General features: G+C 32.8%; 1 protein-coding gene across 1 annotated transcript; it reads left to right on the forward strand.

The window, feature by feature from the left end:
* Positions 1-3,158: 3,158 nt before the first annotated feature.
* LOC143256551 (cardioacceleratory peptide receptor-like) lies at positions 3,159-58,570 on the forward strand. The gene is made up of 8 exons (XM_076513911.1): positions 3,159-3,680; positions 31,647-31,782; positions 33,761-33,864; positions 34,289-34,382; positions 47,267-47,554; positions 52,590-52,712; positions 55,547-55,737; positions 57,423-58,570. Exons 1-8 carry the CDS (start codon positions 3,552-3,554, stop codon positions 57,519-57,521), a joined length of 1,164 nt encoding a protein of 387 aa, XP_076370026.1. The 5' UTR covers positions 3,159-3,551; the 3' UTR covers positions 57,522-58,570.
* Positions 58,571-62,575: the final 4,005 nt, after the last annotated feature.

Genomic DNA, 62,575 nt, shown 5'->3' on the forward strand with positions numbered 1-62,575 from the left:
ATATAATACTTGATTTAGTTAGCAGTAGTTAATTCACTTGCTAGGTCTGTCATAGTACCCTGTTGAATAGAGTTAGCTTCTGGTGAAAGCATGCTATTTAGATACAAAATAAAACATTTAGCAAAGCTACTCTACCCTCCCTTTCTCATTTTTGTTTCTGAAAATATAAAACGATATATTTTGAATTGATTTGCAAGTAATTAGAAGTCAAATTAGAATTAAAATATATTTTCTATCTTCACAAGCTGCACTACGACGTAATTATATTTTAAATTCAAAGCCATTACAAGTTAAAAGTGATTCATTTTTAAAGCTATAATAATTTCGACTTCGCTGTTCTGTTTGAGCCCTTTTACAAAAATGTCACCCAGTATAAATGTTTTACACTATTTGTTAACAACTAATATTAGAAACTCTACCTCTTTGAATAGATAATGTCAAAGCCTCTAATATCTAAATGTTAAAGGTTGACAGCTACATAAAAGAAAACCGAGATCGAACCTAAACAAATGCTGCAAAAATATTGCAAACCTGCCCAATATTTATGTGTAGAGCTATCGTCTGGCATAAGGTCATCGGTAAACAATTATTAATCCTAACATTTGAAGCTTAAGTGATTTGATTCTTATTTAACAGAGGAAGCGAACTTGCTGGCTCACAATTTTCCATGGTAAAATAAACAGCACAGAATTTCTGTTCTATACAAGTCTTCGCAAACATGTAATGTCACAAACATGTGTCACAAGAAAGCGTAAGATAACAAACTTATTAAATTTCAAATAATTATTGTCAGAAAAAATGCTAGAAGGATAGAAACTCAGAATTTTAGGGATTCCAGAAATATATCACTATAAGATAAAAATTAAGCAAATTTCGGGAACAGAATGATCTCAAGGATTATGTGCAAGTTCGTCATATGTTGTCAGAACCTCTAGGCTACTGGCCAACCAATCCTAATGGCATTCAATAGCAGATTCATTTCCGTTTGTGACTGGACAGAGTTTGTCTTATCTGAAAGTTGTTTAACATTGCTACAGAAGGTAACAGACAACGAACTTCGAGTAGCTGTTTTATATTTCTTGTGTTGGTTGAAAGTTATCTAGTTAACGTATTAATCATAAACAATCATAAACAAGCTTTTTTTTTTCTCTCTTCTGAATGGACACTTAAAATAACACGAACGTGTTGATTCTGTGTCATTGTTATTTGATTGATTGTCATTCATTTTTAAGTTGTAGATGAATATATTGATTAAAAACTTACATAAGCCGAACTTGGAAACCTAATCTCTATATGTATAAAGCTTAGTTATCCAGGTATTTGTCTATCTGGTGTATTGGGCCCGGTATGACCAGGTGGTTAGGGCACTTGACTCGTAATATGAGGGTCGTGGGTTCGAATCCCCATCACACCAAACATGCTCTCCCTTTCAGCCTTGGGGGCGATATAATGTTACGATTAATCCCGCTATTTCGGTAATGGAGTAGCCGAGAGCTGTTGATGGTAACTACAGTTCAACATTAGTAACTACAGTTCAGCTAAGGAAGTATTGTGAAAGTAAAAACTAGCAAGTTTTCTGCAAACTGTTAATTAACTTAATCAGATTACCGCTGCCTTATGTGACTCAAGGAAACTGATATCTTGATCACATTAAATTACACGTTGTGTCATTTTCACTCCTCTTAAGATGTAATTTTCAGTTTTGGTTTAATCATGTCTAGCACTTTGCTTGGGTTAAAATAGAATAGTGTCCTTATGACAGAATGATATGCATTCCTGGATGACCCCGATTTCTGTATATAAATTTAGATGTGGTATTTCGGGAGCAAAGGAAAAATATCCCTGCTGTTACAAGGATATTTTAAGTGTTATATGTTTAATAATTTCTTTATTTTCTCTGTTAGCAGACGCCCTGTATAAACCACACATCACTCACTATGTGCAGCTTTACTGGAACTAGATTATCTATCGAAAGTCAAACACCGTTTTCTATTTCTTGACGTGATGCGTTTTTCAAGCCTTATGTTGGTGATTTTAAAGGCATCGTAATTAATCACTGCTAAAATAAATAGTTTAGCCTAACGGCGATGTTATTCAGCCGTTAGATACATACAAACAAAATGCTAGGAAATTTTTCGTAATATAAAATTTAGTGTAAATTTCAAACCTCTAAGCTACAGGGAAATTAAAATGTTATTTTACGTTCGTCTTAAATTTAAAAACACGGTTTGCTATGTTCGTTTTGAGCACGCGGCTACAGGGTTATTCATCCATCAACTGCAAGGATACAACCCTAAATTGTAGTGTTACAACCTGAAAAAGGAACGAATGAATTAACACGCAATAAATGAAATAAATAGAAACGAATAATTCGATTTAATAACATTCTTTCTAGTGACCTATACATTAAAATTAAAAAATATTTGCTAACATTTCATTATAGAGACACTACCTCTGGTGGCGGAATTGTAAAAACAACCAAAAACGATATGCTTGTTATTCCATTTCCTACAGTCTCAAACTTTCAAGTAAAATATGAGATATTACAAATAGACATTTCTAGTTAACGTATTCTGTCTTACTACGTACCGTAATGAGTGGAAAACTGCTGTTTTTAATTATTTTTAATTGCATAACGTTAAACGCTGAAGTGCTTAACACCTGTTTAAAATTTAGCAGACACGTGTTAAAAACAAAACTAGGCCTTTTTTTTAACACCGGCAAAGAGCAATGCATTTTTGTTTTTTGTAGTTAAACAAAAGCTATATAATTGTCTGTCTGTACTGTGCCTAATACAGGTTGAAAGTCTTTAGACATGCCGCTGTGCCAGTTGGAGGTACGTTCATTTGTACTTTACATTTTATCGCATTACGATTAAGTTGGGTTAGTTACCTGAGTCTAGTAGCACGCTGAAAACGTCCTTAAGACGTTATGGTGTCAGATGCATTTGATAAACGTAGTTTTAATTCTGCAATGATCACACACACATTCTTGATTATAATCTCTGAAATAACAATAGCAAGAAGCTCATACAGAGAATAGAAGTCTCTGTTTTACTTCTTTAATTGATAACTTTAATAGGATTGTGTATATCATACAATTAGTCAGAACTCATAGTAGTTTGGCACCTCACCAATAATTCTTCACGAGACTGCGTACGTTACACGTGTTCCTGAAGCAGAGGCGTGGGCTTGTGTCAAAAGTTGGGCAACTCAGATTTGTCTCTCAGTTGAACAATCCTTTCGTCTCTCTGATGAATGGACAAATCACGACAGGAAGATCTTTTGATGCGATCCTTGTTCTTCCGGAGTCGTCATTCGAACTGATTTTAATCGAATCAATCTAGTTACATGTTCGTGTAGTTGAACTTTTATAACTCCTGTACCCTCTCTCCAGTGTTTTCAGCACGAGAGCGAAACAAAGAAACTGATAACTAATCCTGTTTGATAAATTCAATCCGAAGTTAGCATCAACATTTAGAACTGAACTTCTTGTCTTGATAATAGTCCAATCTATGGAAAACTAATATAATTTAATATAATAGTATCAACATGGAGTGCTTAACACAAGACTGCTTGGGTTTCGTCCCATCTGTTGCTACTGTAAACAGATCTGATAACTTATCTTCAAACAGCACCACGTACGAAGAAGAAGAAATACAGTATTACTACTTTTACAAGGTATTTGCCTTTTTTATCTCTTGTTTAGTTTATTTTCTTTCTCACGTTAATTGTTTTACATGCGAAAATTGTATTGGTTTTAACTAACGAAGGACAATTGGGTGTTAGCTTAGCAAGAACAGTGAAATAATTCAGAACACAAAAACTAAAGAAACTATTAAGACCTGTTAGGAAGATGCAGTTGACTCTCACTTAAGGTCTGTTAGATTGAGACATATCCCCAAATTTCATTAGGACAAGCGTTTCATTCTCATTATAACGAGTCCGTCGACTAACGTTTCAGACCTATTAGGACGAGTCAATCGACTAAAGTGTCAGACCCATAAGGACGAATCAGTCGACTAATAGGTCAGACCCATTAGGACGAGTCAATCGACTAAATTTCAGACTCATTATGACGAGTCAGTCGACTAAAGTGTCAAACCCATTAGTACGAGTCAGTCGACTAATGGGTCAGACCCATTAGGACGAGTCCATCGACTAAAGCTTCAGATCCATTAAGACGAGTCAATTGACCAACGTTTCAGACCAGTTATGGAGAGTCAGTAGGTTAACTTTTAGGCCCATTAAGACGAGAAACGTTTTCCTACTGACTCGAACTAATGGGTCTGAAACGTTAGTCGAATGACTCGCAACATTTTTCAAACCGATTTTATAAAACTTTGTAGTTAAATGAATCCTAAAATTGGTTTTTAATATACTTGCTTATACTTAATCGGGCATTTATAATTTTGAAATGAGGAAAATGGTTTAACGTTATATATTTATAATCTTAATCAGAACTTTGCAGTAATATACAAGTGTTAAATATTTTTATTCAGAACAGATGAGCTCAATTGAACCATTCTCTATAAAAAATACTTGTTGTTAGGGTTAAATGATTTTGTTTTTCCCGTGTTTGGTTCTTGAAACAGAGATAACATTCCCTTTGTTATTCTGATTCACTGAGGAAACATGAAACCGTAATTTAAAAAAAAAATGTTAATGTCTACCTTCATTAAGCTTTATCGAACATTCTTCCTCATTTCACATTGCTTGATGTGTCAATGTGTGGCCAGTGCAGTTAGCTCTCGAGTGAAACTCAGAATAAAATACATAAGTAACCATATTTTTGCTCGTTTCTAATAGATATTTCATAGGAGGTTGAACACTCCAGTCGATATGGATGCATTAGTAACATAGATCACCAAATAGGAAGGAGAAACAGTTTTTTTATGGAATGATATATATATATATGTGTAGGGAGAGACGGCTTGGGCGTTATGAAGCAGGAGAGAAGTATGTGAAACGCCGGATATATACTTATATAGAAACGAATCTGTGGAAGTCTGGGGTGTACAGTGACAATCACTGTCACTTAACGAATGTATCTTTTCAAACAATGATATGGAAAGTCGTGTGTGTTCTTCTGGATTAGCTTATTTTCATGTTTTTTTTACACACATAACGTCTAATTAATATATCATTAGGTACGTAAATAAAAATAAAATGTATTTTCAAATGTTGATAGTGGAGAATCACTCGTAACGGTTTGACTGTCTTCAAAGATTCCTTTGAATGCCCTTGGTTAATGTTAGAGGAACCAATTTGTTAGAGGAACCAATTTGTTCATGTGCATTATATTAAGGAAGAGTTTGCACGACCCCAATAATTTTTCGTGCCCAGAGCCCCAAACATTTTTAATTTACCTCTACAAAGAACAGATCACAAATTAAATCAATCTAAGATGTGAAATGTTTATAGAGCAAATTATCATTCTTCATAAATACACGATTCTAGAGTTTGATTAATAACTTACCCAACTTTTGTTGAAATAGTTATTATTGAAGGTTTCCCGTGGATTGTTATAACAAAACTCAGACATTTCTTGTTTATTCTCGAAACCTTGTCCTACAAAGGGACGGCGGTAAGTCTTCAGATTTATAACGCTAGAATCAATGGCTTGATTTCCCTCGGTGGACACAGCAGATAACGCACTGTCGCTTTGCTATAAGAAAACACCAGCACCCACACTCAAAACGTTACACTAATACAGAAAATAGACGATGGTTTTGCTTAGCCATCGAACGTTTCTGGATATTCTTAGCTAGTCTTTTCTTCAAGTTATTTTTCCAGAGATTTTCGAATATCAAAATCAGTGGTTTTTAAATTTTTTTCAAAGTTCTTTTACGTGAACAACCATTTCGTCTGACAACCCTAAGTTATTCACACTATAATGATTTATTCATTAAATTTTCGCGCATATCTTGACGAAGGTTATAAAGTAGAAATTATGAACCATAGGAATGGCAGCTAGTTAAAAGTACCTGACGCAAATTTTGGGGTTACTGTAATAAAATAGTATGAATGAACGTCACAAAGTAACGCTTCCAAGGTTGAAAAGGAGGACACGTTCGGTAACGAGGTTCAAAGGCGCAACTCGCAGACTTCGAGTCGAGCGCCCCATACAGCAGGCCCTACCAGGCCCACTACAATGTGAAAGGCATTGTTTTGTGCTTATTTCACTCTTGTTTCTGTCCAACAGCTTAATCACCTCCACACGAAACGTTTGTAGCGTTACCCTAAGAGAAGGGAACATAATAAAAGGTCCTTTGTATTAAAACTCAACATTCACATTACGTACTTAATTAAATTTCTTTCCCATATCAGTAATAGAATATCCTAACATACGCAGACAAATATTTTACTCTCAATAACTAGTCCCTCCACAATGGCACAACTGTATGTTTGCGGACTTACAGCGTTAGAAATCAGGCTTCGATACCCGTGGTGGGCACAGCACAGACAACCCATTGCGTATCTTCTTGCTCGTCTTCAAACCGAACAAGTTTAATAAACAGTAGCGTACATAAAATATTTATTTTAGAGAAGCACTGGAATCTGAAAATTATTTTCTTTTATTTATTTCCGCTCGAACTAGCGTATATTTCGAGTTTGAAAACTGACTTGAAATAGGAAACGCTTATGAATGACTTTTCAGCTACAGTATTTGTTTCTGGTGCGGTATCTCCGACCTAAATTGTTTGTAAACGCAGCTTTTCATCACGAAATCCCTCAAATCGTATGTAATTTCATTTCCGTAATAGAATTCACCAGAACCAAAGCTTAGTGTGACAACATTAAGTGACTAAGAATAGCTTTTCCCGAGTGAATTAAACCAGGAACCAGGTTTTAAAGTTTACAAAAACTGTCATAATCCCTTCATCACAAAACACGTCTTTAACGTCGTAATAAGAGGTGACACTTATCAACATTCAGATTCAGCTTATAATGTTTTCAGTTTTTGCTATTACAAACATATGAATTTTCACGTTTTGTTTGTTTCTTTTAAATTCCGCGCAAAGCTACACGAGGACTATATCCGCTAGCCGTCCCTAATTTAGTAGTGTAAGACTAGAGGGAAGACAGTTAACCATCACCGCCAATTTTTGGACTACTCTTTTAGCAAAGAATAGTGGGATTGACCGTAACATTATAACGCTACCACAACTGAAAGGGCGAGCATGTTTGATGTGTTGTCGGGGACTCGAACCCGCGACCTTTACGTTTAATTAGGCTTCAGAATAATATTTTGAAACCTTATTAAAAGGTTGAAGGAAAATAAATTCGATGTTCATTACAACGGAAAATTAAATGCATTCTTATTTAAAGTCTCACTTGTCTTTAAGAATTTCGCGAAAGAGAGGTTTCTCACGCTCAACAGCTTCTATCTGTTATAGCTAAGCAAGTAAGTCTGAGGGCTTAAAACGCTAAAAATCGGGTTTCGATACATGCGGTATCGACTAGCTCATTGTGTAACTTTGTGGATAGTAACAAACCAAAATTTATTGATCGCAGGATTTTATCAGATTTTTAAAAATAAAAGTTTATCTCCAAGAACTTATATTGAAATCAACAATAGAAAAGTTAAATCCCAGAGAAACTCGCTGAACTATGATTCGGTTATTGCGGTGCAGGAACATTGCAGTTAGGCCAGCATGGCCAGGTGGTTAGGACACTCGACACGTAATCCGAGGGTCGCGGGTGCGAATCTTCATCACACTAAACATACTCGCCGTTTCAGCCGTGGGGGCGCTATAAAGTTACAGTCAATCCCACTATTTGTTGGTAAAAGAGTAGCCCAACAGTTGACGGTGGGTGGTGATGACTAGCTGCCTTCTGTCTAGTCTTACAACAGTTCCCAAGATAACTGATCAGTTCACTGACTTACCACGGGTTTCTTCTATTAAACATTTACTACATACATGCATGTGCAAATTGCTGTAGTGTACCAGAATTTTATGTCCTATATCATTACATTAACGTCTATGTTAACGATTGAATGCGTTTGTTTTGTTTTTAGCCGAAATACATTAAACAAAGCATGGCCAAGCGTGTTAAGGCATTCGACTCGTAATCCGAAGGTCAACCGTTTGAATCCCAGTCGCACCAAACATGCTCGCCCTTTCAGCCGTGGGGGCGTTATGATGTTTAATGTCAAGGTCAATCTCACTATTCGTTGGTAAAAGAGTAGACCAAGAGTTGGCGGTGGGTGGTGATGACTAGCTGCCTTCTGTCTTGTCTTACACTCCTAAAGTAGGGACGGGTAGCGCAGATAGCTCTCGAGTAGCTTTACGCGAAATTCAAAAACAAACAAACATTAAAGTTATAAGACATTTTTACAAAAATGTAAAAATGTAGGTCCGTGAAATTTTATACAGCTGTAAATTTAAGTATTTGGGGAAACTAATTCAGTGTTAATTAGGGTTCAGTGCTATATTCAGTGTTAATTAGGGTTCAGTGCTATATTTTTATGTATTCCACTATAAAACTAATATAAAATATCTGACATTATATCTGATCGTATATAGTTAAAAAGTTACAAATGACTTTAGTGGGCCTACATCATTTTTAAAATGTCTATTCTACATAATTCATTTCGCAGTTTCCCTTTTCATGTAATTAATTATCTTATCAAGCCTTCAACGTAAGAACACATTAAATTTAATGGTTTGAAGGCTTGCTTACATCAAGAAATAATATTATACAAATTAGGGATTCATTTAATGGTAATGGTACGTTATGAACTACGTAAAGAACGTGAATTTATACGTTGTTTTCAAATGACATTTTATTTAATAAACGTACTAATAATAGCTTGGGTTAAATCATTATAGAAATATGAAGTGACACTTTGCGAACTTGTACATTTATCAAATAAAGAGCCAACTGTGTCATCACAGAGATGCCATCATTCACATCTAACTCAACTGTTTCTGGATACTTGTAGCGTTATTAACGTGATCAGTAATTAGATATTTTCTCGCTATATTTAAAACTGTGTTTTGAAAAGTTAAACGCTTTCAAAAGTTGGGACATCGGATAATTAAATGTTAAAGAGAAGAAGAGGCAATCGCTTTTTAATTTCTTTAAACGGTTTGTTTTACTGTATATATTTAATATGTGGATTAATATTAAGTCCTAGAAAGTCATAACAATATTTCATTTTTCAATCGGCCTCTTCCATTTAACTGAAATCAGAAGTATTCACATGGAGTATTCTTAGAACTACACTGTCATCTTCCCCCATTGGCACGATGGCACGGTGGCACGTCTGCGGAATTACAATGCTTGAATCTTGGTTTTCATAATCATGGTGGGCAGAGCACAGATGGCCCATTGTATAGCTTTGTGGCTAACTTCAGACAGACACAAAAGAACTGCATTGTTGGGTGATGTTAAAATATAACAGAGTTTAACTTGAATGAAGAGAATAATACACAATTATTTTCTTACTTGTGTGTGACGTCGACGAACCAAACAACAAATCATGTGACGTGCTTAGTATATAAGAAGTATCATCGTAACCAATAGAATGTCCAGTTTATGTACACGTCATGTTACCTTGTTGGGAAATTGTTGTGATGGTTTAAATTAACAATACTTCTGCCCCTCCTACTTGTGACGTTAATCTGTCATTAAGCAAGCTCCTATGGAGTTAGGACAAGAGATTCAATAAATAGGCAGTTTAATTTCCTTCAGAGTTGAATGAAACGGATTTCATTTTTAACCCTATTTATGTAATTCGTCACTTCGAACGAATACTTCATCTGCACATAATTTGTTTTAAAAAATTAAATACATTTTCTATAAACCGTGAATTTTGGTGGCTTGAATAGACTATTTAGAATGTTAAGTTGGAGTGAGATGAAATATTGAGGTAAAATTTCGACTAAGTCACTCTGGCTGAAAACAAAATGTAGAATGCTTATGACAATAGTCAGCTTGAAACGAGAGAAAATACGCAAATGTATTTTATACTTTTAGAGACAAAGAACATAATTTTGTTCATTTTTTTCCTAAGTTGATGTCTGAACTGATTTTAAGAAGGAAAACAAATAAACTTACACAAATAATTCATATCATTAGACGAATAGGCGAACGAATTCACAATTTTTTTTAGGATGTTTCTACAGAAAGTTAAAACAAAAACTGAACTTGTATTACATTAAACGTCAATAACTGACAGTCTTGGTTGTATTTAATAACGTATTAAAAAGTTTCTTAATACGAGTGTAAATTTTTATTATGCATAACTTTGTATCATGATACATATTATACTCTTGAAAAAAATCTACCACACATAATATACGAGTGTATACATCATACATTCGAATCAGAGATTGATAGATTTGGTTTTAATTTAAATAGAATTACTTTATAAGTTACTTCTTATCATCTAATTCAAAGGTGCAGAATCTGAGTGTTTTGAGGGCTGTGGTAGCGCCCTCTTGTTTGGAGTAAATGAATGTTGCGAACCTACTACCATGTTTTAACACGATAACAACAAACAAATACATATTTTACATTAAATACTGAACTTACAGTTTCATTAAGCGGCTTACAGTTTCATTAAACGGCTTACAGTTTCATTAAGCGGCTTACAGTTTCATTAAACGGCTTACAGTTTCATTAAACGGCTTACAGTTTCATTAAGCGGCTTACAGTTTCATTAAGCGGCTTACAGTTTCATTAAACGGCTTACAGTTTCATTAAACGGCTTACAGTTTCATTAAGCGGCTTACAGTTTCATTAAACGGCTTACAGTTTCATTAAGCGGCTTACAGTTTCATTAAACGGCTTACAGTGTCATTAAACGGCTTACAGTTTCATTAAGCGGCTTACAGTTTCATTAAACGGCTTACAGTTTCATTAAACGGCTTACAGTTTCATTAAACGGCTTACAGTTTCATTAAGCGGCTTACAGTTTCATTAAACGGCTTACAGTTTCATTAAACGGCTTACAGTTTCATTAAACGGCTTACAGTTTCATTAAACGCCTTACAGTGCCACCAGTGTAAAAAGTGTTCCAGCATCAATGAACTAATCAAACTTTCTCTTTCCACCTTGAATGTTTCAGCGCAAAATCTTGAGTTATTGATTAACTGTGGCTCTGTAATAATGAGGAATAATATGCTACAAATAACTCACTATGGCTCTTTAGTAATATCACACAAGTTGCTCACTGTGGTTCTTTAATAATAGGGAATAATATGATACAAATATCTTACTGTGGCTTTGTAATAACACTGCACAACAATTTTTTGAAAAGTTTTTGCTGATTGTGATAGGTACCTGGTGGGTATGCACAAATATAGTTTTGGTTTTGCTTCATTACGTAGGAACTCTGAGAAATAGACAGTTAACTGTTTACCGGCAATAACGTATTTATGTTTCTGATACGCTATTAAGTTCAACATAATTAAAAGTGTTTTGCTCCTGATTTTCGTTTGTATTCAATGTCCGGTACATCACGTTGCAGTGTCTAACAGTAGTCAGCAAACATTAACGGATTGCAGTTGCCCTGATATCGTTTTTCCATTGTAGCAACGTCCTGGTGAAACTGAAGATTTCGATGAAACGGTAAGTGATGGGCAAATTTGGATGTGATTTTCGTGATCAGCAGCCAAATATCTATAAGGAACACCCAACAGTGTTCAAGAAGTAAAGTGTAATGGGGAGAAATACGCCAAACTTAATATCTGTTAGAACAAGGAATAAAGAAAAGTTTGATATTAACTGAATTACTTTTGTTACTTTAGGCTATATCCAGACCTAAAGCCTTCCAGAATAACATTAATTATAAATATCATATTATTATATAACAAAACAAAAGGTACTGTTGTTGTTTTTAGCCCCTTATGATGAACTACATAACACAAACATTGAAAATTAAACATTTTCTGGCCTTAGAGTGACAAACTTTTGTGCAGTGTATTTTTCAGCTTGAACAGATGTGATGTAGTTTTGTATTCCACTATAATACGATAGATGTAGTTAATCTGCAACATCGATTGTAGGTAACTCGTGTTTAGCCCACAAGTTAAAAACACCAGAGAAGCACCTTCATTTCTACAGAAGGTCTGTAACTAATGCAAGCAGTATACATAAGAGACAATACAGAACTGTAAGTATCAGCATCTGGTTTACTTTAACCCTGGTATTCTCTGTTTCTGATGGGGTAATAACAATCTAGATATTTTGCCATTTAATGACTTTCGTATTAACGTATTAGACATGTAAGTTTTTTCCTATGAATAATTTCTTTGGTCTGAAATTACACGCAAAATTATTTCCAAAGGCTGGTCTAGTAGAAAAGCTTTGATAAACATCTGGTTTTGTATTATAAATTGTATCAGACTAAACCATTGCACCAGGCTGCCTGTAACGGCATTACATAATTGTAATTCATTGCAATTGAATTAGTTATGTTACCACTGGTACAGCTGATTGTTATTTTGTTATTCTGACGAGGGTTTTTCTGAATCACGTCAAATATAAGTATCGTATCATGATATAACAAAACATAATGCAATGTGTACGGTTATTGGTTCATAATATTAACTTCATGTCGTAGCTTGTTGTTTTGTTTTTTACATAATGCACAGAATAAATTACTTTCAAACTAAAAACTGCTACACATAGTTCAAGGTTATACTATTATAATCCAGCATTATTCTTTCGAAAGTATTTATGTTTCTAACAAAAAACTATTTCTAATATTTTATTTTAGTTCTGAAAGTTTTTATTCAGATATCCAAATGTGGTAAGCCTAACAATACAAGGGTTTTTGTAATAATTTGGTTGGTGTGTAAGTACTATTCATTGTAAGTACTATTACAATGAGTACAACATTTTAACTGAAGAAAGGGGGAGGGCTATTGACACCAGGATATTTGTTAAAGAGAAGAAAGGATGTTTGATCTACTGTTAAAAGTTGTGTATCTCAATGTCATAAACTTACGTAATTCTTACTGCATCATCAACTTTAGTATAATAGTTCCATATATTTATGTACTTTAGGTTTCTTAAACCAATGGTAACAATCTATCTTAAAAGCATTGTTTATTTTCCAACTTTTTAAAATTTAAAACCAGTTATCAGTATCCTAATTACAAATAATTTTGTTAAACAGGATGTTCTAAACGTCAGTAGTTTTCTTCTGAACTTAATAGTTCATTTGGAAGTTTATTAAAATCAAGTCAGATTTGAACAGAACGGGAACTGTCTTAAACTTAACTTGTTCAATCACATACACACTGTTGAACTATATTGAATTGTCTTTTGAAGCATAGTCTAAATATCTACAATAATAGTTTGTAGGACGTATTTTTTACGTTAATTCTTTGGAACACCACCACCAAGAAAGACGTTACAAACAATGAAAATATTTCTCTATTAGTGAAAAAACAACCAATGGAAGTCCTTAAGTTATGTGGGTTGATATTTTGAAAACAGGGATCATGATCAGTGCGAAATGTACATAACTGTAAACCAAAGTGTACAACATACATGTTTAAAAATATTTTAATTTTGAACATAAGTTGAGGAACCAAAGTGATTTTTTTTTACTTACGTCACATGGAAATCTATTTATTTGTTGTTTTTCAAAATTTGTAATGTATACTGGAGGGATATACATATACATATATTAACCCTGAAGAAGCCACAAAGGTGAAACAATGGCTTAAAATAAAAGTACATTATTTTATATTCATCTTGGCTCTAAAGGTAGTTTTTCTTAACTTTTATCAAAACACGGAATTCAAGTCAAATGGCTCTTTCTCCTATAATTCTACTTTTGTAAACTTTGCTAAGCCTACAAATATCTCACACATGAACACTGAATTAAAACATCCCACCATTATCTTCAGTGACAGAAAAAAATTATATCTTAATGAATATTATGAAGTAATTTATTTCAATTGCTACCAAGCAAGCAGGAAATTATTTTGAATATAGCAAGATAACAAAGTATTTTTTATAAATTAAGTTATAAAAGGTGTTAGTTTTCCTGAAAGAGAAGATACAGATTTCAAGGGTGAACAATCATGTTTTCATGTAAATGAAAACTGAACATGAATATGTGAAATGACATTTAATATTAAAATTTCTGAATGTAAAATGAGAATGAATTTGCTTAATAGGCAGAGAAATAACATACGTTTTTTTCAGAAGGATTGGTTTGATTTGTTTTGAATTTCACGCAAAGCTACACGAGGGCTATCTGCGCTAGCCGTCCATAATTTAGCAGTGTAAAACTACAGGGAAGGTATCTAGTCATCACCACCCACCGCCAACTCTTAGGCTACTCTTTTACCAACGAATAGTGGGATTGATTCTCACATTATAACGCCCTTACGGCTGAAAGAGCGAGCAGGTTTGGTGTGACGGGAATTCGAACCTGCAACCCTCAGATTACGAGTAGATTACCTTAACCACCTGCCCATGTCGGACCAGAACAAGCCAGATAAATAATCCTAAATCGTTGAAGAATTCAACAAATTGCATTTCATTCAACTTAACATAAGGTAAAACTGAACTGGAGTAAACCAGAAAGGCGATACCAAGCCACACTTTCAGAACTACCTGCTGGTCTCTGATAGTGTGCTTGTAGATAAAAACAAATTATTTTATAACATAGTTTTGCCGATCGATAGTTTTCTTAATAAATTTCAGTTAAACAGTTGAAATGTGACTGAATGAAACTGTGCAAACATTTCGCCAAAACTTCTAGTTTTATTGCTGGTCCAATTACATACACTGCTGGCCAAAATCTTAAGGCCAATGGACATAAAGAAAAAATATGCATTTTGCCTTATTAGACTCAACCACTTATTTGAGTAGAGCTTCGAAAGATGAAAGTAAGAAAAGGGAAAATAAAAAACGTTTTTAGCATTTAATAGGGAAAATGTGAACACTATGAAATTAAAATAAATACTAGCTGGTCACAAGTTTAAGACCATACTGAAATGAAGCGTTAATCGGTAAACACAAAACGAAATTTAGTTATTTGTGTTCAAACATTAGCGTTATCAACATCTCCCACTGACATCTCCTGTGTTACATTGGGTAAAACATGGCGAAAGCTAAAAAAGTTGACAGAGTTTGAACGTTGCAGAATTGTCGAGCTGCAAAAGCAAGGTCTCTCTCAACGTGCCATCGCTGGTGAGATTGGACGTAGTAAAACTGCTGTTATTAACTATACGTACAGTAAATAAACCCTGACGTAAAAAGCCTTCTACATCTCAACAATTAAAAATATTATACAGAAGATACTTGTATTAATTATAAGATGGAAGATAAATATGTCACACAGATCGTATCTTTGAGAATGTCATCAACAAATATGAAACACATGGTTTAACTACACTAGCTGCCAGTGGATATATCGTAATTGTTCGTTTCCATTAAAACAACCGACACACAGTAATTGATTTTGCGGGAAAACTTTTTAGAGGAAAGCCACATTGGGCTATCTACTGTGTACCTCGCAGAACCGAACCTCGGTTTTAGTGTTGTACGTCCGTAAATTTACCGCTGTACCACTGAGAGATTCACGGGAAGGATACAAGTACTAAATTTACTTGATATAAACACAATTGAATTAGAAAAGCTTCCAATAAGTGTTCACTTTCTATGCAATTCATCTAGCTTCAGGGTTAGATTCCGTTGGATGATGAACCACCAAGGAATAGATCTATTCGGGTTATAAAAAATAACCCGATATTATCAAGATAAAATCCATTTCTTACCGATTCAAAGACAATTGTGAAGCAAATCCATAGTTTTTACCTTGAACAGAAAACCACGTATATACTTACCACATTCAAGTAGATACCATATGTAGTGTAAGAAACTGTTTTGCGTAAATCTTTCCATAACATCGGATAAAATAAACTAACTTTGGCATAAGAAATAATAAAGTCAAATAAAAGAAAAATAATTACTGCTAATGTTTCAGAAATTGGTCATACTAGAACTTATTTTTATTAATTTATAACTCTATTAATAATTAATAAATATTCGATCAGTGATCTTTGATTGTTATATAAAAAAAGAGAATATTTGCGAATATTAACTAGATTTGTTTTTAATAGATATACCATATGATACTTTTCTAAACGTAGGCGACGTCTATTCCTAATTTTGAGCTGATGACCAACTTATTTTGATAAAATCCTAAATAAACGTTTTGGATGTTCGGAATTATATAAATTTAATGGTTTAAACATGCATATGGGAGACATTTGTTTCAACAACTCGATTATATCAATACGTTGCCTAAAAAGATGAACTTAAAGGACAACGTATTTTACGACAACGTACTGATTCCTTTTAGCTTCCTTGTCTACCGAACTGAGTGGCAGAATTTATTTTATGTAGTTCAGTCCCAAACATTTAAGAATACCATAATATGTTCTGTGTTTGGTGTTCCATTTCTTGGTTTAAAACGAGTCCAGTTGAACCTCCGGATGTTTGTAGCTTTTTGGTTAGAATATAGAATTGCATAACATAAAAACCTGGCAATAAAGAAGAACCTTTTTCAGGAGAATTGGTATGTGCAACCGGATAACATCAAACATAGTTTAGTTTCTCAGTTGCGTTAGGTGCTGTAGCTGGAAAAAAAAACTAGGCTTAGTATCTACGTCCAACTAACGATCACCAAAACTTGAAAATGACCATGAAAGTACACGTTATACGCTTTTCATGTTTGAAGATCCAGTGTATAAAATATATTAGTTAAATGTTTATATATTTATTAATGTTCATTTTTCTGTTTTTAAAGTTCTAATTTTCACTGGTTGAATAATTCACCAATTCAATGAACAACCCTTCAACTCGCTACATCTGTAGCGTTTACATATCTCAGATTTCTTTACGTTAGTTTCAAGTATTTATTATATTTCACCCATACACTAGTTTTCAATTGTGAACTAAAAGTTTTCCAATTGAAAGAAAAGATGTGAGCAGCCATATTTGACTTAGGTGGATGTGGAAGAAGAATCGATGGCCAAACATTCTTTGTTAACCTGAAGATGATCTAGGAAGGTCGAAACGTTGTTCTCTGCTTATCAATAAGTGTTAATACCCATACCAACCGTTCTAAGACACAACGATGGCCAAAAGTGTTTCAAACAATATATGACATCCATAACAACTGCTCATTCATTCATACATAAATAAAACTTTGTGAAAGGTAACATTTTGTTTCGTTTCTTTAGTCTTTCTTTATTGAATAAGCAGGATAAATGTAAAAGAATAGTTACTACGAGCAAAGCATACTTTATTTGCTTAGATTAGAGACAAAAGCCAAACAAAGCCTTTAGAAGTTCAGTTTATTTGCCAGGATTGGAAACTAAATAAATTCTAGAACTCTTTTCTGATAAAGCCTGCTATTCGAAAAACGTTATTGACAACAAGTTACCATATCAATGGAAATCCAGAGGTAAGTTTATTTTATGAATGTAGATGAATAATATGAATATGTATGGGTTGTGTGTACTTTTCGCATGCATATAAACAATGTTGACTGTAGGGTGTAATAGATATGTGTGTGCTTGTGAATATATCTAAACCATCAGGCGTCTTTAAAGTAGGAAGCATCTACAAGAGTTCGTCAGTGTATTCAATATAATAAACAAGTCAAGCGAGAATCTTCATTTGGTCTTCCATGAAATTAAAAGTGAACTATTTTAATTTTTATTTTGTTTGTTTTTGGAATTCGCACAAAGCTACACGAGGGCTATCTGTGCTAGCCGTCCCTAATTTAGCAGTGTAAGATTAGAGGGAAGGCAGCTAGTCTAGTCATCATCACCCACCGCCAACTCTTGGGCTACACTTTTACCAACGAATAGTGGGATTGGCCGTCACATTATAATGCCCCCACAGCTGAAAGGGCGAGCATGTTTGGCGCGACGGGGATGCGAACCCGCGACCCTCAGATTACGAGTCGCACGTCTTAACACGCTTGGCCATGCCGAGCCTTTTATTTTGTTCTTGATATGTATAAGATTACTTCACTATAGCTCTTAGTACGTTAAGGTAAATCGAACGCTGAACTAGAAGGATATTCAGAGGATCGTTGATCATATTAGGCTTTTAAAATGTACGAAAATGTGTCCGTCGTCATGAACGGACCATTTCTGACAGAACAACGAGGAAGGATGTCTTACATATGTCTACAAATTTTTATTAAGTTTTGTTATAGATAAAAAATAGTGTGAAGAAACAGTCCCCATATTCACAGATTGGAATTTATTTTTATTTTCATAACCTTGACCTTTCACAAACTAACCTTTTCTAAAATGGGCCATAATTCAAATGTATACCAACCTTTGTCTAAATCCATTCAACTGTTTTTGAAAAAAAAGTTAGTGACAAACACACTTACAGGGGGTGAAAACATAATCTCTGTCATCCTCGTGTAGCTTTGCGCGAAATTCAAAAACAAACTGTCTTAAGACTCCATCTCACCCTAATCACCACAAACCACAACAGTTCATCAATAGTGTTTTCATGTTTAAGTATCACTAAATATTATTCTAAGTTTAGTCTTAAGACTCCATCTCACCCTAATCACCACAAACCACAACAGTTCATCAATAGTGTTTTCATGTTTAAGTATCACTAAATATTATTCTAAGTTAAGTCTTAAGACTCCATCTCACCCTAATCACCACAAACCACAACAGTTCATCAATAGAGTTTTCATGTTTAAGTATCACTAAATATTATTCTAAGTTAAGTCTTAAGACTCCATCTCACCCTAATCACCACAAACCACAACAGTTCATCAATAGTGTTTTCATGTTTAAGTATCACTAAATATTATTCTAAGTTAAGTCTTAAGACTCCATCTCACCCTAATCACCACAAACCACAACAGTTCATCAATAGTGTTTTCATGTTTAAGTATCACTAAATATTATTCTAAGTTAAGTCTTAAGACTCCATCTCACCCTAATCACCACAAACCACAACAGTTCATCAATATTGTTTTCATGTTTAAGTATCACTAAATATTATTCTAAGTTAAGTCTTAAGACTCCATCTCACCCTAATCACCACAAACCACAACAGTTCATCAATAGTGTTTTCATGTTTAAGTATCACTAAATATTATTCTAAGTTTAGTCTTAAGACTCCATCTCACCCTAATCACCACAAACCACAACAGTTCATCAATAGTGTTTTCATGTTTAAGTATCACTAAATATTATTCTAAGTTAAGTCTTAAGACTCCATCTCACCCTAATCACCACAAACCACAACAGTTCATCAATAGTGTTTTCATGTTTAAGTATCACTAAATATTATTCTAAGTTAAATTTTGTATTTCATATTTTACAACAGCTTTTGTGTATTTTTTTATAAACGTTATATTTCTGCCAACTCCTTGGAGAAAAGTGTTTGAAACATTTGAAAATAAATTGTTTGTTTTGTTTTCTATTTCGCGCAAAGCTACTCGAGGGCTATCTGCGCTAGTCGTCCCTAATTTAGCAGTGTAAGACTAGAGGGAAGGCAGCTAGTCATCACCACCCATCGCCACCTCTTGGGCTACTCTTTTTACCAACAAATAGTGGGATTGTCCGTCACATTATAACGCACCCACGGCTGAAAGGGCGAGCATGTTTGGTGCGACCGGGATTCGAACCCGCGACCCTCGGATTACGAGTCGAACGCCTTAACACACTTGGCCATGCCGGGCCCGAAAATAAATGACGTGAATGTTTCATCAAGAGATTACAATGCAAAGCCTGTGACAGTTGCATTATGTTTTCTACAATTAACTTATTAATTCTTAAACCATTTGATCTAAATTCACCATATTTGTAGGAAACTGTGAAGTCAGTCAGAGTTGAGTGATATGAGAAGGGCGGAATACACATTTTTTACATCTTTATGGAAATGACGACAGCCGATAAATGACATCAACTTTATAACACAAGGTAATACACGAGTCTCTTGGTCAACGAGGTTTCTAACAAGTTAGTAGTTTTTAGTTTCACAAATATAATCTTCTTCTGATAAAACAATAAGCTTTAAAACAATTCCTAAACAAATACAATAGGTTTAATTATTAGAGAATGAAGTTTGCAATATCTACCTTTGTGCAATAGTTTTCATGAAAATAACATTTAAGAAAAATGAAGGTTGATTATCAGGCTATTAAATGGTTGTAAGAACATTTAACTGGTTGTGTCTGAGAGATGTAACCATCTGTGTGGTGTCTTGATAATAGCAGTTCTCTATTTTGATTAATTACATGGTGCCTTGACAGTAGGAACTGGGAGATATGACCATCTGTGTGGCGTCTCGATAGTAACAGCTGTCTATTCTAATCAGTTACATTGTGCTTTGACAGTTGGAACTGGGAGATATGGTCATCTGTGTGGTGTCTTGATCGTGGCAGTTCTCAATTCTGATCATTTACATGGTGCTTTGACAGTTGGAACTGGGAGATATGGTCATGTGTGTGGTGTCTTGATAGTAACAGCTGTCTATTCTAATCAGTTACATGGTGCCTTGACAGTAGGAACTGGGAGATATGGTCATCTGTGTGGTGTCTCGATAGTAACAGCTGTCTATTCTAATCAGTTACATGGTGCTTTGACAGTTGGAACTGGGAGATATGGTCATGTGTGTGGTGTCTTGATAGTGGCAGTTCTCAATTCTGATCATTTACATGGTGCTTTGACAGTTAAAACTGGGAAATATGGTCATCTGTGTGGTGTCTTGACAGTAGCAGCACTCTATTCTAATAATTTACATGGTGCCTTGACAGTAGAAACTGGGAGATATGGTCATCTGTGTGGTGTCTTGATAGTGGCAGCTCTCTATTCTGATCATTTACATGGTGCCTTGACAGTTGGAACTTGGAGATATGACCATCTGTGTGGTGTCTTGATAGTAGCAGCACTCTATTCTAATCAGTTACATGGTGCCTTGACAGTAGGAACTGGGAGATATGGTCATCTGTGTGGTGTCTCGATAGTAACAGCTGTCTATTCTAATCAGTTACATGGTGCTTTGACAGTTGGAACTGGGAGATATGGTCATGTGTGTGGTGTCTTGATAGTGGCAGTTCTCAATTCTGATCATTTACATGGTGCTTTGACAGTTAAAACTGGGAAATATGGTCATCTGTGTGGTGTCTTGACAGTAGCAGCACTCTATTCTAATAATTTACATGGTGCCTTGACAGTAGAAACTGGGAGATATGGTCATCTGTGTGGTGTCTTGATAGTGGCAGCTCTCTATTCTGATCATTTACATGGTGCCTTGACAGTTGGAACTTGGAGATATGACCATCTGTGTGGTGTCTTGATAGTAGCAGCACTCTATTCTAATCAGTTACATGGTGCCTTGACAGTAGGAACTGGGAGATATGGTCATCTGTGTGGTGTCTCGATAGTAACAGCTGTCTATTCTAATCAGTTACATGGTGCTTTGACAGTTGGAACTGGGAGATATGGTCATGTGTGTGGTGTCTTGATAGTGGCAGTTCTCAATTCTGATCATTTACATGGTGCTTTGACAGTTAAAACTGGGAAATATGGTCATCTGTGTGGTGTCTTGACAGTAGCAGCACTCTATTCTAATAATTTACATGGTGCCTTGACAGTAGAAACTGGGAGATATGGTCATCTGTGTGGTGTCTTGATAGTGGCAGCTCTCTATTCTGATCATTTACATGGTGCCTTGACAGTTGGAACTTGGAGATATGACCATCTGTGTGGTGTCTTGATAGTAGCAGCACTCTATTCTAATCAGTTACATGGTGCCTTGACAGTAGGAACTGGGAGATATGGTCATCTGTGTGGTGTCTCGATAGTAACAGCTGTCTATTCTAATCAGTTACATGGTGCTTTGACAGTTGGAACTGGGAGATATGGTCATGTGTGTGGTGTCTTGATAGTGGCAGTTCTCAATTCTGATCATTTACATGGTGCTTTGACAGTTAAAACTGGGAAATATGGTCATCTGTGTGGTGTCTTGATAGTGGCAGCTCTCTATTCTGATCATTTACATGGTGCCTTGACAGTTGGAACTTGGAGATATGACCATCTGTGTGGTGTCTTGATAGTAGCAGCACTCTATTCTGATCAGTTACATGGTGCCTTGACAGTACGAACTGGGAGATATGGTCATCTGTGTGGCGTCTTTACAGTAGCAGCACTCTATTGTGATCATTTACATGGTGCCTTGACAGTAGAAACTGGGAGATATGACCATCTGTGTGGTGTCGTGATTATGACAGCTGCCACTTTTGATCGGTTACATGATACCTTGACAGTTACAGCTGGAAGAGATGATTGTCTATATGATGCTTTCATTTTTAAAAGATTTTCTGTATTTTTATTAATTAACATCTTTACAAATACGCAAACCAAACACCTTTTTAATGTTGCCTTTTCAACTTAAAAAATGTTTTTCTTAAATCTGGGATAATTTTCCTTCAAATAATTTACACATAATTTCATACCTTTACGTTTAAACTTCCGATTGCTCAGTGACAATCTTGAGTGCTTATTTAAAAGTTAATGTGTCAAATGTATTATATTTACCAACAAGATTGATACACACTGTTTTATTTCTTAACACAAATATATTTTAATATACAAATAATAATACAATCTATAATAACGGTTATTACAAATAGCTGTTAAGAATATTGGCTTATAAACAAACATTTGACAAACTTATAAACAATATTCAGTCTTCTATCTGGTCTGGAATTGAATATCCTATCAAAGGTCCAGGTTCACGAAGCGCAAAGTACTTTTATGTTAATAAACAGATACAATTCACTTGATGGGAATGCCAACTAGCTCCATTCTTGTTTGGCCTAACGCGGCTTACAAAGCTTAATTTTCATAAACATAAGAATACATACATCTAATGTCCTCGTAGAAATACTATCGTCAGAAATTAACTCACTGAAGTTAAACGGTTTGTAATGTTCAAAATCTATAAACTATCCTAGTCAAATACCTGTAGTTTTCCGATTAATAAGTGTTTGTCACAATAATAGCCTCCGAGGTTTATGGTATACTGTGTGTAGCAAGCATAAAATATATTAATACTGTCTTTTGGTGCGTCGATTTATAAGCTCTTATACCAATCACACGAGATTCTCGAACGTTCAACAATGTTCAAAGACACGCTAGTATTTTCGTAGACAACATATCGTTGATTCTTGCTCTCGAGAATCTACTACAAATTTAGAGAACAGGCAGGATTTCCACAAACATCCAACAATATACGTCACATGCATCAAAAAACTATACTGAAACAAACGTAGGTATTAAAATAAATGTGTAACAGATTTACTGTTAGATAGCCCATCAACTACCTTTGCTTAAAAGTTCCAATAGCTTATCTCTTTCTTTTTTGTATTATCATCCTCGTGGATTAGCAGTAAGTCTTCGGTTAAGAAAACAAAAATCCTGAGTTCAATTCTTTGCAATAAATAGAGTGCAGATAGCAGTCCATTGTATAGTGCACGATAAGATGAATGAGATAATGAGAATGCCTAAACTTAGTAGTATTATGTACTGTTGTGGATTAAAAATGTTACCTTGTTATTATCATTACAGATGGCCCGGCATGACCAGGTGGTTAAGGCGCTCAACTCGTAATCTAAGGATCGCGGGTTCGAATCTCTGCTTGCCCTTTCAGCAATGTGGCGTTATAATGTGATGTTCAATTCCACTATTCGTTGGTAAAAGAGTAGCTCAAGAGTTGCGGTGAGTGGCGATAACTAGTAACTAGCTGCCCTCCCTCTAATCTTACACAACTAAATTAGGGACGGCTTGCGCAGATAGCCCTCGTGTAGCTTTGCGCAAAATTCAAAATCAAACAAACAAGCATTACAGATAAAAAGAACTTAGTAATTAACTTTAAACAAAGTTGTTCTGAAACTCTGCACCACTACTTATTTTTATTGTAATTCTGTTCAAGAATTCGTTATGTTAAAAAAATAAAGTTTTAATAAAATAAACAGTGAACAATGTAGTCGAGAAAACGTTTATTCAAAACGGTTAGGTGATGTCTTTTGATCACTACAAGGAACCTAAATTTACATAGGATTTACATAATATAACACATATTCCACCACTGTAAGAAGCCCAGTATTCTTCTTATGATATGACTTAGTCCATGACCGTTGATGTGAGGTGAACTTTTGTGAAACTGGTATAATTCGGTAACAAGAGATTTATCGAATAGCACGTGTGGTTTAATGTTTACTTACGGTTTATTGAAATACAGCTCTTCTGAAAGATTAAAGATAACAAGTCAGAAGCATCTTCAAACCCTGTAAAATATAAGTTCATGGTAGTAGGCAAAACACTATATGTATATAATTTAGTTGTCCTGAGGTTTGGACTTTTGTCAATGTAGATATTCTGTTGTTGTTTTATTACATTTTAACCACCGTACATTTCTTAACACAATAGGTATAATCAGTGAACCTGACGATGACCGAAGAAGGTCGAAACGTTGTTCGCTCTTCTATGTAAAGTGTTTTCTCAGCCCAAACGAGCCGTTTTTGCATATAAACAATAGGTATAACTTTACGTCAGTCGTTTTGCGGTTTGACCTTTTATTAATGTAACATGTTGTTATTTTTGTACCACCGTAGATTTCTGAATGGTTTCTTTGTGTTATACAGAAGAATTATTGGGACAAGAATTTAGAAATGAAACCAATTAAGTAACTAGACAGAATTTCCATTATTTTATTTGAGACTAGGTATTCAGCGAAATTTCATTACGAAATTAGGTTTTTATTTAAATAAATAATAATTATATTAATCAGTAAAAGTAGGTTGTTTAAAGATCATTTTCTTAAATATAAATTGGAGCTAGTTTTGTTTAGTGAGAAAAATAGAGAAACGTTCGCCTCAAATAGACTAAATAGTTTTCATAACAGCTTATAGATCATGGAGGACGAACTTACAGAAACTTTCCCACTATGAGAATTGATAGCTGTATTAAATCGACATAAAAAAAGAACCACTTTCTAGATAATACCGAAAATACTAATAATTTATTTCCTGAATGTATTGTACACATTCTGGGGGAGGGAACATTAATAAAAATAACAGCAGAGTATTTTTGTCTCGTCTTCTGTATTATTTTCTCATCATTTATCTGTGTTATTTATCTTTGTCTTTCATCTTCTAACAAACGAAGCTGCTCTGACAAACCAATAGTCGCCAATTAATAATGCAACCTCACAAAGCTTTAGGCTAAAGACAGGTGTTATGCTTCGAAAAACCTTCAGGGAGCGCTTCATAATAATCTGTCAAGAGAATACTTTTGTTAACAGACGACCTATCACAAAAATGTGTCTGTGACTGACAAAAACAACAAGGAAAAACAGGGATCCGGGGTTGCTGGTTATTTTTGGTTACATTTGTGTGTCACTGATCTAAACTCGTGTGTTTTATTGTATTAATAAAGCTTGAAATTATTGAGCCAAAATTGACAACGTTATAGTCTGTGTAGAACATTTTATGTTCCGTATGCTGTTTACAAATCTTCATATCAACGAATTCGAATATTATGCATACCAGGGCGAATTATTACTACAGTTGTTTGTTAATGGAAGCAATCTAATGTTGACAACTAGCTCGTTAAGAAAGGTTATTGCGTATTAGCTAAAGCGGGAAATAAAGAACAGCATTATCATGGTATCTTAAGCCCAAAACACCACGGTATCTCATTAGTATAAACCAATAAAGATAGCTAAAGAAGGATACTAAACATTTATTGTACTACGGTGGCAACAGGTTATTTCACAACAAAATTAGTTACGTTATAAAAGTGTTAACATACCAGAAATTCGATCCCGTATAAAGTTGCAGAACCCTTTTTAAAATTTTGTGAATGTTTTTAACACTGTAAAGTTAATATATTTTTGTGTGAAATGTAGATAGGTTGGATTAACGGTCTTTATAGTTGTATTTAATAATTTTCTAGAAAAATACGTTTTATTACTTGCACGTATTCATGGAGGATATACACACTACGTTATTCTGATAACAAAATCTACACGTTCTGATATTATGTAAAGAAATACAACAAAACAACTTCAACTTACATTTTTACCGATTCGAAAATGCAAAAGTTGATATTTGCACAGAAATCTATGACGTACAGAATAACACATATGAGGCATTTCTAAGTGACATACAAGGTTATTTTTGGCCTGGCATGACCAAGCGTGTTAAGCCGTGGGGGCGTTATAATGTTACGTTTAATCCCACTATTCGCTGGTAAAAGAGTAGCTCAAGAGTTAGCGGTGGGTTGTGATGACTAGCTGCCTTCCCTCTCGTCTTAAACTACTAAATTAGGGACGGTTAGCACAGATAGCCCTCGAGTATTTTTGTGCGAAATTCCAAAAAAAAAATACTGACATTTCTAAAAATTGAACTTTTCATCTCAAATTAATGCTCAAAGTTTGTTAGATTTAATTTCTTATTAGTCTGTGTTTATTTAGCAGTTTGTTCTTCTATTTCGCTCTCTTTATATATCAAATTTGGTAACCCATACACAATCTTTAAATTAAGCAGATTTTGAATTAGAATCAAGAAAATATAAAACTATGATACCCTGTTTATTATTAGAAATCTCTAAAATGTTAACAGCAGTTTGTTTTAAATCGATTGGTCATAAACACTTTAAAAACAAGACCACATTAAGATTTTGTTGTTTTTATTGTTGTTTTGAATTAAGCACAAAGCCACACAATGGAATATCTGTGCTCTGCTCACCACGGGTATCGAAACCCGGTTTTTAGCGTTGTAAGTCCGCAGACATGCCGCTGAGCCACTAGGGGGCGCCACATTAAGAAGATGTAGACATGTACAAGTAGATCTGCCGCCATATTTACTAAGGCTATGCCTCACCCATTTTTCAACAGAATTTAATAAAACGAAAGTGATGAACGTTTCCTATATTCAATCGGTCTTTACCATGTCATATTATGTCTTATTACTCAATTGTTATTATATTTTATCTGTTGCGTTTTGAGACTCAAAACTCCTTTTATTTTATTGTTTATGTTGTAGTTTTTGCTAAAATAAAATGTTTTGAACGTTTAGGCTTTTAATGATTCACATGAATTATGAACTTACGATTTTTATAACAAAATGTAAAATAATAACAAAACTATTGGCCATCAGTATTTTATTATGAACATACCTTTTATCATCATCTGAAACCACAGTTTTTGTTATGTAACGGATGTTTTATCATATATTTTATTTAATATTGATGTTTGTTTTAGTTAAATTTATATTTGGAAATGCATGTAACTTATGGTATTAAATATGTGTATAAGAATCAACAATGTTCTACGTGTGTGTAAGTAAAATATTTTTGTCAACTAAAACTTTGGAGAACCTTGCCTGAAGTTTACCAGTCTACTCGCAAAACGAGTTTTAAATAAATTTTTGTTTGACTACAGTTAGTATTCTATAAATCTCGGAAGCTGTTTACCATAGGAAACGACAGATATCTGACCAGGAACGCTTAACTTCAGCAAATTAACTTTGGACGTTAGTTTTTATACGAGGATATCAGTTATCTTCTCGGAAGAAAAGTCAGCTTGATGCTAGCCATTAAACAAAGTGTAACAATATCAACACAGAATTAATTCACTCGTCGTGAACCGTCGATAAAATATTCAGTTTCAAACCAGACAGACGACTCAGTATAGTTTATAAGTTTGCAAAACTTTTGTATCTAAATCATTATTTGTAAAAATAGTTAATATATATTGTATTGTTGTTTGCATATTAAAATATATTTGTGTTAAGAAAGAAAATTGTGTGTATTAATCTCATGGCAACTATCATAAAGTTGACACATATCGACCTTCAATTAACTTCTAAATTTAAATTTAAATTTTCAGCTATTTGAAATCTTAACACGTAACATAATGAGTCGGAGACTCGTCAGAGATCAGTTACAATACGTAACAATTATGAAAGCACGTTTTATTACTACCTCAAAATATTTTTTATTATGATAGACATTTTATCACTATCTCAAAACAGAGTGGGTTTCGTTTTTTTTTTTTTGACAATTCACCAAGTCATTTTTAAAGCTATTGAGTGGCGCTTCAACGACATTATACATTTCTTATCCAATGATACAATAATAAATTTTGCTCTAAACAGCGCGTGCAAATTTCAGTCTTTCAGTTAATCTGAACTCATCCTAAATAGGACCGATACCGGCTGTATTACGCGATAATCTTAAACAGCAGAGTAAACAGTCCAGCAATACGCGACGCCAAGTAGAGCATTTACTACGACTTGCATAAAAAAAAATTTCACAAGTGACTATTTGTGCTGTCTCTATTCCGGGTATCGAAATTTGAATTTTAGTATTATAAGCCAACAAACTTACAAATGAGCCACTGGAGGGGTTTCTTCTCAATTAAAGTTTAAATTAGGTACCCAACTACTGTTAAAAAATTTAACTCTATGTATTTTGTTGCAAGCTTTTGCAATAGATAAAAATATCAAAGTTGTTTTAATTTAAAACACTAGTTTCAACTCAGTGTAAAGTCACCTAAACATGTGATGTCCTAGGCCCTAGCTTGTCTTGTTTGTGCTTAGGGCCATCATCATTTAGGATGCTCGTCTTGAACAAAGTATACTCTTTGTGGTCTCTACAGAAGACTAGGGGTTCCATAATAGAAAAATGTGAAACTCTTTTTGGTTTCTTTTACCCACAATACATGGACATCAATCACTTTCTCATGTCTGTCGTTGTAACGTTGGTGTCACAGAAGTAAAAGTGGTAAAAGGAGACAATCATAATGCGTTTTACTGCCATACTTTATGACGGATGGGAATGAGTGATTGTAAAGGAAGACAAATAACGTAACGAAAAATAATTAGTTTTATTTCATTACTGTTTAAGGAGTCAGTTATTTAAATTTTGATGGTTCTCGAAACACATGATTCTAATTAAATGCTGTTTAATGTATAACACGTTTCAAACAGGATATATTTCGTATTGAATTGTGCTAAATTGTTTCGCTAATTAATTAGTTATAATCTGTTTAATGAACTCACAGTTGTGTTTAGTGTTTAAAGTCGCTAACAAATGTATATTAATTCTTCAACTTTTCTACCTTTTTTAAAATTATATCAGTTCATAATAAATTATCGGCTCCCTGGTGGCTCAGCTGAGAACTAACGACACTGAAAATTGGATTTCAATACCTATTGTGGATAAACCATAAATAGTCCATTGTGCACCTTTGTGCTTAACAGCAAACTAACATACAATAAAGCTATTAAAGTTTAATTTTCATTAGAAATCTATTGTTATTGAACAGATAAACAAGCATTAATGTTATATATCTGTACAGCAGGACCTTTTAAAAAGACCTTTTAAACTTGGATTTTAGTTATCCGTTTATTATTTATGGACCAAAGAAAAGTTAAGCTATAAGAAAAGCACAATATATAATAAATTATTTGCAGAATGCATTTCTGTAAAAAATAGCCAAAACTGGAAAATATGCTTCACAAGCGATTTTGTTTTATCATAAGAAAACCATTTGTTATTAACTAGCAGTCAGCGTATAAGCGACGTTCTTATGATAATCTTGTCACAACTCTTATCATTTAATAACATTTTGTATGATATTGTCATAGGTCTAATTATTTAATAACATTTTGTATGATATTCTCATAGGTCTAATTATTTAATAACATTTTGTATGAACTTGTCGTAGGTCTAATTATTTAATAACATTTTGTATGAACTTATCACAACTCTTATCATTTAATAACATTTTGTATGATATTGTCATAGGTCTAATTATTTAATAACATTTTGTATGATATTGTCATAGGTCTAATTATTTAATAACATTTTGCATGAACTTGTCACAACTCTAATCATTTAATAACATTTTGTATGATATTGTCATAGGTCTAATTATTTAATAACATTTTGTATGATATTGTCATAGGTCTAATTATTTAATAACATTTTGTATGATATTGTCATAGGTCTAATTATTTAATAACATTTTGTATGATATTGTCATAGGTCTAATTATTTAATAACATTTTGTATGAACTTATCACAACTCTAATCATTTAATAACATTTTGTATGATATTGTCATAGGTCTAATTATTTAATAACATTTTGTATGAACTTATCACAACTCTAATAATTTAATAACATTTTGTATGATATTGTCATAGGTCTAATTATTTAATAACATTTTGTATGATATTGTCATAGGTCTAATTATTTAATAACATTTTGTATGATATTGTCATAGGTCTAATTATTTAATAACATTTTGTATGAACTTATCACAACTCTAATCATTTAATAACATTTTGTATGATATTGTCATAGGTCTAATTATTTAATAACATTTTGTATGAACTTATCACAACTCTAATAATTTAATAACATTTTGTATGATATTGTCATAGGTCTAATTATTTAATAACATTTTGTATGATATTGTCATAGGTCTAATTATTTAATAACATTTTGTATGATATTGTCATAGGTCTAATTATTTAATAACATTTTGTATGAACTTGTCACAACTCTAATAATTTAATAACATTTTGTATGATATTGTCATAGGTTAACTCATTTAATAACATTTTATAAGAACTTGTCTTAGCTCTAATTATATAATAACATTTTGTATGAACTTGTCATTGGTTTAATGATTTAATAACATTTTGCATGAACTTTTCAAATCTAATGATTTAATAACATTTTGCATGAACTTTTCAAATCTAATGATTTAATAACATCTTGTATGAACTTGTCATAGGTCTAATTATTTAATAACATTAATATAATTTAATAACGTAACCATCGTTTTCAAGTTTCGTGCTAAATTCTAGAAGACTGAGTATATATATGAGTATCATGATACTTCTAATTCATCTCCATTTCTTAAAGTCTATTCCATAGTGTAAACATATATTAGAAAAACACGGTTTAGATGTAAAACATACACTCCATACGATGTCAAGGTTTTTTAAAATCGGTTTCTTCCGATGCACACATTGTATTTTATGTAATATAATATTGAACAGTGCATTATTAAGGGCATAATTAGTGATTTTTCTCAATCGTTTTAGTAATGGAATTTATCATTCAGTACATCGCATTGATAACTTCAACCTATAGTTTTGTGAGACTACTTGTTGTTTGTTTTAAGCAACCACATTGTCTTCATTATGTTTTGCTTACAGTAAAACGGTAACCAAGCAAATCAGAGAAACTTTTAAACGTGGTTTGTTTTGTTAGTATTGAGTGATTAAAATTAAGTTGGACTTTTTACAGGCAGAACAAGTTATGTACTTTAGTCATGTTTTCCTTTCACAGACATAACAAGTTATTTTAATCACGTTTTACGTGCGGAACAAGATATGCACTTAACTCATGTTTTCCTTTTACAGACAGAACAATTTATGTACTTAACTCATGTTTTCCTTTTACAGACAGAACAATTTATGTACTTAACTCATGTTTTCCTTTTACAGACAGAACAATTTATGTACTTAACTCATCTTTTCCTTTTACAGACAGAACAAGTAATGTACTTAACTCATGTTTTTCTTTTACAGACTGAACAAGTCACATTTATGTGGGTAATGTTTACAATGATCGTCTTCGGCAACACTTACGTTTTAGTAACTTTGTTGCCATCAAAACACAGGAAGTCAAGGATGAATTTCTTCATCATACACCTAGCTTTAGCAGGTAAGTTTCGTTACATCTGAGTTTGTGTTCGAATAATTGCAAGATTTCAAGTATTAGCGTTTATTTATGACTAGGAAAACCTTTAAGGAGTATTAAACTCGCATAACAAAAGTGGAAACTAGAATTAGAATTAGGTTTACAAAACCCATTGAAAAACAGTAGTTTTAAGATGATTATTTCACTCATTGTTCTTTTCTTTTAATTTCGATTTATTAGATCTTAACAAGTACATTTTACAATTTTCTTTCATAAGTAAAACGCGACTTTCAATGAAGAAACGATCAACTTGTCAGAAACTCGTTAGAAAAACTAGTTGTCTAATTAAACTATGAAATGTTATTCCTTACAATGAATATAAATACAAGTATTTTCTCCATTAGCTGCCTCTGAAACAAGACAGTTATTTCCTGCTAACAACTGTGACGTTTTATATTCTGAGTCATGAGAAAACACACAGTTTGAGTTTAAAATCTGAAAGCTAAATAATGACACTAGAACAAACTTTACAAGTCCAATAATGTCACTACAGCTTAGTTCATAACGTTGTGCTCCGGTAATGGTACTACAGTAAAGTTAATAATGTCCAACATCAGCAATAGTACTACAGTGCCTGTTTATAATGTCCTAGCCTAGTAATGATACAACATTGCATCTTATAATGTTTTAACCCCGTAATGGTACTACAGTAAAGTTTATAATATCCAATATTAGTATTGGTACTACAGTATCAAGGCGCAGTGGAGACACTAAAGCATGGACTATGGTCTCGAAACTCTAAGACAATTGGAATTTCTAAGAAACATTTCACGTACTTCAGGTGTAGGTATACACATTAAAGATCTGGTTAAGGCCTAATAGTCATCATGCTGGTCTACAGATCACAAGAACCAATGTCTGAGAGCTGTGTAGGTATACACAGTAAAGATCTGGTTATGGCCTAGTAGTCATCATGTTTGTTACAGGTCACAAGAACCAATGTCTGTGAGCTGCGTAGGTATACACATTAAAGATCTAGTTATGGCCTAGTAGTCATCATGCTTGTTTGCAACTCACAAGAACCAATGTCTGAGAGCCGCGTAGGTATACACAATAAAGATCTGGTGATGGCCTGGTAGTTAGAATACTGGTTTGCACATCAGAAGGACCAGCGTCTGAGAGCTAATATGTTGTTGTTGAACATACTTTGAATCATCGGCTATGGAAGTGTTGGTTAGAGATTGAATGTGATTGAACGTTGAAGACTCTGACGTAGCTCTTTATACAATATATCGCATACGGTCCGATCATATTGAAATCACACCATATTCATTATTATGTATAACAGTTTCTTCATAAAAATGAATAGGTTATACAAGCCACTGTTAACCAATTGTTATGTACTTTAGTTTTTCTTATTCTGAGAGTATCAAAACTAAGTTGTAACTAAGCTAACAATGCAACCCTCTCGAATTAAGTTTCTGCTTATTCAAAAGCTTCCATTTTGTATAACGATTCGAAAAAAATGTTCTTAGAAATGCAGAAGAAATGAAAAAAATCTTGCTAATATTATTTTTCCATTTACGTGTAGATGTAACACAACATTTATTATTTACGTGTAGATGTAACACAACACTTATTATTTACGTGTAGATGTAACACAACACTTATTATTTACGTGAAGATGTAACACGACACTTATTATTTACGTGTAGATGTAACACGACACTTATTATTTACGTGTAGATGTAACACGACACTTATTATTTACGTGTAGATGTAACACGACACTTATTATTTACGTGTAGATGTAACACGACACTTATTATTTACGTGCAGATGTAACACGACACTTATTATTTACGTGTAGATGTAACACGACACTTATTATTTACGTGTAGATGTAACACGACACTTATTATTTACGTGTAGATGTAACACAACACTTATTATTTCCTTTTCAACGTTTTCTTTGACATATCAAATCATTGAACTTTGCTAGACTTGTCCGTTGGGTTGATCCAGGTTCTGGCTGATATTATATGGAGGATGACAGTTGACTTCCATGGAGGAAAGGTTGTCTGTAAACTTGTTCGCTATTTACAGGTACGTACTGGTAACCTCACACAAAAATACCTGTTTATCTTTGCATTCACTTGTAAGTCTTTATTTGTATTTTTCTCGGACTGTTTGGATCAAAGAAAACTGTCGCTTCCAGTTTTCATATTTCACGTTGTTAGCAGTAAATTTTGGTGCAACGATTTTAAAATTTTATATTTTATACACACATATATGTATTCATAAACAGTTGTAACTGTGTTGCTCATGTTATGATAAAAATAAAATAAATTACTTAAAATGCCATTTTTAATATGCCCTATTGTTTTTCGGGCTCTGTGCCTTTTATCAGTGGAGATCTCTAAAGAGGGTAGGTATTTATAGAAGGTTTTACGATAAGAAACGGATCTCAACACTACACGTGTTAATATTATGAGACAGCACAATGTTTATGTCTCTTTCAACATTCCAGGTGATAGTAACATACTCCTCAACCTATATGCTGGTAGCTCTCAGCATTGATCGTTATGACGCCATAACTCACCCCATGAAGTTTAGAGGAAGCTGTAAGTTCCCATTTACTATTTTTACACTCCGACAAAATTAACATGGGGTGGATATGTTTATTATATAGTGTTACAGTATATATATATATAAATATATAAATTTGTTCTGATTTACACGGTGGTTGATCATCGCAATAGATTTCTTGTTAGTCAGAAATTATTATGCATGTGAAAATATCCATAAATAATAGGAAATTTTACCTTAGGGACAATTAGATATTAAAAATAAAGGAATGTCTTGGTTACTTCCATTATTATACTAATTCATACTACTTGGCTGAGTTTAATCATATTAAAGCCTTACTGTTATTGTAAGCATACTGGGTTTAAACTCAATGTGTAAATATCCTTACAGAAATTACATCTACCATTTCACGTGTAAATATCTACAGAAATTACATCTACCATTTCACGTGTAAATATCTACAGAAATTACATCTACCCTTTTACGTGTAAATATCTTAACAGTAATTACAACTATTTTTCATGTGTAAATACTTTACAGAAATTACATCCACTTTCCTGTGTATACATATATGTATTTACTGAAACTGTATGTGCCCTTTCATGTGTGTCTATACCTTTACAGAAACTAAATCGACCCCTTGATGTCTGTATTTATTTTTACTAAAACTATATCGACCCTTTCATGTGTGTATGTATCATTACTGAAAGTATATGGATCTCTTCATGCGTGTATATATCTTTACTGAAACTATATCGACCCCTTCATGTGTGCATATATCTTTACTGAAACTATATCGACCCCTTCATGTGTGCATATATCTTTACTGAAACTATATCGACCCCTTCATGTGTGCATATATCTTTACTGAAACTATACCGACCTCTTTATATGTGTATATATTTTTACTAAAACTACATTGCCCATTTACTAAATGGTCAGAAATTACTCTAATATTACAACGCTTTTACGTCATGGTCTAATGATTAGGGTGTAGACAGGAAGTCCCAGGTTCGAGATGTGATTTCGCTGAACGAGGTCCATACCTCCATCTGTGGTGACTGTAGTAGTCAATGCTATAATTTGATTCAAACGGCAAAACAGCAGGTACTGCTGACTGGCTATCTTCTTTCTAATCAGTGTTGAAAATTAAAGACAAATGAATCCTATAGAGGTCTCTGACATGCTCATGTAGTACGTGTGCACTGTTGAGATTGAATATATCATTTATTCCATTCTTAAAATGTCCGTTTATAATAACTTATGCAGCAAATTTATCAATATACGCAAACAAAAAAAAACATTTATATGCGATTAAAAACCAAAACCAAAAACTTCTATTACTAATCATTAACTTATACGTAGTATGTATTCCAATGTTTATGGCCATAGCTCCCAAACGCGTTGGAGATATTCCATCTATCAGATAATATCCCAACTCAGATGTTAAAGTAGCCAGCAACTATGATGAATCAGTTAAGAGTTAGGAGCTGAGTGCTTGAACCCATAACGTCTCAACTCGAAATGCCTTTCGCTGTCTATAGCCAATTGTTGAAAGGCTATTCCTCTTGGTGTTTTTATATATAAAATTACCTTACAGTAGAAATAAACCACCCTAGAAATACAACAGTTTCAAAACTTCCAACCTACACAGTTTTACATATTATAAATAGGTGGACATTATAACAAAATCGCTTCAAAAATAAGCAAAAATATTCTTATAAAATAAACATCTCTATATTTCTACAAATTTTAAAACACTCAGCTAAAAAGCCACCATACTTTACAACAGTTTAAATAATATCAACTAGATGGCAAGCTACTTAATAACAACTATACTCTATGGTAGTTTACTAAATAACAACTGTTATATCTTACAACAGTTTACATAATATCAATGATAACTATTATACTCAATAGAATGTTACTAAAAACAACTGTACTTTACAGCAAGTTACTTGATAACAACTGTACTTTACAGCAAGTTACTTGATAACAACTGTACTTTACAGCAAGTTACTTAATAACAACTATATTCTATAGTAGATTACTAAAATAACAAATTTATCCTACGGTAGATTACTATATAAAGACTATACCCAACGGTAGATTACTCAGTAACAACTATACTCTACGGTAGATTACAATATAACACTATACACAACGGTAGATTGCTATGTAACAACTATACTCTTCGGTAGATTACTACGTAACAACTATATCCTACGGTAGATTACTATATGACATCTGTACCCTACGGTTAATAACTATATAACAATTACATCTTACGGTACATTACTATATAACAACTATACCATATGGTATATTGCTGTATAAAAACTATATTCTGAGGTAGATTACTATATATAACAACTATACCCTACGGTAGATTACTATATACCAACTATACCTTACGGTAGATTACTATATAAAAACTATACTTTGCGGTAAATTACTATATATATCAACTATACCCTACGGTAGATTACTGAATAACAACTATACTCTACAGTAGATTACAATATAACAATTATATTTTACTGAAGATTGCAATATAACAACTATATCCTACGGTACATTACTATATAAAAACTATTCCCAACTGTAGATTACTCAGTAACAAATATACTCTACGGTAGATTACTAAATAACAACTATACACTACGGTAGATTACTATATAACAACTATACTCTTCGGTAGATTACTACATAACAACTATACCCTACGGTAGATTACTATATGACAACTATACTCTGCGGAAGATTTCTATATAACAGCTATACTCTACAGTAGATTACAATGTAAGAACTATACCATACGGTAGATTAATATGTAACAACTATACTCTGCGGTAGTTTACATAGTAATAACTATATTCAGCGGTAGATTACTATATAACAACTATACCATACGGTAGATTACTATATAAAAACTATTCCCAACGGTATATTACTATATAACAACGATATCCTTCAGGTAGATTACTATGTAACAACTATACTCTGCGGTAGGTTACTTAGTAATAACTATATTCTGCGGTAGAACACTATATAACAACTATACCCTACGGTAGGTTACTATATAACAACTATATTCTACGGTAGATTACTATATTCAATCTATACCCAACAGGAGATTACTCAGTAACAACTATACCCTACGGTAGATTTTGATATAACAACTATACTCTGCGGAAGATTACTCTATAAAAACTATACTCTACAGTAGATTACAATATAAGAACTTTTCCCCACGGTAGATTACTATGTAACAATTATACTCTGCGGTAGGTTACTTAGTAATAACTATATTCTGCGGTAGATTACTATATAACAACTATACTATTACTATGTTTAACAGTTATACCCTATGGAAGATTACTGTATAACAACTATACTATACAGTAGGTTACTATATAAGAACTATAACTTACGGTAGATTACTATATAACAACTATACACTACGGGAGATTACTCTATAACTACTATACAATACGGCAGACTACTACATAACAACTATACTCTACGGTAGATTACTATATAAAAACTATACCCAACGGTAGATTACTCAGTAAAAATTATACTCTACGGTAGATTACAATATAAAAACTATACACTACAGTAGATTACTATATAACAACTATACTCTTCAGTAGATACTACGCAACAACTATACTCTTCAGTAGATACTACGCAACAACTATACCCTACGGTAGATTACTATATGACAACTATACCGTATGGTATATTACTATATAAATACTATATTCTACGGTAGATTACTATATATAACAACTATACCCAACGGTAGATTACTATATAACAACTATACTCTACAGTAGATTACTATATAACAACTATACCCTAAGGTAGATTACTATATAACAACTATACTATTACTATGTTTAACAGTTATACCCTACTGTAGATTACTGTATAACAACTATAACATATGGTATATTACTATATTAAAACTATAATCTACCGTAGATTACTATATATAACAACTATACCCAACAGTAGATTACTGTATAACATCTATACTCTACAGTAGATTACTATATAACAACTATACTCTACGGTAGATTACTATATAACAACTATACCTTACGATAGATTGCTATATAACAACTACACTCTGCGGTAGATTACTATATAACAACGATACTCTACAGTAGATTAATATATAACAACTATACTTTACGGTAGATTGCTATATAACAACTATACTCTACCTGAGATTACAATATAACAACTATACCCTACGGTAGATTACTATATAACAACCATACCTTACGGTAGATTACTATATAACAACTATAATTTGCGGTAGATTACTATATAACAACTATAATTTGCGGTAGATTACTAAATAACAACTATACTTTGCGGTAGATTACTATATAACAACTATACTCTACAGTAGATTACAATATAACAACTATATCCTACGGTAGATTACTATATAAAAACTATACCCAACTATAGATTACTCAGGAACAACTATACTCTACGGTAGATTACAATATAACAACTATACACTACAGTAGATTACAATATAACAACTATACCCTACGGTAGATTACTGTATAACATTTATACTCTACAGTTTATTACTATATAACAACTATACTTTGCGGTAGATTACTATATAACAACTATACTCTGCGGTAGTTTACTTAGTAATAACTATATTCTGCTGTAGATTACTATATAACAAGTATATCTTACTGTAGATTACTATATAAAAAGTATACTCAACGGTAGATCACTCAGTAACAACTATACTCTACGGTAGATTACTATATAACAACTATACTCTACGGTAGATTACTATATAACAACTATACACTACGGTAGATTACTATATAACAACTATATCCTACGGTAGATTACTATACAACAACTATACTTTGAGGTAGATTACTATATAACAACTATATCCTACGGTAGATTACTATACAACAACTATACTTTGAGGTAGATTACTATATAACAACTATACTTTACGGTAGATTACTATATAACAACTATACCCTACGGTAGATTACTGAATAACCACTATACTCTACAGTAGATTACAATATAACAATTATATCTTACGGTAGATTTCTATATAACAACTATATCCTACGGTAGATTTCTCTATAACAACTATACTCTACAGTAGATTACTATATAACAACTATACCCCACGGTAGATTACTATGTAAGAACTATACCATACGGTAGATTAATATGTAACAACTATACTCTGCGGTAGTTTACATAGTAATAACTATATTCTGCGGTAGATTACTATATAACAACTATACCATACGGTAGATTACTATATAAAAACTATACCCAACGGTATATTACTATATAACAACGATATCCTTCAGGTAGATTACTATGTAACAACTATACTCTGCGGTACGTTACTTAGTAATAACTATATTCTGCGGTAGATCACTATATAACAACTATACCCTACGATAGGTTACTAAATAACAACTATATTCTACGGTAGATTACTATATTCAATCTATACCCAACAGGAGATTACTCAGTAACAACTATACCCTACGGTAGATTTTGATATAACAACTATACTCTGCGGAAGATTACTCTATAAAAACTATACTCTACAGTAGATTACAATATAAGAACTTTTCCCCACGGTAGATTACTATGTAACAATTATACTCTGCGGTAGGTTACTTAGTAATAACTATATTCTGCGGTAGATTACTATATAACAACTATACCCTAAGGTAGATTACTATATAACAACTATACTATTACTATGTTTAACAGTTATACCCTATGGAAGATTACTGTATAACAACTATACTATACAGTAGGTTACTATATAAGAACTATAACTTACGGTAGATTACTATATAACAACTATACACTACGGGAGATTACTCTATAACTACTATACAATACGGCAGACTACTACATAACAACTATACTCTACGGTAGATTACTATATACCAACTATACCCAACGGTAGATTACTCAGTAAAAATTATACTCTACGGTAGATTACAATATAAAAACTATACACTACAGTAGATTACTATATAACAACTATACTCTTCAGTAGATACTACGCAACAACTATACCCTACGGTAGATTACTATATGACAACTATACCGTATGGTATATTACTATATAAATACTATATTCTACGGTAGATTACTATATATAACAACTATACCCAACGGTAGATTACTATATAACAACTATACTCTACAGTAGATTACTATATAACAACTATACCCTAAGGTAGATTACTATATAACAACTATACTATTACTATGTTTAACAGTTATACCCTACTGTAGATTACTGTATAACAACTATAACATATGGTATATTACTATATTAAAACTATAATCTACCGTAGATTACTATATATAACAACTATACCCAACAGTAGATTACTGTATAACATCTATACTCTACAGTAGATTACTATATAACAACTATACTCTACGGTAGATTACTATATAACAACTATACCTTACGATAGATTGCTATATAACAACTACACTCTGCGGTAGATTACTATATAACAACGATACTCTACAGTAGATTAATATATAACAACTATACTTTTACGGTAGATTGCTATATAACAACTATACTCTACCTGAGATTACAATATAACAACTATACCCTACGGTAGATTACTATATAACAACCATACCTTACGGTAGATTACTATATAACAACTATAATTTGCGGTAGATTACTATATAACAACTATAATTTGCGGTAGATTACTAAATAACAACTATACTTTGCGGTAGATTACTATATAACAACTATACTCTACAGTAGATTACAATATAACAACTATATCCTACGGTAGATTACTATATAAAAACTATACCCAACTATAGATTACTCAGGAACAACTATACTCTACGGTAGATTACAATATAACAACTATACACTACAGTAGATTACAATATAACAACTATACCCTACGGTAGATTACTGTATAACATTTATACTCTACAGTTTATTACTATATAACAACTATACTCTGCGGTAGATTACTATATAACAACTATACTCTGCGGTAGTTTACTTAGTAATAACTATATTCTGCTGTAGATTACTATATAACAAGTATATCTTACTGTAGATTACTATATAAAAAGTATACTCAACGGTAGATCACTCAGTAACAACTATACTCTACGGTAGATTACTATATAACAACTATACTCTACGGTAGATTACTATATAACAACTATACACTACGGTAGATTACTATATAACAACTATATCCTACGGTAGATTACTATACAACAACTATACTTTGAGGTAGATTACTATATAACAACTATATCCTACGGTAGATTACTATACAACAACTATACTTTGAGGTAGATTACTATATAACAACTATACTTTACGGTAGATTACTATATAACAACTATACCCTACGGTAGATTACTGAATAACCACTATACTCTACAGTAGATTACAATATAACAATTATATCTTACGGTAGATTTCTATATAACAACTATATCCTACGGTAGATTTCCATATAACAACTATATTCTGCGGAAGATTTCTCTATAACAACTATACTCTACAGTAGATTACTATATAACAACTATACCCCACGGTAGATTACTATGTAAGAACTATACCATACGGTAGATTAATATCTAACAACTATACTCTGCGGTAGTTTACATAGTAATAACTATATTCTGCGGTAGATTACTATATAACAACTATACCATACGGTAGATTACTATATAAAAACTATACCCAACGGTATATTACTATATAACAACGATATCCTTCAGGAAGATTACTATGTAACAACTATACTCTGCGGTACGTTACTTAGTAATAACTATATTCTGCGGTAGATCACTATATAACAACTATACCCTACGATAGGTTACTAAATAACAACTATATTCTACGGTAGATTACTATATTCAATCTATACCCAACAGGAGATTACTCAGTAACAACTATACCCTACGGTAGATTTTGATATAACAACTATACTCTGCGGAAGATTTCTCTATAAAAACTATACTCTACAGTAGATTACAATATAAGAACTTTTCCTCACGGTAGATTACTATGTAACAATTATACTCTGCGGTAGGTTACTTAGTAATAACTATATTCTGCGGTAGATTACTATATAACAACTATACCCTAAGGTAGATTACTATATAACAACTATACTATTACTATGTTTAACAGTTATACCCTATGGAAGATTACTGTATAACAACTATACTATACAGTAGGTTACTATATAAGAACTATAACTTACGGTAGATTACTATATAACAACTATACACTACGGGAGATTACTATATAACTACTATACAATTCGGCAGACTACTACATAACAACTATACTCTACGGTAGATTACTATATACCAACTATACACTACGGTAGATTACTATATAACAACTATACTGTACAGTAGATTACAATGTAACAACTATACCCTACGGTAGATTACTATATAACAACTATACCCTACGGTAGATTACTGTATAACAACTATAACATGTGGTATATTACTACATAAAAACTATAATCTACCGTAGATTACTATATATAACAACGATACCGAACAGTAGGTTACTGTATAACAACTATACTCTACAGTAGATTACAATATAACAACTATACCCTACGGTAGATTACTATATAACAACTATACTCTACGGTAGATTACTATATAACAACTATTCACTACGGTAGATTACTATATAACAACTATACTCTACAGTAGATTACAATATAAAACTATACCCTACGCTAGTTTACTATATAACAAATATACCCTACGGTAGATTACTGTATAACAACTATACTCTACATGAGATTACAATATAACAACTATATCCTACGGTAGATTACTATATAACAACTATACCTTACGGTAGATTACCATATAACAACTATACTCTATAGGAGACTACTATATAACAACTATATCCTACGGTATATTACTATATAACAACTATACTCTATAGGAGACTACTATATAACAACTATATCCTACGGTATATTACTATATAAAAGCTATACCAAACGGTAGATTACTCAGTAACAACTATACTCTACGGTAGATTACTATATAACAACTATACACTATGGTAGATTACTATATAACAACTATACTCTACAGTAGGTTACGATATAAAAACTATACCCTACGGTAGATTACTGTATAACATCTATACTATACACTTGATTACTATATAAAAACTATACCCTACGATACATTACTATATAACAACTATACTCTGCGGTAGATTACTATATAACAACTATACTCTGCGATAGATTACTATATAACAACTACACTCTATAGTAGATTACTATATAACAACTATACTCTGCGGTAGATTACTATATAACAAATATATTTTGCGGTAGATTACTATATAAAAACTATACCCAACGGTAGATTACTCAGTAAAAATTATACTCTACGGTAGATTACAATATAAAAACTATACACTACAGTAGATTACTATATAACAACTATACTCTTCAGTAGATACTACGCAACAACTATACTCTTCAGTAGATACTACGCAACAACTATACCCTACGGTAGATTACTATATGACAACTATACCGTATGGTATATTACTATATAAATACTATATTCTACGGTAGATTACTATATATAACAACTATACCCAACGGTAGATTACTATATAACAACTATACTCTACAGTAGATTACAATGTAACAACTATACCCTACGGTAGATTACTATATAACAACTATACCCTACTGTAGATTACTGTATAACAACTATAACATATGGTATATTACTATATTAAAACTATAATCTACCGTAGATTACTATATATAACAACTATACCCAACAGTAGATTACTGTATAACATCTATACTCTACGGTAGATTACTATATAACAACTATACCTTACGGTAGATTGCTATATAACAACTACACTCTGCGGTAGATTACTATATAACAACGATACTCTACAGTAGATTAATATATAACAACTATACTCTACGGTAGATTGCTATATAACAACTATTCACTACGGTAGATTACTATATAAGAACTATACTCTACAGTAGATTATAATATAAAAGTATACCCTACGCTAGATTACTATATAACAAATATACACTACGGTAGATTACTGTATAACAACTATACTCTACCTGAGATTACAATATAACAACTATACCCTACGGTAGATTACTATATAACAACCATACCTTACGGTAGATTACTATATAAGAACTATAATTTGCGGTAGATTACTATATAACAACTATAATTTGCGGTAGATTACTAAATAACAACTATACTTTGCGGTAGATTACTATATAACAACTATACTCTACAGTAGATTACAATATAACAACTATATGCTACGGTAGATTACTATATAAAAACTATACCCAACTTTAGATTACTCAGGAACAACTATACTCTACGGTAGATTACAATATAACAACTATACACTACAGTATATTACAATATAACAACTATACCCTACGGTAGATTACTGTATAACATTTATACTCTACAGTTTATTACTATATAACAACTATACTCTGCGGTAGATTACTATATAACAACTATACTCTGCGGTAGTTTACTTAGTAATAACTATATTCTGCTGTAGATTACTATATAACTAGTATATCTTACTGTAGATTACTATATAAAAAGTATACTCTGCGGTAGTTTACTTAGTAATAACTATATTCTGCTGTAGATTACTATATAACAAGTATATCTTACTGTAGATTACTATATAAAAAGTATACTCAACGGTAGATCACTCAGTAACAACTATACTCTACGGTAGATTACTATATAACAACTATACTCTACGGTAGATTACTATATAACAACTATACACTACGGTAGATTACTATATAACAACTATATCCTACGGTAGATTACTATACAACAACTATACTTTGAGGTAGATTACTATATAACAACTATACTTTACGGTAGATTACTATATAACAACTATACCCTACGGTAGATTACTGAATAACCACTATACTCTACAGTAGATTACAATATAACAATTATATCTTACGGTAGATTTCTATATAACAACTATATTCTGCGGAAGATTTCTCTATAACAACTATACTCTACAGTAGATTACTATATAACAACTATACCCCACGGTAGATTACTATGTAACAACTATACTCTGCGGTAGGTTACTTAGTAATAACTATATTTTGCGGTAGATTACTATATAACAACTATATCCTAAGGTATATTACTATATAACAACTATACTATTACTATATATAACAGTTATACCCTATGGAAGATTACTGTATAACAACTATACTATACAGTAGGTTAATATATACCAACTATACCTTACAGTAGATTACTATATAACAACTATACCCCACGGTAGATTACTATGTAACAACTATACTCTACGGTAGATTACTATATAAGAACTATACCTTTCGGTAGATTACTATATAACAACTTGTCCCTACGGAGATTATTATATAACAACTATACCCTACGGAGATTACTATATAACAACTATACCCTACGGTAGATTACTATATAACAACTTATCTCTACGGAGATTACTATATAACAACTTATCCCTACGGAGATTACTATATAACAACTATACCCTACGGAGATTACTATATAACAACTATACCCTACGGTAGATTACTATATAACAATTATACCCTACGGAGATTACTATATAACAACTATACCCTACGGAGATTACTATATAACAACTATACCCTACGGTAGATTACTATATAACAACTATACCCTACGGAGATTATTATATAACAACTATACCCTACGGAGATTACTATATAACAACTATACCCTACGGTAGATTACTATATAACAACTATACCCTACGGAGATTACTATATAACAACTATACCCTACGGTAGATTACTATGTTACTATTATCTTTAAGCCCCCACATTCAGTTCAGGTTAGTCTAATAGTTTTCTACTACTTCAACTAGTGTTGTCAGAGGATAAAAGTAAAATAGGGATATCCTGTCTGATTACCTAGTTGTAATGATACAATAATTTACCTCTGAGTATTATTATTTTTGTATTTTCTCTTGCCGGGTCAAAACCAGTTGACCATTTACTAAGATTCTTAAACAAAGGCATAAGTTAGCTGAGCAGCCTCGGATGGCCTACTGGTTAGGAGCTCTAAACATACAACTCACTTATTGCGTGTTCAGATTCTGTCATCAAATATAGTTATTCTTTAACCCTTAGAGCGTTATAACAGTATGGTCAAGCCCACTTTTCCTTGGTAAGAGAGTAGTTCAAGGATCGGCAAGGGGCATTGTTGATTTTCCGCCTTCAGTAGTCCATCACTACTAAATTATAAAGAGCTAGCAAATGTAACCCAAGAGTAGCTTTGCACGAAATCACAAATTAAACAATCACACCGTTAAAGGAGAATTGAAGTTAGGATATACATATATATATATGTGTGTGTTGATATTATAAGAATACATAAGTTATATTTAAAATTTCAGATTTTATTCTTTTAATACCATTTTTTATATTTTATATTCAAGCAGGTTCTAGATTTAGTACAGAGTAAATTATTACTGTCTTTCCTGGATATCATAATAAATAATATTAAGATAAAAGTAAAAACACCTACACTTTTGCATTTTCAATAAACGAATTTAAGCCTTCCACAAAACAGTCTGTTTTCATCTTTCCATGGTCTCATTTTCGTATTTTTACTTGTTTATAACTTTGTTGAACAGTCGGTTCACAGATGGCATTATTTTTCTAGTCGTGTAGCCATCTTCTCACATACTTTCAGTGGTTTCTATAAAACTTTACACTTACCAATCCATTTGTTCTTTCTATAACAGGGAAACGAGCAAGAATTCTCGTAGTGTTAGCTTGGGGTTTAAGCGTACTAACCTCTATCCCAGCGATATTTCTGAACGAAGACTTGTTAGTTAAAGGCCGTGTGCAATGTTGGATTGACCTCAGCCCGTGGCAGTGGAAGACTTATCTGATGCTGGTAGCGATGTCTCTATTCTTTATTCCTGCCCTGATTATCTCTACTTGTAACACTGTGATCGTGTATACTATCTGGACTAAGGGCAAGGCTATGGGATATCCAAAGATCCAGAACAATTCTGTTCTCTCCAAAGGTTAACAGGTCTATTTATACAAGTAGATTAAACAGCATTGTAAATGTATTGAAGATGTTACTATGGATTATTTTTTTATTGAAATAGTCATATAATTTATCTCAAATTTCCACCAAACAAGTTGATGTATTTTTGAGTAAATAACACAAGATTAGTTCTAGAACCTGATGTAAAACAGAGGCAGTACAGATGAGTAACATAAGGTGTGATAGCAAGAGGGATGTTGCAAACTAGTGAGTGATGGGAGCATTTAAATAGGTGGTGTAATCCAATGGTTAATAGCGGTTTTAAAATACACGTTGTAATTTAAGGGAGGGACACGGTTTATAAAGAAGTGTTGCAAATGTAGGGAAGGAAAATACGTTAAAGATGTTATGGTTTAATTAGGTACAAAGGAATTAAAGAGAAGTATAATAACCTAAAGAATCTAGAGATATTACACAGTCATAATGAATTCTAGAGATATTACACAGTCATAATGAATTCTAGAGACATTACACAGTCATAATGTATTCTAGAGACATTACACAGTCATAATGTATTCTAGAGATATTACACAGTCATAATGTATTCTAGAGACATTACACAGTCATAATGCATTCTAGAGACATTACACAGTCATAATGTATTCTAGAGACATTACACAGTCATAATGTGTTCTCGAGACATAACACAGTCATAACCTGTTCTAGAGACATTACACAGTCATAATGTGTTCTCGAGACATAACACAGTCATAACCTGTTCTAGAGACATTACACAGTCATAATGAATTCTAGAGACATTACACAGTCATAATGTATTCTAGAGACATTACACAGTCCTAATGAATTCTAGAGACATTACACAGTCATAATGAATTCTAGAGACATTACACAGTCATAATGTATTCTAGAGATATTACACAGTCATAATGAATTCTAGAGACATTACACAGTCATAATGTATTCTAGAGATATTACACAGTCATAATGAATTCTAGAGACATTACACAGTCATAATGTATTCTAGAGACATTACACAGTCATAATGAATTCTAGAGACATTACACAGTCCTAATGAATTCTAGAGACATTACACAGTCATAATGAATTCTAGAGACATTACACAGTCCTAATGAATTCTAGAGACATAACACAGTCATAATGTATTCTAGAGATATTACACAGTCATAATGAATTCTAGAGACATTACACAGTCCTAATGAATTCTAGAGACATAACACAGTCATAATGTATTCTAGAGATATTACACAGTCATAATGAATTCTAGAGACATAACACAGTCATAACCTGTTCTAGAGACATTACACAGTCATAATGTATTCTAGAGACATTACACAGTCATAATGTATTCTAGAGACATTACACAGTCATAATATATTCTAGAGACATTACACAGTCATAATGTATTCTAGAGACATTACACAGTCATAATGTTTTCTTGTGACATCACACAGTCATAATGTGTTCTAGAGACATTACACAGTCATAATGTATTCTAGAGACATTACACAGTCATAATGAATTCTAGAGACATTACACAGTCATAATGTATTCTAGAGACATAACACAGTCATAATGTATTCTAGAGATATTACACAGTCATAATGAATTCTAGAGACATTACACAGTCATAATGTATTCTAGAGACATAACACAGTCATAATGTATTCTAGAGACATTACACAGTCATAATGAATTCTAGAGACATTACACAGTCATAATGTATTCTAGAGACATAACACAGTCATAATGTATTCTAGAGACATTACACAGTCATAATGTATTCTAGAGATATTACACAGTCATAATGTATTCTAGAGACATAACACAGTCATAATGTATTCTAGAGACATTACACAGTCATAATGAATTCTAGAGACATTACACAGTCATAATGTATTCTAGAGATATTACACAGTCATAATGAATTCTAGAGACATTACACAGTCATAATGTATTCTAGAGACATAACACAGTCATAATGTATTCTAGAGACATTACACAGTCATAATGAATTCTAGAGACATTACACAGTCATAATGTATTCTAGAGATATTACACAGTCATAATGAATTCTAGAGACATTACACAGTCATAATGTATTCTAGAGACATAACACAGTCATAATGTATTCTAGAGACATTACACAGTCATAATGAATTCTAGAGACATTACACAGTCATAATGTATTCTAGAGATATTACACAGTCCTAATGAATTCTAGAGACATAACACAGTCATAATGTATTCTAGAGATATTGCACAGTCATAATGAATTCTAGAGACATTACACAGTCCTAATGAATTCTAGAGACATAACACAGTCATAATGTATTCTAGAGATATTACACAGTCATAATGAATTCTAGAGACATTACACAGTCATAATGTATTCTAGAGACATTACACAGTCATGATGTATTCTAGAGATATTACACAGTCATAATGAATTCTAGAGACATTACACAGTCATAATGAATTCTAGAGACATTACACAGTCCTAATGAATTCTAGAGACATAACACAGTCATAATGTATTCTAGAGATATTACACAGTCATAATGAATTCTAGAGACATTACACAGTCATAATGTATTCTAGAGACATTACACAGTCATAATGTATTCTAGAGATATTACACAGTCATAATGAATTCTAGAGACATTACACAGTCATAATGTATTCTAGAGACATTACACAGTCATAATGAATTCTAGAGATATTACACAGTCATAATGTATTCTAGAGACATTACACAGTCATAATGTATTCTAGAGATATTACACAGTCATAATGAATTCTAGAGACATTACACAGTCATAATGTATTCTAGAGACATAACACAGTCATAATGTATTCTAGAGACATTACACAGTCATAATGAATTCTAGAGACATTACACAGTCCTAATGAATTCTAGAGACATAACACAGTCATAATGTATTCTAGAGATATTACACAGTCATAATGAATTCTAGAGACATTACACAGTCCTAATGAATTCTAGAGACATAACACAGTCATAATGTATTCTAGAGATATTACACAGTCATAATGAATTCTAGAGACATAACACAGTCATAACCTGTTCTAGAGACATTACACAGTCATAATGTATTCTAGAGACATTACACAGTCATAATGTATTCTAGAGACATTACACAGTCATAATATATTCTAGAGACATTACACAGTCATAATGTATTCTAGAGACATTACACAGTCATAATGTTTTCTTGAGACATCACACAGTCATAATGTGTTCTAGAGACATTACACAGTCATAATGTATTCTAGAGACATTACACAGTCATAATGAATTCTAGAGACATAACACAGTCATAACGTGTTCTAGAGACATTACACAGTCATAATGTATTCTAGAGACATTACACAGTCATAATGTATTCTAGAGACATTACACAGTCATAATGAATTCTAGAGACATAACACAGTCATAACGTGTTCTAGAGACATTACACAGTCATAATGTATTCTAGAGACATTACACAGTCATAATGTATTCTAGAGACATTACACAGTCATAATGTATTCTAGAGACATTACACAGTCATAATGTATTTTAGAGACATTACACAGTCATTATGTATTCTAGAGACATTACACAGTGATAATGTATTCTAGAAACATTACACAGTCATAATGTGTTCTCGAGACATTACACAGTCATAATGTATTCTAGAGACATTACACAGTCATAATGTATTCTAGAGACATTACACAGTCATAATGAATTCTAGAGACATAACACAGTCATAACGTGTTCTAGAGACATTACACAGTCATAATGTATTCTAGAGACATTACACAGTCATAATGTATTCTAGAGACATTACACAGTCATAATGTATTCTAGAGACATTACACAGTCATAATGTATTTTAGAGACATTACACAGTCATTATGTATTCTAGAGACATTACACAGTGATAATGTATTCTAGAAACATTACACAGTCATAATGTGTTCTCGAGACATAACACAGTCATAATGTATTCTAGAGACATTACACAGTCATTATGTATTCTAGAGACATTACACAGTGATAATGTATTCTAGAAACATTACAGAGATGTCAAGGAAGGATGTAATCTAATAAGACAGAGATGTTAAAGAAGGATGTAATCTAATAAGACAGAGATGTTAAAGACGGATATAATATAATAAGACAGAGATGTTAAAGAAGGATGTAATTTAATAAGACAGAAGTGTTAAAGAAGGATGTAATTTAATAAGACAGAAGTGTTAAAGAAGGATGTAATCTAATAAGACAGAGATGTTAAAGAAGGATGTAATCTAATAAGACAGAGATGTTAAAGAAGGATGTAATCTAATAAGACAGAAGTGTTAAAGAAGGATGTAATCTAATAAGACAGATGTGTTAACAAAGGATGTAATCTAATAAGAGAGAGATGTCATAAAAGGATGTAATCTAATAAGAGAGAGATGTTATAAAAGGATGTAATCTAATAAGACAGAGATGTTAAAGAAGGATGTAATTTAATAAGACACAAGTGTTAAAGAAGGATGTAATCTAATAAGACAGAGATGTTAAAGAAGGATGTAATCTAATAAGACAGAAGTGTTAAAGAAGGATGTAATCTAATAAGACAGATGTGTTAACAAAGGATGTAATCTAATAAGAGAGAGATGTTATAAAAGGATGTAATCTAATAAGAGAGATATGTTAAAGATATGTGCGTACTATAATCAATTTGATGAATTTATACTCTTAAAATGACATCAGATCTGATACATTTTATTTGTAGAATTTTGTTTCACTGTATAGTGATAAAAACATTTTAGTAATCAAAATGTATGTGTTCTATATACATGTACTTAGACGTAAACCTAATAATCCAGCATTTGAACCTACACAAACGTTACGCTACGATAACGTGCCCTAAAGTAGCAGGCTCTATGATACAATACGGACTTCTTTTTTATGATCTGTTGTGTTACCATACAAAAGTAACAGGAGTTAAGCTTGGTGTCGTTTATTAAAATAGATAGCAGAGTCCGACATAAGGCTTCCATTGACAGCGATAATGACAACAGAAGAGCGAGTTCTAGAGGAATAATTCCAAAGGCTAAAATAAAGTCTGTAAAGATGACCCTTGTGATAGTGTTTGGTAAGTGTGAAAATGTATAGTCCTGGCATGTGATAGTGTTTGGTAATTATGAAAATGTATAGTCCTGGTATGTGATAGTGTTTGGTAAGTATGAAAATGTATAGACCTGGTATGTGATAGTGTTTGGAAAGTATTAAAATAGATAATCCTAGCATGTGATAGTGTTTGGTAAGTATGAAAATGTATAGTCCTGGTATGTGATAGTGTTTGGAAAGTATTAAAATAGATAATCCTAGCATGTGATAGTGTTTGGTAAGTATGAAAATGTATAGTCCTGGTATGTGATAGTGTTTGGAAAGTATCAAAACGGATAATCATGGCATGTGATAGTGTTGGTAAGTATCAAAACGGATAGTCCTAGCATGTGATAGTGTTTGGTAAGTATAAAAATGGATAATCCTGGGATGTGATAGTGTTTGGTAAGTATCAAAATTATTAATCCTGGCATGTGATAGTGTTTAGTAAGTATCAAAATGGATAATCCTGGGATGTGATAGTGTTTGGTAAGTATCAAAATGGATAATGCTGGCATGTGATAGTGTTGGTAAGTATCAAAACGGATAATCCTGGCATGTGATAGTGTTGGCAACTATCAAAACGGATAATTCTAGCATGTGATAGTGTTTGGTAAGTATCAAAATGGATAATCCTGGCATGTGATAGTGTTTGGTAAGTATCAAAATTATTAATCCTGGCATGTGATAGTGTTTACTAAGTATGAAAATGTATAGTCCTGGTATGTGATAGTGTTTGGTAAGTATGAAAATGTATAGTCCTGGTATGTGATAGTGTTTGGTAAGTATGAAAATGTATAGTCCTGGTATGTGATAGTGTTTGGTAAGTATGAAAATGTATAGTCCTGGTATGTGATAGTGTTTGGTAAGTATGAAAATGTATAGTCCTGGTATGTGATAGTGTTTGGTAAGTATGAAAATGTATAGTCCTGGTATGTGATAGTGTTTGGTAAGTATGAAAATGTATAGTCCTGGTATGTGATAGTGTTTGGTAAGTATGAAAATGTATAGTCCTGGTATGTGATAGTGTTTGGTAAGTATGAAAATGTATAGTCCTGGTATGTGATAGTGTTTGGTAAGTATGAAAATGTATAGACCTGGTATGTGATAGTGTTTGGTAAGTATCAAAATTATTAATCCTGGCATGTGATAGTGTTTAGTAAGTATCAAAATGGATAATCCTGGGATGTGATAGTGTTGGCAAGTATCAAAACGGATAATTCTAGCATGTGATAGTGTTTGGTAAGTATCAAAATGGATAATCCTGGGATGTGATAGTGTTGGCAAGTATCAAAACGGATAATTCTAGCATGTGATAGTGTTTGGTAAGTATCAAAATGGATAATGCTGGCATGTGATAGTGTTGGTAAGTATCAAAACGGATAATCCTGGCATGTGATAGTGTTGGCAAGTATCAAAACGGATAATTCTAGCATGTGATAGTGTTTAGTAAGTATCAAAATGGATAATGCTGGCATGTGATAGTGTTTGGTAAGTATCAAAATTATTAATCCTGGCATGTGATAGTGTTTAGTAAGTATCAAAATGGATAATGCTGGCATGTGATAGTGTTGGTAAGTATCAAAACGGATAATCCTGGCATGTGATAGTGTTGGCAAGTATCAAAACGGATAATCCTAGCATGTGATAGTGTTTGGGAAGTATCAAAATGGATAATCCTGGCATGTGATAGTGTTTGGTAAGTATCAAAATTATTAATCCTGGCATGTGATAGTGTTTAGTAAGTATCAAAATGGATAATCCTGGGATGTGATAGTGTTTAGTAAGTATCAAAATGGATAATCCTAGCATGTGATAGTGTTTGATAAGTATAAAAGCGGATAATCCTGGCATGTGATAGTGTTGGTAAGTATAAAAATGGATAATCCTGGGATGTGATAGTGTTTGGTAAGTATCAAAATTATTAATCCTGGCATGTGATAGTGTTTAGTAAGTATCAAAATTATTAATCCTGGCATGTGATAGTGTTTAGTAAGTATCAAAATGGATAATCCTAGGATGTGATAGTGTTTAGTAAGTATCAAAATGGATAATCTTGGGATGTGATAATGTTTGGTACGTATCAAAATTCTTAATCCTGATATGTGATAGTGTTTGGTAAGTACTGACTGTTAGAACACCGTGTCGTGTCTACATACTGACTGTTAGAACACCGTGTCGTGTTTACATACTGACTGTTAGAACACCGTGTCGTGTCTAAATACTGACTGTTATTATTAATCCTGGCATGTGTTAGTGTTTGGTAAGTATCAAAATGGATAATCCTGGTATATGAAAGGTAAATCACTAAAAATAGAAACATTGTTTTGTTTTGTAGTTTGTTCTTAAAACCTTACAAATAAAGTGTAACTTGAGTCAAAAATATTGCTTTCAGTCCATCATGGAATTATATTATGGAAACCAAAACCAAATAAACATTGATTACTACAATGTAAGTCTAAAAAGTTCTTTTTATGCTAGTTACTGGATATTTCAATCACGTGTGTGTGAAATAGATAATACTGTATTGAATATGTCACAGCAGTACAGTCTAAGTTCAGTCGTGTAAATCATATACCACAGTATTACTTTTATGAAAAGGTTTATCTATGATATGATGATACCTCACACATCTTTTACCGATAACTGTCTCTTCTTTCTTTCTGTAAAACTATAGAATGTGTTCTATCACATGTCACATCTTAACATAAGTTAAAATCGGTATTCTGTGTAGATTCTAATCTTAATACATAAATACTAAACACTGAAACTGTTAACACTGAATACTTCACTTATGATATCAAATCATTTTTCTTCTAGTATTCATACTTTGCTGGAGTCCATACTTTATATATGACTTACTTCAGGTCTATGGATTTATCCCCATCAGTCAGACATTAATTGCTGTGTCAACGTTTATTCAGGCGTTAGCTCCCCTGAACAGCGCCGCCAATCCTATTATTTACTGTTTATTCTCCACTCGACCGTGCAAGAATTTCAAGAAACTGGAGGTTAGTACCCTGCTTTCATTTGAGTTCAATTCACAAGAGAATTGCATTTTTCACTAAGCTGAAGTGTTCTGGCCCGCATGAGGTAGACGTCTTATTGGCTATCGTAAACAGTGCATGTAAGGATATCAGCCCATAAACCGATTAACTACTTTGAAATTGCCACCAACTCAACGGCGTTCAGTGTGTTTATTTTCAAGCTAGAGTATTAATATGCAGTAGAGTTTCGTTTCACTGTGAAAGCTGAACATATCAATACACAGATAATATGTTATACCTGATAACTAACTTAATCCCACTTGTCTATAACAAACTCTTACTTTTTAATATTTTAACATAATTTTACTATCTTGTAATTTTCCTGGTATTTTGTGTGTAAAAAAGTAGGTGTCGTTGTTTATTCTGTCCATTATGTTTATTTTAATAAGGTTAAAATAGTTTTCTTATTTATCACGTAATATAACAGTTGCATCAGTAACTCCTATTTTATCATGTTTAATCATAACTTGAAATGGAGAATATGCTGTCATATAAATGAATGCTGTTCGATAACTTTATTTATACAGTGATTAATAATTTATATTTTTAAATGTTTGGATAAATTTACATCCAAAATTTGAAAAGATAAGTAACGTTGGTAAAAGACTGACTATTGTTTTGTTAGTCTTCTGATTTATATCATGTGGTAACACTACCTTGGGGACTGACCATTGATTTGTAAGTCTTCTGATGTATATCATGTGGTAACACTACCTTGGGGACTGACCATTGATTTGTAAGTCTTCTGATGTATATCATGTGGTAACACTACCTTGGGGACTGACCATTGTTTTGTAAGACTTCTGATTTATATCATGTGGTAACACTACCTTGGGGACTGACCATTGATTTGTAAGTCTTCTGATGTATATCATGTGGTAACACTACCTTGGGGACTGACCATTGTTTTGTAAGTCTTCTGATTTATATCATGTGGTAACACTACCTTGGGGACTGACCATTGTTTTGTAAGTCTTCTGATGTATATCATGTGGTAACACTACCTTGGGGACTGACCATTGTTTTGTAAGACTTCTGATTTATACCATGTGGTAACACTACCTTGGGGACTGACCATTGATTTGTAAGTCTTCTGATGTATATCATGTGGTAACACTACCTTGGGGACTGACCATTGTTTTGTAAGTCTTCTGATTTATACCATGTGGTAACACTACCTTGGGGACTGACCATTGTTTTGTAAGTCTTCTGATTTATACCATGTGGTAACACTACCTTGGGACTGACCATTGTTTTGTTAGTCTTCTGATTTATACCATGTAGTACCACTACCTTGGGGACTGACCATTGTTTTGTAAGTCTTCTGATTTATACCATGTGGTAACACTACCTTGGGGACTGACCATTGTTTTGTTAGTCTTCTGATTTATACCATGTAGTAACACTACCTTGGGGACTGACCATTGTTTTGTAAGTCTTCTGATTTATACCATGTGGTAACACTACCTTGGGGAAGGCTTGTGTATTTTTCATGGTATTTACTAAAGCAAAAATCGGGAAATGGTCATTTTTATTGTTTTTTATATCAATTCTCTTAAGTAACACCGTAAACTGTTTAAAACATCATACGCTGTTCCGTGTCTTGCATATATACAATTATTTAATATGTACTTTTGTATTGTTTACAGAATAATTCCACTGTGAACAAGGGGTACAAGAAATCAGTTCACTTCTTTACAACCATCCCGACCGATTCGAGAAGACAATGTGGCAAAACTCACATATGATTGGACATTATCAGGGATTGGATGTTCAGACGACACCGAGGGAAAGGTTTCTCAACCAATGAGATTGTCCTTTCTTTTAAAACATGAAATTGACATTTTTGACCCCTATAAAGATGAGAAAAGTGACCATATTTTCGCACCAAAGGTAAAATTGGAAATTTAGGGTTAGTATTTCTCACGTGGCTGTTTCAATCAGACAATTAAAATAATTAAACTTAGAGTTATCAGGATGGAAACTGGAGAGTTGATATTATGAGAAATGCTATTGCTGACTAATATAGTTACCCCCCGCACACACACAGACAGTTGTTCAGCAATAAACTTAAAGTCTTGTAAAGACAAAATTTTTGGATTGTGGCATGGTCCAGGTTGTCCATTGTGGAGTTCGGATTTAAACTATTTATTAAACAGCTAGTAGAAATATTAGAATGCTTTATTAACATAAATGTGTTTAAGACATTCAAAAAGATATATGTGGCTTTTCTAATCAATATTTCATGTATTTTATTAAACACATCTTTGTCAGATATCGTATAAAATCTCAATAAATAACAAAAGGGAATCCTTAATACTCACGGCTGTAATCAGATCTCAAATCGGTCAAACGATGGCGCTATGAGCTAAAATATTTTACTTCAAAAACAAACTTCACAGCCGTTATATGAGCCGCAATGCCGCTGGGCAAAATATTATATATATTTCCTCTTAATACCTAATAATTATTTGAACCCAATAAATATTTTAATGCGTCATTTGTGAAATTAAAGCATTTAAGTAATTAAGAGTGTTAGGCTTAACACCTATAAATAGGTCAGGTTAATTATCTCTACACTATAGTCAACGCTGTTTAATGCTGTTAAAGTTACTTTTGCTTATTATATTTAATAAACAGAAATAAAATATACGGTATGAAGTATAAGAACATCAGCTGACAGTAGAGAGTAGTTTGTATAACCAGTACTACTTTGGAGAAACACATATAACCAGTACTACTTTGGAGAAACACATATAACCAGTACTACTTTGGAGAAACACATATAACCAATACTACTTTGGACTACTTTGGAGAAACACATATAACCAATATAACCAATACTACTTTGGAGAAACACATATAACCAGTACTAATTTGGAGAAACACATATAACCAGTACTACTGGACATTCAATTTTAATAAATTACGTACCAAAAATATTATTATGATTGTAATTTCTCACTTATTTCTAAGAGCAATAAGAAAAGACAGTGAAGATTTTTTTTTTTCTCGTATACTTTCTGTGTGTGAAAGATGTGATATATATTTGTTGTTATTAACACATGTTTTCCATAAGTCTTAACTTGCAGTGTTCTTCAGTGATTTCCGTTGTTCAAACAAAAGTTTCAGAATGTGGTTCTTTTAACTTTCTAAAATTATGTTTTAGGAAATAATATTTGTATCAGTTAAATGAATAATACTTGGAATGTATTTTACTATTATATTACTTTTCTTTACATATACATACACAGGCACACACTAAACAAAAGTTGTTCTAATTTCCGAAAAAAATCAAAGGTAAAAAGGCTTAGTTTCGTCATGCGAAATAATTCATGTTCATAATTATGCATTTCACCAAAACGTAAACTACAAAATGTGTAATTAAGTAAAACTCTAATTTATTAAAACTAGATTTATTGTTATACGTGTGTAATTATTACTCTCAATTTTAAACTATATATTTATTAGTTGAGTTGAGACAAAAAAAAGTTACGTATTTAATGAAAACTTTCTTGTGAGGTGTTCCTAGACCCGGCACTGGCCAGGTCGGTTAAGGCACTCAACTCGTAATCTGAGGGTCGCGGGTTCGAATCCTTGTCACACCAAACATGCTCACCCTTTCAGCCGTGAGAGCATTATAATGTGACGGTCAATCCTACTATTAGTTGGTAAAAGAGTAGCCCCAGAGTTGGCGATTACTAGCTATTTTCCTTCTTCTCTTATACTGCTAAATTAGGGACAACTAACGCAGATAACCCTCGTGTAGCTTTGCGCGAAATTCAAAACAAACCAAACCAGGTATTTCTATAACGTAACGTGTATGTCAGTACTTTTACAACGTAATGCGCATTCTGAACTTGTCTACAAGACAATTTATTTCGTTCCGGAAAATACAAAAAGATTGTTTATCAGTACTTGACATGACCTTCTGATCACAGTAAGCTAGTTTCGTAAAGCAAAACTAAACACCAACCTGATAGTGGGACTACTTAATTACATACAGTGTTCCTACGTGTTTAATTATAATAATTAGAATTAATTCTCTTATTAGATAAATACCCTAGTTATCAGCGATATTTTTGGCTATAATCCCAACAATATCTCACGACGTTCGGCCACCTTACGATATTTTAGGCTTTTTCTAGTCCATATACTAAGTTAAGAATGTAAAATAATTTCTACAATAAAAATAATATATGCATATATATATTAAACATTTGAATAAATTATTAATAAAAGTAACCTTAAATAATTGTTTGTTTGTTTGTTTTTTGAATTTCGCACAAAACTATTCGAGAGCTATGTGTGCTAGCCGTCCCTAATTTAGCAGTGTAAGACTAGAGGGAAGGCAGCTAGTCATTACCACCCACCGCCAACTCTTGGGCTACTCTTTTACCAACGAATAGTGGGATTGACCGTCACATTATAACGCCCCCATGGCTGAGAGGACGAGCATATTTGGCGCGACCGGGATGCGAACCCGCGACCCTCAGATTACGAGTCGCACGCCTTAACACGCTTGGCCATGCAGGGCCCTTAAATAATTGTACTTTACTTACTGAAGGCAAAATTTTTTGTTTTTTTTGTTTTTGAATTTCGCGCAAAGCTACTCAAAGGCTAGCTGTTCCTAATTTAGCAGTTTAAGACTAGAGGGAAGGCAGCTAGTCATCACCACCCGCCGCCAATTCTTGGGCTACTCATTTACCAACGAATAGTGGGATTGACCGTCACATTGTAACACCCCCACAGCTGAAAGGACGAGCATGTTTGGTGTGACGGAGATTCGAACCCGTGACTCTCGGATTACGAGTCGAACGCCTCAACCCACCTGGCCATGCTGGGGCCTCACGTTTATGAAGCTATAATAAACGTTTTTGTTATTTTTATTTCACGAATACATTTGGTTTACAGTTTGAGTAAACAACGCGAGGGGCACCCTTCTTTTATTGCTATGATTTACTTAAAGTTTGAATAATTTATAGAAACATTTCAGGACATAGTGTAAAAGTAATTCAGTCTTATCTTTTAAAATAATGTTTATAATTTTATTAAAACGAAATAAAATCCTTATAAGAAAACCAGCGTCAACGTTTCTGTTTGTCAGTGAATAATTGTTTTAAGTTTGTTAACACGTAAAACCAAAAACTATATTAAAAGATCCTGCAAGAAAACTAAAACTTTTCAGAGCTATATATCTTAAATGGTATCAGGCCATTAATCTAGTTTCACTGAACTTCATTTGCAACGACCCAACGACCTTTTGTTTTCATCCACTCTTCTATCCAATTTACTAACGTAAGCTCTATACCTAAAGAGATAATTTTTTACAATGGCACTTAGTCAAATACTTTATGAAAATCCAGATACACCGAACCTGGGCCCTTATCCTCATTTAGATGAGCAGTATCTTTTTCAAAGAATGTCAAAAAAATTCATAAGGCACAATTTCTCCTTCAGTGAAACCATGCTAACTATCGAATAAATTTCGAAATTTTGTAAAGTGTCTTTGCAGACCACCTTATGATAGACTTTTCAAAACGTCTGCCTCAACTGCTGTGAGACTAATTGGTCTGTAATTACAGGGACAATTTTTATCACCTCCCTTTAGAAGAAGAGTTACTTTAACAAATTCGAATCCTCTGGTACCTGCCCATTATTCGAGAACTGACAAAAAATAAATGGTCTAGCATGGCCAGGAGGTTAGGGCGCTTGACACGTAATCTGAGGGCGCGGATTCGAATCCCCGTCACACTATATAAGCCGTGGGGGTGCTTTAATGTGATTGTCAATCCCACTGTTCGTTGGCTGTGGATAGCGATAACTAGCAGTTTCTAGTCTTACACTGCTAATTTAGGGATAGCTAGCGTATATATTCCTCGTGTAGCTTTGGGCGAAATTCACAGAAACATACAAAAAATAGCGGTAGGTGTCTCACAGATCGAGTCTTTAATCTCTTGTTGTTATAAAACAAAGGAATAAAACAAAAGTAAAAGGAAAATTTGTAGTTTAATAAAAGATAAAGATTTGATATGCTGAGAATAGACAAAATGTTTGAAGTAAATGTAAATATTTCATTGTAAAAGAACACCTTCTGCAGTTAATATTATGAATATTAATATTATTATAGAAATTGTAAATACATTACAACCTCTTTTCTTAAAACAACGAAGAAAAAACGAACTATATATGAAACTGGCATAAAAATTGCAAGTTTAAACCAATTAATATTATTGAAAACTAAAAACGCATTGAATTGAACTTAAATTTGTTGGAAAGAAACATACGTCGCTTTATGAGTTTCACAATGTCCATATTCATCTTCAAGGAAAACAGTTATTTTAATTTTATCTTTACCTTTATTTAGGCTTTAGGTCATAGGTCATCAATAAATGGAACTTCTCTAACTAACAACGATAATCAGAGGAAACAGATATAAACAAAGGCGAAGTGTGAACCATTAGTACGCTAACTGATTTAGTCTCTGAACAATGCCCCCTAGTGGCACAGCGGGATGTCTGCGGACTTACAACTGTAGAAACTGGGTTTCGTTACCCGTGGTGGGAAGAGCGTAGATAACCCATTATGCAACTTTTTGCTTAACTTTAAACATAAAATATTTTGAATATTTTATTACTAGCATAATGAGTATTATAAGATATCTGAAGTCCAGCATTTCCAGGAGATCCAGTTCAAATTATACCTTCCTCAGCACGTGTTTCGGAGAATTCTACTCTTCATTAGTAACCCTGAACATAGTAGTAAGTTTATTAATTATATCCGATACTGTGTGGTTACATAA

The sequence above is a fragment of the Tachypleus tridentatus genome, chromosome 7 (genome assembly GCF_004210375.1).
Source record: "Tachypleus tridentatus isolate NWPU-2018 chromosome 7, ASM421037v1, whole genome shotgun sequence".
In the NCBI taxonomy this organism is placed as follows: domain Eukaryota; kingdom Metazoa; phylum Arthropoda; class Merostomata; order Xiphosura; family Limulidae; genus Tachypleus; species Tachypleus tridentatus.

What these genes read in the sequence shown, in the direction of transcription:
- LOC143256551 (XM_076513911.1), top strand. Translation starts at nt 3,552, where the DNA reads ATGGAGTGCTTAACACAAGACTGCTTGGGTTTCGTCCCATCTGTTGCT. An exon ending in CAATTCTGTTCTCTCCAAAG is followed by an intron (nt 47,555 to 52,589) that starts GTTAACAGGTCT and finishes TTATTAAAATAG; the next exon opens with ATAGCAGAGTCCGACATAAG. An exon ending in AGAATTTCAAGAAACTGGAG is followed by an intron (nt 55,738 to 57,422) that starts GTTAGTACCCTG and finishes TATTGTTTACAG; the next exon opens with AATAATTCCACTGTGAACAA.